At 38.0% G+C, this 71,683-nt stretch overlaps 5 protein-coding genes across 8 annotated transcripts in view; 4 read left to right on the plus strand and 1 right to left on the minus strand.

Annotated features, from left to right (window-relative positions):
* Positions 1-6,013: 6,013 nt before the first annotated feature.
* gpr157 (G protein-coupled receptor 157) lies at positions 6,014-9,989 on the plus strand. Its single transcript, XM_043224011.1, has 4 exons — positions 6,014-6,844; positions 7,581-7,794; positions 8,626-8,820; positions 8,987-9,989. The coding sequence occupies exons 1-4, from the start codon at positions 6,468-6,470 to the stop codon at positions 9,194-9,196; spliced, it is 996 nt and encodes a 331-aa protein (XP_043079946.1). The 5' UTR covers positions 6,014-6,467; the 3' UTR covers positions 9,197-9,989.
* A 3,963-nt stretch (positions 9,990-13,952) lies between these two features.
* On the plus strand, positions 13,953-20,520 carry LOC122329098 (solute carrier family 2, facilitated glucose transporter member 5-like). The gene is made up of 12 exons (XM_043225301.1): positions 13,953-14,106; positions 14,336-14,434; positions 14,540-14,697; positions 14,775-14,899; positions 14,976-15,128; positions 15,232-15,357; positions 17,173-17,360; positions 17,490-17,600; positions 17,716-17,817; positions 18,457-18,532; positions 18,845-18,972; positions 19,382-20,520. The coding sequence occupies exons 1-12, from the start codon at positions 14,083-14,085 to the stop codon at positions 19,607-19,609; spliced, it is 1,518 nt and encodes a 505-aa protein (XP_043081236.1). The 5' UTR covers positions 13,953-14,082; the 3' UTR covers positions 19,610-20,520.
* On the minus strand, positions 20,408-25,598 carry ca6 (carbonic anhydrase VI). Of its 2 annotated transcripts, XM_043225299.1 has the most exons (10): positions 25,407-25,598; positions 24,296-24,475; positions 23,962-24,110; positions 23,482-23,577; positions 22,498-22,564; positions 22,227-22,384; positions 22,025-22,151; positions 21,837-21,920; positions 21,366-21,386; positions 20,408-21,239 (listed from the first exon to the last, which is right to left on the minus strand). In XM_043225299.1, exons 1-10 carry the CDS (start codon positions 25,564-25,566, stop codon positions 20,626-20,628), a joined length of 1,656 nt encoding a protein of 551 aa, XP_043081234.1. In that variant the 5' UTR covers positions 25,567-25,598; the 3' UTR covers positions 20,408-20,625. The 2 variants fall into 2 exon arrangements, with proteins under 2 accessions (XP_043081234.1, XP_043081235.1); XM_043225300.1 differs by lacking the exon at positions 21,366-21,386.
* A 3,378-nt stretch (positions 25,599-28,976) lies between these two features.
* eno1a (enolase 1a, (alpha)) lies at positions 28,977-38,928 on the plus strand. 2 transcript variants are annotated; one of them, XM_043225051.1, is made up of 12 exons: positions 28,977-29,133; positions 30,949-31,043; positions 33,091-33,186; positions 33,959-34,017; positions 34,648-34,717; positions 34,858-34,991; positions 35,587-35,809; positions 36,442-36,639; positions 37,504-37,705; positions 37,816-37,924; positions 38,037-38,095; positions 38,423-38,928. In XM_043225051.1, exons 2-12 carry the CDS (start codon positions 30,959-30,961, stop codon positions 38,484-38,486), a joined length of 1,299 nt encoding a protein of 432 aa, XP_043080986.1. In that variant the 5' UTR covers positions 28,977-29,133; positions 30,949-30,958; the 3' UTR covers positions 38,487-38,928. The 2 variants fall into 2 exon arrangements, with proteins under 2 accessions (XP_043080986.1, XP_043080985.1); XM_043225050.1 differs by lacking the exon at positions 33,959-34,017 and adding an exon at positions 34,262-34,320.
* Positions 38,929-44,664: 5,736 nt separating this feature from the next.
* Positions 44,665-71,683, plus strand: part of rerea (arginine-glutamic acid dipeptide (RE) repeats a) — a 137,170-nt gene continuing 110,151 nt past the window's right edge. For both annotated transcript variants that reach the window (XM_043224413.1, XM_043224412.1), the window contains exon 1: positions 44,665-44,873. The gene's annotated coding sequence lies outside the window, so the exon portion shown is untranslated. The remainder of the gene's footprint in view (positions 44,874-71,683) is intronic.

Below are 71,683 nucleotides of genomic sequence, written 5' to 3' on the forward strand. Positions count from 1 at the left end.
TGTGAGTGAGTGTGTGGGCATGTGGGGGTCTGAATGCTTTTACAAGGCACTGCATGGGATATAATGATTTTCTACATCTGTGCTGATTTGGGTGGCACACGTGTGGCGTTCTTCTGTTTCTAAAGAGCGTCAGACAGCTGTGTGCTCATCCATGGGCGTGTGTGTTTATGTTTGTCTGTCCAAAGAGCCGGTCAGATTTCCTCAAAGCAGTCTTCAGATGCGGTCTAATGATACTTTTGGCTGACAGAATTCAAAGCCTTTAATCTGATAATATGAACTACTGTTGGAGATGTCATTTAGCGTGCATCCCGTCATGTTATATCACACAAAAAACTAACACTCTGACGTGGTATACACGTCCAAAAAGCCAGGCAAGCAGGACTGACAGGTTGTCAAGCCTCAGACAAACAGAAATTCTGATGTACAGTCTGATGGGTTATGCGTTTTTTTTATGTTTTAGTATAATGTTTAATATACAATTTAAAAATGACATTTCCTTAGGAGACTAAGGAAATAATTATATAAGGCGTGTTACGTATTGTATTATTGCATTATTTGTTTTAGTACAGTTATTTAAAAAAACGTCATAATTTTGTCTTGTTTATCTCAAAGATATAATGCTTAAAACAATTTGTTGAAAACAAGACCAACTTTTAAAAATAATTAAATAATATATAAATATTGGTTTTAAAATATTATATCTTTTTTAAACCTCGGTGTAATAATAAAATGCATGCTTAAAAACTTAAAAATAAAAAGTGATAAAAATATACTTTTCAAATATATTTAATATATATATATATATTTTTTTTTTTATATATATATATATATATATATATATATATATATATATATATATATATATATATATATATATATATATATATATAAATCAGTATTTTAAATTAAGTGTTTATTTTCATATAAATATTTAAAATATATATGGTTTATTAAAAATTAATTTATAAAAGCTTTTTGAGGGCTTTTAGTTCAATACATTGACTGAGAAACTTTCCACAGACTGTTTATTCTTCCCTGCAAAGCAGTCACAGAAATCCCCGTATCATTATTCATTCTATGGTTTGTTAACAAATTGGGCGAAATGTAAAAGCGAAGGAAGCTGCTTAAAGTTTCTTCTAGGAAAGCCTCACCCAGTTTCTGCCCCCCTTCCCCTTCCCACAGTGATGTCAGCATTCATGCGAGGTACTGTAGCAGTCAGCGCAGGCTAAAACAGTCCCATAATTACAGGTGTGTTTGCTCAGACTCAGATAACGCAGAGGACACAACGGAATATTGTATCAGCAGCTGCTGTAAAAAAGCTCCACTGGTGCCTCTCGCTCAGACCGAAGAGCAAGGAACGAAGATAATATCACATGCGCTACTTAGCCCTCTCTTGACCGCAACCTGTTTTCATAGGCAAATGCTCATGCTTTTATTACGTGCCATAACTCGTCACCAACCTCCACTGCAGAAAAAAAACCCAGCCGGGTCACAGTGCCCCTTATTGCTTCAGTATGGGATTTCAAGCGTCTGATGACAGTGACTAAGCCTGGTGTGACGCTCAGCTAACGCTGCAAGCGCTTCTACCGCATTTCAAGACCCTGATCTGATTTTACTGTCACCTTGAGCCACGCGGCCATTTTTTAAGCGCTTTCTATCTCTCTTTCACTTTTTATTTCTCTTTAATTGTGCCTCCGCTTTCTCTTCCTCGGTCTTCCGCTCTCCCACGCACACGCTAACTCTCTCCCACTCTCTTCTAAGCCTTCTTGCTAAGTGTGCAGAGGCCCTTCTTCTCTGGCAGAGCCCTTAGGAGAGAGGCAGCCGGCCCAAAATAGCCGCACTGTGGGGAATACCAACAGATAGGGCCTTCACACTGCTTGTGTAGGTGAACAACAAATCACGGACCGGACCAAATAACATCCCCCAACACCACCCCACCCCACCGTGATCTCACTCAAAAACATATGACACACTCGTGCAAACGCTAGTGCTCTTTCACATCCATTCTCACCGTTTCTTACAGGCAAATATAGGCTGAACCCTTTGAACCTAGATTCGACGTTTATTTGAGAATAAGTGAGTCACGGCTCTATTTGCGGTGCGGAGGGTGAGCATAGTTCATATAAGTAATAAAGGAAGGTGTGCTCTCCCCTCCCTGAGGTGTGGCGGCCTCTCAAACTCTCTTTTTTCATAAGAGTTCGGTCTTTCTGTAAGCATTAGAGGCTTGTTTTCATTGGAGGGAGCCTTAGCATGCTAGCGCTACTGTCGTAAAGTGTAGAGAAAGAGCTACGTCAGTGTATCCTCGGCGTTTGCTTTCATCTGTCTTGTGATTATTAAAGGTAGGTGTTGTGGGTTCTGTCATAGGTTATTGTTAAATGCTAAACTGGAAGTGAATACCCTTGCGTGTCATGTGGTTATGATGAAATGATGTCATATGGGAAATCAGATTTTTGATTTATTTTTTTGGTACTTTTTTAACCAACGTTTATGCATTCATCTTCGTTGTTCCTTTGTAATTTGATTCAGTTTGTTGGTTCCACTGCAAACAAAAATATTTTTTTGGTCTTTATTTCTAAGCTGACATTTTATGATTAAATAAATCTTAAATATAAAAATGAATTTTAGACATTCTTCAAATATTTTAAATAGGTGTTTTTGTGTTTGCATAATCGCAAAAAAAAAAAAAAAAAAGATAAATTGTTTTGTTTTTATATAAACTAGCTTTTAAATGTTTGGGTTAAGTACATTTTTACTTTCTGCATAAAAATAACAAGAATGTTTTCAACTGATTAAATGTAACAGTAAAGGCATTTATAATCTTATTATATTATGTAAAAAAATGTTTTAATATAATTTATTTTAAATCATAAATATTTCAAAATATTCCAGTTGCTATAATGCGTGATCCACTTACAACAGACTTCTTTCCAGAAAGATATCACTGATCCTACAGAGAAATAATTTTCTGAAATGTGTACGCTGTCATTCCCTGCGTTATGTCACCCAGTTCTGTTTTCACATGCAGCGCTGGCGAGGTGTAATAAACTGGAAGTGTTGGATGTTTTCTGTGTTTTCAGGGAACCTCTCACCTACCGTCATCTCTTGGAAAGCGAAAGCAGAACAAAGGCTTATTCTTTAAGGGGAAATCTACCTCTGTCCCTAGCTGTCATACAAGTACTGTGGACATTCCACGAGCAGAGCATTAAAGTGTCCAGAGCTCACCTGCAGGAGACGGCAGAGTCACATACTGGAAGTCTTCGCAGCCGCCGACAGCTGATGGTGATGGGAGGGAAGAGAGCGAGTGAGGGATGAGGGCCGCTGCTGTGAGTGGTTCTTTGGCAGTGTCTTAGCTGGTTGTTGTGTGGAGTGAGAACGAAGCAATCAGCAAGTATACTGCCGCAGAAACTCGTCACCTTGGGAGGCCCATCCATCCGACCCCGCTCACGCACTCCCGGCTGGAGAGAGAGACGAGAAAAGAAAAAAAGCCGTCCGTGCTCATTATCAAGCTTCTCTACCCATTCGGTCTTCTTCTAATTGTGAGTGTCGGCTTTTGTTTATTGGCACCGCTGCTTGAACACTTACAGTGACTTGAGTGTTTCAAGTGAAAGATCGGTTCAAGTATGTTGGCTCCTTTTTTTTTTTCTTTCCGTGACATTACTGACATAGTTTAGATGAGTACGTTCCTTTTCTTTCTTCTCCCATGAGATCAAGAGTGAATCATTAAAGTGTTACTGTGAACATCAGCTGACTGGATTTCACAGTTTCAGTATTGGTATGACATGATGTGGCCTGTTTATACTTAGCTTAAAGTCTGATGACACATTCACATTGTGTTGTGATGCATTGTTTGATAGTAGAACGAAACATTAATCAAATGAAAAAAACAAAAATACCATTCATTTACTTTTCTCTTGTATACTAAAAGAAATATATATATATATATATATATATATATATATATATATATGTGTGTGTGTGTGTGTGTGTGTGTGTGTGTGTGTGTGTGTGTGTGTGTGTGTGAAAAAAACTTAATTGTTGTAATATTTTTGTTTCAATTAATATTTATTTTAAAAATAGACTGTAATAAAATATACAATAATTCCATATAAATGCATTTTTATCCAAATGACAATAAAAACGAACAAAAAATGTTTTCAAATTGTCATGTTGTGTTATTACTTTATTTTTGGTGCATGTTTACTCTTTTAAGTGTTGAGTGTTAAGTTTCATTTTCGGGAGATTTCATTAGCGTTTGGGTTTGGTTTGTTGATCTTCAAAGGGCAGTTAGTTCAGGTGGATGAAATGCCTGTAACTCACTTGAGGTTTTAATGTAATCACATCAGTGTGGCAATAAGTTTGAACTTGCCTGAGAAGCTAAAAATCAATTTAGTAAGGTCTTTCACAGTGTATTAAAGCATTTTTTTTATTACAACCTAAATGGATTGTAGCTTAATATCACAAACATGTTAATGTTATTTTAAAATGTATGTTAATTATATATATCTATAAAAGAGCAATTATAGCAGATAAATCCAAATGAACTGTTTGAATAACCTAAGATACTTGTTTTATAGACCACTTACTAGATTGGATCTTAATAGACAATGTCAATTAAACAAAACAATGCGCATAAAACAACTCCCAATACTTGTGATATGCTGTATAGTTAACCCAAACATAGACAGAAAGCGTTTAGCATTTTATTGCAGTTTATCTCGGGTCTGAATTGCAATGTCTTTGGAGTTTAATTTATATTATCAGAGAGAACTAATTCAAACTGGACTAGAATTTATCAGTATACAAAATAGATGTTTTACATAGTCCTTTCTTAATTATATTTTACCTCAGATTACACAGCACACGATACAATATAATGTATTACATAAAACTATAAAACGCATTCAAATCTATATAATTCAACACAGTAAGGTGATTCCCTCTGCTGAAGTCGAGTTGCGTCTTCACACCTTAATGGAAGATATTAAGAAATTCATTTAATTAATTGTGGATGCATAGCAGAAGAATAGAGTGCTGATGTCATATTTATGTTGATATTTTCGAGAGCAAAAAAAAGACTTTTTTTTATCTGTAACACTCTCATGGAGTAATGAGAGTAAGAGAGCGAGATTCCTCTAAATAACAATCTGCATACACAGCTCACAGAGCCGATGGGATAAAATCTATAGGTTGCCTTTAATGGAGGATCAAGCAAAGCATTGATTTTTTTTTTCTCTTCTCCATTTTCTACCTCCTTGCCTGAAATAAAACGATGCACCGCATTGGGACAGAACGCTGCAGTTGTCCAGGAAAAGTATTCTTAGAAAACACTGTAATAAAAGGAGATGCATTTACCTAAAATTAATCCTGGCCTAAATAACAGACACAGAAATCCACTTCAAGCTGAAATATAGGCTACTTTTTTGGGAGGGGGGGACAAAAACACCTTCTCTCTTCAAAAACCTTTCATTATCATAGATCCAAAATAAATAAATAAAAAATAATAATTAATAAATAATGATATAAGAGGTTAAAAAAGAGACCAGGATCTTGAGGCTTGATGGAAGTTCATATTGCGCCATCTAATGGTGTATTATAGTGATTGCATGTGATTAATTATCAATAATTGCAGGCACATGTGCAATGCCGCATTGCTCGCGCGCATACTTTCACAAACTCTCGCATTTCCGGTTGGAATGCAGTTGTATTTAATAATATTTCCGCGTGAATGATATTTGGGATTAACCTTCTGAAGACAAAAAAATGTTGGTCTTACTACAAATAAAAGCAAAAAAATCCTTTAATTTTCGCTAGTAATGTTCCGTTTCGTCGACGTCCGTGAATCTTTTAAAATGTTAAAAAATGATCTAATTTATCGTCAATTGTGAGGAAAAGGAAATGTAAAATGTTCTTTCTAGATTCTCTTTTAATAAACAAGACTCGTGAATGGTTTCTACTTGCGTGACTTTGAAGAGTCGTCAAATGAATCAGCGAACGATTCCGTACGAATCTTTTAGTGTTTTGAATCAAAAGATTCACTTGTTGAATCACTCTCTAAGGCTCCTGACTAACCTTCTCAAACTTTTAAACGCGAAAACAAGGTTCTCGAGTTCGTCTGCTTAGATTCCGCGGCTGGGACGCACATTAAGTCTGTTTTTTTAAGCCCGTAAGGCGTATAGTAACAAAAAGCGAACGCAAAATCCAGCATGTTTTGATTTGTTATTGTCGAGACATTGTTTCACTGCCTCAGCAGTTGTGAAGAAGCTGTTGGACCGGCTCTGTAAAGCCTCAGGATCTTAAAGCCCGTCTTGTTTTTCAGGGTAAAGATTTGTCAAGGGAAAAGTGTACTGGAACTCTATTCGGGTTACAAGTGGACTCGATGCTTTAAATAAGACTCGACTTTATCGAACTCGGAGCAACCAACCAAACCAGGCGCTTGTTTGGAATTTAAAGCCTCTAAAGAGAAAACCATGGCCGAGGCGAACCAGACCGAGGTGTATGTTTACGAACAGGTCGTTATCCTGACATCCTGTGTGCTTTCGTTTCTCGGGTCGCTTTTGATCGTGTGCACGTACGCGAGATGGCACGACCTGAGAACTACACCGAGGAAACTGCTCGTGTTTCTGTCCGTCACCGACCTCCTGTCTGCGCTCTCCTACTTTTACGGAGTTTTGAGGATGTTTGACTCTGATTCTGGGGACTGTATCGCGCAAGGAGCGGTCTCCACGTTCGCCAACACAAGCTCGTTCTTTTGGACCGTGGCCATCGCTATTTACCTGTACGTTTTTATTGTGAAGTCCAGCCAGAGGCAGGCCGACAACTTGGTGCTGTATTTTCATCTTATCAGGTAAAACTACACGAAGCATTCCTTCACTGCCTGGGAACTCTTAAAGGAACAGCTCACCTCAGAAACATGCACTCGAAATTAAAAAATATATATATTTATCGGTGTGGCGTAAATTTTCTTCCCTTTTCCAATTTTCTTCCGTTCTATGGAAAAACAAGAAGTCACCGTTAACTTTAATAACTTTCAATTGTTTCCAATTCCCTGTTATGAATCAATTAAACGATTTCTAAGCGTTACCTTTAAATTTGTTGTTAATTATTATGTTTATTAGGCCTAATGGTATAGCGTTAAGTAAATTAGTTGCTGTAGTTCATTTACATAATAACAGATTTCTTGGTAACACTAGAATAATTAGTTAACATTAGTTAATGTTAGCGTTACTGAACTCTTTTAGATAATTCCTTCCGTTCAGATATGTAATATTTGTTGTTATTATTATTATTATTATTTTACAATTTTTGATACAGTCTGAAATCTTAATGTTGCAGAAATATAGAGTTCATGGGCATATGTCATGCTTATGTTTTAATTTAACAGGGAGGTTATTTCCTGTATGTTACAGTGATTTAGGAGATCTTTTTATGTAATATTGTATGTTATCAGAAACGTATCCTTTCAGCTGCACTAAGAAAAAGGGGTCTAGACAGTGATTGGTGGTTAACTTTAGAAAAGGGATTCTGTGTCAGGGAAAGTTGTGGTTTTGCGGCCTGATCTTGTGATTTGTGGTTCATGTCAGCTGGGGCGTTCCTTTCGCCATCACTGTGGCAGCCCTGTCCCTGCACAAGATCGGCTACGACGCCTCTGAAGTGTCTGTGGGCTGGTGCTGGGTGAACATCCAGGCTCAAGACCATGTGCTGTGGATGCTGCTCACGGGAAAGATCTGGGAGTTCATCGCCTACATCACGCTGCCAGTCCTCTACATCCTCATAAAGATACACATTCATAACGCAGTAAGTCCACTGCGGCTCATCGCAGGCAGTTTAACGTTGCAGCTTAGCAGAGGTTTGCATGACATTTCCATGAACTCATAATGTGTGCAGAGGGCGAGTAATTTCTGGAATAATTTCCAGAGCTAATGTGTAAGGGAAATATCATAATTTCATTAAGAAAAAGTGATAGGCCTGGAAATGTCATGGATGTTGATACAATCTTAAAAGGTCATTGAAGTTTTGGTCACCGGTAGGTTTTACTAGTTAAAGGCTACAAATTGATACATTACGGGAATTTATTGGTGAAAAGGGGGTGGGAACCCTATAAAGTTAATTATTTGAGAAAATGAAATATTCTGCAAATGTCCCACATTCTTGTCAAATAACTGCAAACCACATGCTGTAGTGATGGGGGGGGGGTGACACATTTAATTTGAGGTTTAATACTCTTGATAGATCAGATAATAAAATGCCAGAATTTTCACTACAGTTAAAAGTTCAAATTAAAGTCCCTTAGTTCCACCAAGGCTGAATCGTGAAAATTATTACAATTTAAAATAAGTGGTTATATTTTACTATATTGTAAATGTAATTTATTCCTGTGATGGCAAAGCTGAATCTTTAGCATCATGTTGAAAAAAAGAACAGCTTTTTAAAAATAACAATTGTCTTTACAATTGTCTAATCGTTCTTTTAATTCTTGCTGAATAAAAGCGTGAATTTAATTCTTTTAAAAAAAACTTCGACTGAATTTCCCGAACGTCAGGATTTTTATTTTAGATGAGCTTTTTGCGCAAGTCTAAAGAAGGCTGATAACTTTTTAATGCCCTTGTTCCCTGTGACGTATTTAAGCACGCGGCCCTGTCTGAGTACCGTCCCATCCTGACCAGCAGCCCCGTCTCTCACTCGCTGTCTTCCATGGCAGACAGGAAGCTCACCCTCATCCCCATCATCTTCATCATGCTCCGCATGTGGAGCACCATCCGCTTCCTGCTGCTCCTGACCGACTCCCCCGCGGGACACAACCCCGTGCTGGTCACCTTGCACGTGAGTCACCCGGTTCCGCTCGGTTAGCCCGAAATCAACTTTATTCGCATCAAGCTGAAGTCCCATTCACGCAGTTTATTTGTATACTTCATCAAAGCCGTTTATCCGCACTTGCCTTTATTGCACGCGGCAATCCTGCTTATTCTGCCGTCACTGTTTTTAACAGGGAATTGGAAATACCTTTCAAGGAGCAGCGAACTGCATCATGTTTGTGCTGTTGACTCCCTCGATTCGATCGCGCCTGGCGGCTTCGCTGTGCTGCAGAGGTCAGGACAGACTCTGGCGTGCGGAGTCGGCGTCCCAGAACCGGGCAAATGCATGTGCGCACCGGGAGGAAAACGGCAACCCCCAAAACTCGGAGAACAGCGAGGGGTAAAAGCTGCCGCGATCCTCCAGCTGCTGCAGCGCGTTTAACTCTTATCTGAACGGAGTGAACGCTCTGACTCCACAGCTCTGTGTTGTGGTTGTTGGAGTTACATCAGAGCCTTACACTCAGCCTTCTTGTTTGACCGAGCGCCTTCACGGATTACAGGGGACTTGGTCACATGCACAAAACCCGTAGAGCATGGAACACAAACGCACTTTCTGTTACCGGTTTAGCTCAGCACTTTAGGCGAGAGGCTTTCTGTCTTCCAAATCTGTTTTCATTCTGCTGCCGCAGATATCTCATGTTCATTTAAATAGAAATGAGATCTGTAGCTCAGGGGAAGCGAGGGATACAGCAGTTTATTATCTAGTGACCAAAATGGCAAATGTACTGTGAAGTGTTTTTACAAGGGATTTCTTCCCTCTTTCTCCTAACAAAGCATTCTTAATGCAATGTTATTACTTTACATTACATTTAATATGTATTCTTAAACCACAAATGACGTGTTATATTATGTTCTGTTTTTATATGTACAAATGGGTAGTATTGCTTGTCATAATCTTTTTTTTTTTTTTTTTTTTTTTTTTTTCACTTTTCTCTGTAAAGAGTTACATGCACTTGATCACAACACGCACATTTAATGTTACTTCACACAATGCCTTAACTATGACGCAATGGGGAAGTAGTGCCTTTTAATCTTTGTATCTGATAAATTATTTAGTTATGAATTTGTATTAAAGTTATATTTTATCATCATATGAATTAATTTCAATAAAACCATACCTGTCAGAATTTTTATACTATTATTATATGCTATTATTGTATTCATAAATATTTTGGATTAGCTTTTGTTTATATTTTTAAAGTTTTCTTTTAGTTCGATTTTTTTAGTGTGTGTGTTTTGTCATTTTTTGTTATTTCGTAGGTGTATTATAGTTTTAGTTTTTATTTATTTCGACTTAGTAAATTTAGTGCTTTAATGTATTTATTATTTTTATTTTCGTATAGTTTAGAATTCTATGGCAACACGATGAGGTTCATTAGTTACACAGGTACTTACACTTAAGTACAATCTTGATACACTTTATTTTAAGTAGCTTATGCTGCATGTAATTCTAACATGTAATAATAGCAGCCTATTAAATCTGCATAATTATAAACTGTAAGTATAAACTGTTCCATAACTTAGGTTAACTGTAAGTACATTTTGTTTTATGTGAGTACAATACTACATTGAGATGTAGGCGTTGCATTTAAAAAAATAGAGAAAGATGTGAAAAAGCAACAGGGGTTGTAATAAGCAGACTAAATATTTGGAGAAGGGCTACTACATCAGCAGTGAAGTCTTTTTCAAAGTCGTTTTCACTGGAAAATCCAGCATTGGACATTTTGATGAAACGTTACAGGCTCAAAAAAATATTGAAAATGAACTGCATTTAAAAATGTGAAATATACAAAGAACAGTAATTGGCAACAAGATCAATAACACGTATTTTAAAAGACTGAATAACCATTTCATGCTGACCTCATTCGTTTATTTAATCTTCACATCCTCAAAACTCTCAGGGGTGTTTCCCCATCATGAACGTTCTTTCTTGGCCGTAATATGTATAAGGTTATGGAAAAAATCTGCTTGGTAATTATCCGTAAATTATTAAATGATTGCGCCGGCACATTCTCTCAATCCTTGACATTCAGTTGAGTCTCGCTTGACGTTGGCTAATATGCATTTAGAGTGAAGCTGAGCTGTATCTCGGCTTCTCTAAATATTTGATAATACATGCTGTATAAGAGACTCGGTCTATGCCGGTTTCACCACAGAGAGGATGCAGAGCGACTTCTCCATTATCTCAGCATGATATCAGATCTGCTTTCAGTTAACATGAAGAGGAACTATTCCGGGGATAGCAGGGAAAAGGGCACTGGCTGAATACAATGGCAAATGTTGTGCTGATTGGTTATGCGGGCTGAGGGAAGAGGACGTTGTATACCAACGTTTATGGTATTGCTAACCCCGAGGCAGTGTGCAGTGGACAAGCCAGTCCTGTCCTCTGAGCAGCTCATAACGACGGTTTATTGACAGAGCGGAAACAGCAAACATGGCTCAACAGTCATTTCTGAATGATGTATCATTAATTTTGGCATGGACTGGAGTGCAGAGTGTTTTACAAGCAAGCTGGGACAGAACCATCACTTGATTTTGGTTATTCGTTTCAGAGGCTTGTCACAGCATATTATTAACAGAAAACAGATATACCACATAATTAGCATAATATTTACTTGATTCACGTTCATGTATTTTATGTACTGCAGAGTTTAAAGTGTGTATAGTTTAATAATCAATAATACATTTACTGAAATTACTACATTTATAGCAAATACTATTTTTTTTGTCTTTTGAGAATTTTGATTTCCGAGTTTAAATTATTAATTTTAATTAGCCTACATTTATTTAATTTGTCACAATACGTACTCTGAATTTGATTATTGTAGTACAATTTTAATTAAATCTTACAAATAATTACATACTGTGTGTTTATTTTCAAAGATACGTTTTACATTAACGTATATTTCCCACCCTCTGGTCTCATATTTTTAAAACCTATGGCTGTTTTTGGTAAGCCACTTTTCTTGGCCCTTTATTCACTTCGGTGTCCATCGCTTGGGCTCGTTACAGCCCTTAGTGGGTGTCTGCAATGACTGCATATCACTGCAGAGGACAGCCACCTAAACGAGAGCTTTTTTAAAGCCGCACTCGCAGACCTGACTGTGAGGACACACACCTCACCACAATCCCCAGTGGGCTGTTCAGCCCTCGACCCGCTGAAATAAACAGCTGAGGATCTCTGTTTAAGTTGATGAGGTCCAATCAATTTGATTAATGAGTTGCTGAAGGAGGAATAGGAATGAGAGAATCTGCAGTGCTGCACTGCAGGAGGGAGCAGATACTGGTCAGACAGAGACCCCTGCTGTCCGTGTCACGCTCACCAAAGCCTTTTTAATGCTGCTTTTCCACAAAACCGCCTCTGTTTTATTCCTTTTCAGTCTTTTACTCTATTGTGGAGTGAAATAATAATTTCATTATTTATAAGTAGCCTAAAGAGTCGTTGTTCGGAGGGGTAAGATGCTTTATAATAAGACCTTGCAATAAGGCACTTAACCATGGTATGGCAAAATCTTGTGCGTTGTGTTTTTTAGCATGTCCAATATTATTCACACAGATACTACAATGGAAATACGTGGTTGTCAAAGTTCAAGCGACGCTATGTTATTGAAAATAAAACACGTGGTACGTTTTTGTTTTGTTTTGTTCTGTTTAAAAAAGAAGAAGAAGATGTGTTTTTTAGATTAAACCATTTGTGCTGTGCTGTAACAAACAAAGCTTATCATTTGCTGATTTTTAGTGGAAAACATCAACCTTGGTCAGAGGTCACCAATTAGTGGGCTGCAGTTCATATTCAGCTCCCAGACTGGTTCAGCTTTCACAAAGTATACGCAAGGCAATACTATCTCCATTCTTTCTTTTGACTTGGGTTTAATCTGTTTAATCTGCTTGGCCCACCAACCTAGAAATTTGCAATAAATATTCTCGAATTGCACGTTGTTTAATTGCATAGCCATACAAGATTTTCTAGCCTGAAATAGCTTAAGTTATGATTGTCCGGACCTTTGCTGGGAAAGAATTTAGAGATCTGGCTTCTTTAGTCAAGAAGAATACCTCGTCTGTGTGTGTGTGTGTGTGTGTGTGTGTGTGTGTGTGTGTGCGTGTGTGCGTGCGTGCATACCTTTATGCTCATTTTATTAACTCAGCAGCAGTGGAGCTAAGAAAATTGTATATGAATATTCCTTTTCAGAGTGTTACTGAAATCCTTTTATTTCTGAATACATTGTTTTTCCTTTAGAGCATGACATTGAGTAATTATTCAATTACAAACTCCCCAAGTTCTGATACGCAAGGGATTTATTATTTTCATAACTTAGGTGTAAACCAATGATCTTTTTATAAATAGGGTCTTAATTAAAATATGTTAAACTTGCAGGTTGTGTGTGAAGTCCTGGGTATAGAGGTCTGTTAGAGGACAACCAGCATATATATACGCATATTATTATTTTCATTGATACAGTTTGAGTTAGATGTTTTAGCTAAAAGACAAAAACCCCTTGCATGCACACTTTTCACCTATAAGGGGCGCAAACGTTCTCCCAGTATATATGTTTCTCTTTAGTTTTTATGAATTCTGAAAAAAAGAAGACAAATAAAAGAACTGTTTCGCCAGTCTTTTTCTTGCCAGCATTTCCTTTTAATTTTTGAACCCAGAATACACATGAGCAGCAGCAACACGCGTTAGTCTGTACATTTTCCTCTGCTCAATGTTTGCAGTCGGATATCCTAAAACCATTTCCAGGGAGAGGCTCATCACAGCATTCACAGTGTGCGTGCACATATACACTGAGATATGGATCTTAGAACATCAAATACATAAGGATTAGTCAATATGAGATCAAAAATAGACAGGAAGTGGCACAGAAACCAGATATTGACTGTAGCTAGCATAAGTCGCTTTGCAAATTAATACAGCAAGGATTATAATGTGCTCAAAAGGTTAGCCTGTTATAAAATATCCTGCTAAATATTTTCTTATGGTGATGTAAGTACCAGCACCCCAATATCTAACATGTTTAATGCCGTGTGCTTTTCTTTATAGGTGCAGATAAGTATAGAGCCTATTTTTATCTGCTTATATCTGTTGCTTTAATACCAAACAACTTTAACCTTGGTTTTCAGGGTCGGCTCCAATGTCCAAAGTACTATATAACGAAAGAGCCGTCATTTCTTTTTGCTGGTCTTATTTCTGACCGTTGTGCGGAATTAAAGCTTAAAGGAAGAGACAGACATGGAGAAAAATGAGAGGAAGGGGGTAAGTACTTACGACTAAACTTTATATTTCTGCCATAAGTAAAATAGTTTTACAGTTGTTTAAACACTTGGTTTTGTTTTTTGCTTTTTTGGTTTGGTAACTGAGAAAACAATTAAATGGTATTTCTGGCCTTTTCAAATCCTGCAGCTGCTTCCATATGACTGAAAATTAATTTTGAGGCGTTTTATCTGTATTTACATATTTTTTTTAAAGTAATGCAATTTTACAGAGAGTGACACTGATCCTGGCTGCAGCTTCTCTGATTGCTGGATTTGGCTCGTCTTTTCAGTATGGATACAATGTGGCTGTTGTCAACTCACCTGCCCCGGTACTGACCGATAATATTTATTATGATATTATATTATATATTATGATATTATATTATGTTTAAACATTTCGTCATTGATAAACTTCTCTGATATTGTGATCAAAGGACATGCAGCGGTTCTACAGCCAAATATATGTGAATCGTTATGGCCCAATGTCAGAAAATCTCTTGACCCTCCTGTGGTCCGTAACTGTGTCCATGTACCCACTGGGTGGGTTTTTTGGATCTCTCATGGTAGCTCCATTGGTGAACAAATTCGGAAGGTGAAAAAATCTGTCGTTTGTACGTTGCACCAAATCCCAATCATCATTCGCGCTTAACGGAGGTCTTTTTCTTAAAGAAAAGGCACACTTCTGTTCAACAACGTCTTCTCTATTATTCCTGCTATAATGATGGGTGTGAGTAAAGTGGCAGGGTCATTTGAAATCATCATTGTGGCACGCTTTCTAGTGGGCATCTGTGCAGGTCAGTAGAATATTCCTCCTGTCGGTTTGGATCAGTGGTGTGCTTAGACATGACAGGATGTGACTGTGCTTTACAGGCCTGTCCTCCAACGTGGTGCCCATGTATTTGGGAGAAATCGCACCCAAGAATTTCAGGGGGGCCATTGGAATAGTGCCTCAGCTTTTCATCACTGTTGGTATCCTTGCCGCCCAAGTGTTCGGTATTGACAATATATTGGGAAATGAGGAAGGTAATTACACAGAGCACTGGGGTTTTTGTCCATTTTTTTATGGCATACTGCAATATTGCTGTGCTCCTGATGCTCGTGGTGATGTGTATTGTTCTCTCTCTAGGTTGGCCCATCATGTTGGGCCTCACAGGGATTCCGGCTGTCATTGAGCTGCTGCTTCTGCCTTTCTTCCCCGAGAGCCCACGTTACATGCTCATACAGAAGGGGGATGAAAAAACTGCCAGGAAAGGTACAGAAGGAGCTATTTTGGTCTTCTATGTTAGAACACACAAAAAACAAGTGTGTTTTGTAGTTGGAGGTTCACCAACGATGAACTCATCAAGATTACAGGGGTTTTATGACGCAGTCATTGTTTGGCTTTATCATTTGGACTTATGTAATTCATTTACAACATTTAGATGCTGTTCGTCCTTTTTCTATTGAAGAGATAACCTTGTTGGATCATTGAAACCTCCTCAAGGTCTTGTGTTGTCTATTATGCTATAATAAATAAATAATGACATTTTATTTTAAGGTGTCCATAACAAAGGGAAATTACCTAAAGAGGTACTTGGTAGTAGCCATTGTACTCACATAAAACAAAATGTACTTACAGTTAACCTAAGTTATGGAACAGTTTATACTTACAGTTTATAATTATGTAGATTTAATAGGCTGCTATTATTACATGTTAGAATTACATGCAGCATAAGCTACTTAAAATAAAGTGTATCAAGATTGTACTTAAGTGTAAGTACCTGTGTGACAGAATATATCTGTTATATCTGTTAAATATGTGTAACAGTAGCTGCATGTTACAGCTACATAATTACAAACTGTAATTACAGGCTGTTACATAAATTAAATGATGATAAGTACATTTTATTTCATGTAAGTACAATGGCTGTCACTAAGTATTTAGTGATATTAGGCAAGACTCTATACTCAATTACTCTATATTATGACTTAAAATAAAATGTTACTGAATTATTTTCTTAATTAGTATTTTTCATAAATGTAATTCCTTTGTGTTTTGCTGTTGAATTAATATGCTGTATGCACAGATTGACATTTAGTTCTGTCAGTTCTGTCTGTGTATTACATTATTACTCCAGTAGCTGGCAACAATCCTGTCTTTATGAGTATGATATTTATTCATTCACATTCATTCAACAGATTTAAAAAAAAAAAAAAAGACTGAATCATTTAGGAATAAAAACAGTTCACTGCCTTAATAAGAGTGTAACTGAATCATCCAAATGTATTCACCCGATTCATTTTAAAACACTGACTCATTCCGGAACAAATCAATTGCATTCTTTAATTATTCACATTCTTGCATTTGATTTAAAACACTGATTCATTTAGGAGTTAAACAAGTGCCTGGCAGTGGCATTGAATCATTCGGATTTATTCACCTGATTCATTTAAAAGGACTAATTCATCCAGAATTTTATGTGTGCATCATTAAATCATTCACATTCATTCAACCAATTTGTTCAAAAACACTGATTAATCAAGTAAATGAAACGACTGTCACTGAATCATTTACATTCATAAAACAGATTTGGTCCAAAATGTTTTGATTAAAATAATAGTTCATCCAAAAAAGAAAAATTCATTCATGATTTTACCCTTGTGTCATTGCAAACCCATAAAAATGAGCCTAATCTTCAAAACACAAAAACAATATTTTTTTTAAACCTGAGGTATCTGTCCATCCACTGACAGTCCAGGTATTCAAAAACGTAAAATATCCAAAACGATAGAGATGTCATGAAACAAATCCTTATGAATCAAATAGCTTAATCCAAGGTTTGCGAAGAGATATAATTGTTTTGTATTCTAAACAAAAAAGCAACCATAACATCAATATTGTGTCTGAAATGTCAGCTACTCAAAATTAGTGTCTTGCTTACTTGAATTTCTATGAATTTCTTGTTCATCCAAACACAAAGGAGGATATTTCATTTTTGGGTGAGCACTATCACACTCATTATAGTGCCGTTGATCTGAATGTCAACATGGGAGCTATTTATTAAATGAAGTCTCTGATGTGTTTTAGGGTTGCAGAAGCTGCGTGGCTGTGAGGATGTGGATGAGGAGCTGTGTGAGATGCGTGTGGAGGAACAGTCGGAGCGAGCAGAAGGTCAACTCTCTGTGCTCAACCTCTTCACCTTCCGCTCACTGCGCTGGCAGCTGCTGTCTGTAATCTTCATGAACATGGGCCAACAACTGTCAGGAGTCAATGCCGTAAGCACCGCTTTAAAACATCAGATGATTCTATTTAATGCATTTTTTATGAAAACGTAAGTGTAGTGTTAAACAGTTTTTATGTTTTGGTGAACTGAATCCTAACTTTAACCCACTCTTTTTCACTAGATTTATTACTATGCTGACAGCATCTACAGCTCAGCAGGAGTGTCTGACGAACACGTTCAGTACGTGACGGTTGGAACCGGAGCAGTTAATGTCTTCATGACAATAGCAGCTGTGAGCCATTGTCTCTCTCTTTTTGACATATTTATAACTTGGTAACACTCTTGAGGAGCTCATTTACTTCACAAAGAAATATGAGTGTAAAAAATATGATTTTCTGTTTGTGTAGGTGTTCATAGTGGAGAAATCTGGCAGAAAGTTGTTGCTATTGATCGGCTTTGGCGTCTGCTGTGGAGCCTGTGTTATTCTGACCACAGCACTTTACTTCCAGGTATAATTGCGTTAAAATATTACTGACATTATTTACACAATAATATTTTAGTTTTTTGTGTGATGCCTCAGTGCATAATATAGGCCTGCTATACATGTTAAAAACTACATTCTTAATGAACTATTTAGACAGAATCTTTTTAAAATTAAGACATTATTATTTAAATTAGATCATTGTAATATTTGAATATAGGATATTTATTGGTTATTGGTCATAACTTTAGTTAATTAATAACATTAATAATTAATGGTCACTAATGGTGTTGAAAGAATTCAAATGTTTATATATATATATATATATATATATATATATATATATATAACCACATATATATATATATATAAACTTTCTTGACCCCTAATTCAAGCAATAAGGATAAGGATTAATACTGGAGCAAGCTGTTATGACTAATCAGTTTCACTTAACTGAATAAGGGAGTTTCCTTTTGTGGCCCATTATGTTTGTAGTAAATTGTTGTTTACAGACAGACAGGTGTTATAGGCATTGTAAAATATCAGTCCCAGCTGAGATTTTAATTTTAGAGCTGCGAATGTGCTGGCCTGACAAATTTGCCTCTTGGGTCTGTGTGAAATGCAAGGCTATAAACGGTAGAATAACTGCTGTACATTCCTCCCACAGACTACACTGAACTGGATGCCCTATGTCAGCATCATCTGTGTCATTGTTTACGTCATCGGACATGCTATTGGCCCAAGTGAGTTCACACCAATCCCGGAGGGGGCATATTGCGGATGCACAGAGGGGTTCGCTGCATCCCAATGAATTCCCTCCCTCCCTTTCATTTGTTGTATTCCTTGGTGGGGAATGACAATAGATTTATGCCGCAGTTTCTGGGATTTTACATTAAAACCCTGGAGTGAATGCGGGAGAAGTGCTTTAAAGTGCCAGTAAAGCAGATTGTAAAAGCAGCACAGTGTTTCAAGCAATCTCTTTCCTCACTTCCTATAAAAAGATGACGTGCCTGATGATATCCAGATTTGACAGCTTTTTCTGCGTCCCTTTGTAGGTCCTATTCCTAATGTAATCACTACAGAGATGTTTCGGCAGTCTTCTAGACCACCAGCCTTCATGGTGGGTGGATCGGTTCACTGGCTCTCAAACTTCACCGTCGGCCTGGTCTTCCCCTTTCTAGAGGTCAGAGGTCAAACACAACACAACAAAGTCACAGTATTGCACCACTCTATACTTTTGTTAAGTTATTAAAGGAACAGTTCACCGAAAAAAAAAGAAAGAAAATTTGCTGGAAATGTACTCACCTTCAGGTTAGCAGTGATTAGGTGCTGAGTACACAAAGCACACAAATTGTGGATTACTTTTGGATTACCGTGGTATTTTTTATCATCTGTTTTAACTCTTACTCTGGTGGCACTCGTTCACTTCAGAGGATCCAGTGGTAAATAAGTGATGAAACTCCTAATCTCATCCAATGAGTAACTGGTGATTTTTTTTTCATGCAAATCCTTTTACAGTTGCAAAACTTACTGACTCATAAAAGCAGATCATCAAACTTGAGTTAAAAAAAAAATGTCATTATTCTCTACAGAAAGGCCTGGGCCCTTACAGCTTCATCATTTTTGCCTGCATCTGCCTTGCCACGCTTATATACATCTGGGTGATCATCCCAGAGACCAAAAACAAGACTTTTCTGGAGACCAGCAAGCTTTTTGCTCAGAGAAACAAGGTGGACATTGTGATGGAGGCTGGAGACTCTGAGATCAAAGAGACCGGAGAGGGAAGCAGCGAAAAGGAAATGAAAAACACATTTCTCTAAATAGATAAGGGGTTGTTTACAAAGGACATCTTCTTGCTTTTGTCTGCAATGCTTTGAATTTTTTAACACACTTTATTTTTGAGTGTCTGCCGGGGTTTTGAAAGAACATGCCCTGTATTAGAACATTAAAATATTGTGCCTTTTCGGTTTCATCTTTATTTGGGGTTTTGACAAAAAAGAATGTTTTCAAATGGCTTCCGAAATAATCAGCGTAAAAAGTCATATACAGTATTTTCCTTAAAACTAAGAATATTTGGTCCCACTTTTTATTACACTCTCAGAAATAAAGGTACAAAAGCTGTCAATGGGACGGTACTTTTTCAAAAGGTACATATTTGTACCATTTTGGCACCTTAAAGGTACACATTAGTACTTAAAGCGTACATATTTGAATCTAATAGGAACAGAATTGCACCTTTTGAAAAGTGACAGCTTCTGTAACTTTATTTTTGAGAATGTAGGTGGCCTTAACTACTGTGCACTTAACATAGTAACTTACCTTATTGTGTACATACATGTTTGTACTTGTATAATACCTCTATGTAGTTACATCTGTAATTAATATCTGTATCGCGGGGTGTCCTTTACACAATTTTCTGTCTTGTGTTTTTTGCATGTCTGTTGCATCATATGACTTTTTTTAGACAAATATTTATGTATTTCAACGAAGGTTCCTTTCAAGAAGCAATTGTGAAGAATCAAGAATAGCTTTCTTTCATGACTTAGAAACATGCTCTCAATAGATATTTAAGGTATACAAAGTGCATTTGGAATAAATGAATAGCTCTAGACCGTTAAGAAGGTTAAAAATGCGAATGTTTATTGAAATTCTTCAGATATGATTCACATTATTCATTTGGCTAAAAACGACATTGAAATGTTTGTATTTAAAATAAAGATTGATTAGAATACATCTTTCTTAATTGCAGTTACTCCCCAGGGATAGTATATAGTTCAAGTTAGCAGAGCTAATATTGCTGATATTAACATTCGTTTGAAAAAGTCCTCTTTCTCTCTCAGAGGCAAACCTGCCCTGCCTGCAGCTGAACTCCTCCAAACAGACTGAGCGGAGTGATTCCCCAGCTCAGGACGTCCCCTTTCACCTTGCCATTATCGCACAGCATTTGCTCCTTAATCTCTAAGGCAGTCAGAACATAATCCCACATATTTACATCGGTCATTTGCCCAACAAAAGCATCACTGTCTGAGATCCCTAAAAGGCCATCCTGGTCCTTTCCCAAAATGAAGTTTCCTCCAGCTGGAATGGCGTATCCCGCCTGAATGTACCTTTCTTTCCCGACCAGCCCGTTCACCCACAGTTCAACCCCTCCTGTGTGTGAAGCCCAGGTGAAGCAGTAGTTTGTCCAGTCGTTAGATTGTGGCTCGAATGGTAAATTCACGAACTCATCTCCAATCCAGAGACCCACTTCAGTGCCCAAAGTGATCATTAACTCATTGTCATGTGCCGTGGAGTAAGAAAGCACGGTTAGGTCTTGTAAAGGTGGTATGAGGACATTCATGCAGGCCGTGAAGGATTGGAGGTTCATGGGGTGGGACAAGAACACAGTGGCGTAACTCTCCACGTTCTTTTTTGGGAAGTAGAGGACCAGTGACGATATATGCTGCAGGCCTTGAGGAGGAAAGGTGACGTAAGTCGATACATAGCATCTCGACGGATTATATTAGTTGTTATGGTATGTTTGAATGTCTCCAGTTCTAAAACTACAGTTGTACCCACTCCAAGAAAAATACTCACCTTTAGTTGTAGATGATGGTCCTTAAAAAGACCAAATATCAATGTCAAAGCTAATTTCAATTTAGAAATGGTTTAACAGTGCATACTGAGACTGACACACATTACTTTTAAAGGGATAAATAACAATTCTATTATTTACTCACCCTCCAGTATGGCATTTTTTCCATTAAACAAGTTGAATGCAGAAAGCCTGAGCTTTTTTTATACAATGAAAGTGATGAAATTTTATCATTATGAATTAGTGTTTATAAAGACCAATTACCATTAAAGTCACTTTCTACTAATACAGTTTGCTTGACGGCTTTTGTCGCCATTCACTTTCATTGTGTGGAAAAAGCAGCTTACATTCTGTTGCAAATAAAGGAAGAAAGCCATACAGGTTCCTTAAAGACATGAAGAATTTATATTTTTGGGTGGACTATCCCTTTAAGATTTCACTGTAATCTTGACATTTCTCATGAAAAGTTATACCTGAAACCGTTTTTTTGTCCAGTGACACAATAAGGCTCTCAATCCTCTTAAGCTTAGCTTCAATCTCCTCCTGGCGGCAAATTCCTGCGAGAAACCAAAGAGGAGAGAGGGAGAACATGCTCAGGCACCGCAGGCCTAACAAAGAAAGTTTTTCGTTACTGCTAGAAGGGATGAAGCTCTGCTCTAACCTCCTTTGCTCAGGCGTGGGAGGAAAGAGGACTCCACCACTCTGTCATTCAGAGGCTGGGCCATGCGGTAGTCGTTCCACAGGGTCTTATTTTCATGGTCCATTAATGTGCTCTCCAATTTCCTGATCTGAAGGTCACCCCATTAAAAGTTAAAGGAAAAGTAAAAAAGATTGAAAAGTTTCTGGAGAACTTTGGGAGTCACCTGATTGTGAGAGAGGGTGATGGGCGTATCAAACACAGTCCACAGAATGCTCTCATGGCACGGCGGTGTGGTGAGAGAGCCCTGATATCTGAAAAAGTGACCCAAGTTGTCTGGAAGCATGGATCGTACGTTCAAGTTAGTGATATTCATAGCCTGACCTGCAAAGAGAGAGAGAGAGAGAGAGAGAAAAAAAAAATACAGAAAATAAGGATATTTGAGGCAACATAGAATGAAACGTTTTTGCAAGGTTCACACAAAAGGTTTTGCATACCTACATACTTGATGTTTGCCAGGTTTGCAATGAAATCACTGTAGTATGTGTTCTCGAAATGACCATCCTAAACAAACAAAACAATCTCCATAATGTCATTACAAGCAAAATTTATATTATATATATATATATATATATATATATATATATATATATATATATATATATATATATTCATAAAAACATAAATAATGTATAGATGATAGATAATAGTTAAATAGATAGATACTGTAATCATTTCTTACTATTGTAAATATATAATGGGAAATTTACATTTATTAAAAATCATTTAAATAATATTATTTTGTCTAAAAAATATAAAAAATATACTATAAATGTTTAAAGAATTAAGAATTAAGGAAAATTAAGAATAAAAAGTTTTAAAACAAAAAGAATATATAAATATACTTTTTAATATATGAAATATTATATATGAGTATATATGCATTCTTTAAACATTAAGTTGAAACTAAAGGCGGTATAACTAGTGGCATGATGGTTCTGAAGAGGTTTCATGAACGCACTAGCTCACTATTATAAACCCAGTTATTAGCTAAGTAATTGCAAAAAAAGACATTTGCAACTGCACTCTATATTGCAGCAGATGCCTGTGGGTGTGTTACTAAAACATTGACCTCCCCCATAAAATGGCACCGGGAGCTTGTGACCTGCTCACAGTCTTGTGGGAATAGAATGTCAGGCAGTAGGCCACCACACAGCGGTCTGATCAATTAACCCATTTAGTTCAGAGAATACTGTCTGTCTTTACTCATGCTACGTGCTTCAGGCAATGCAGGGTCATTTGGTGCAGCCCAGCTCTGTTTTAAGAGGATTCATGTATAATATTTTTCATTTGCATTTTTTATTTTCAATTGTATTTTTCTGTAAAGATAACTTTCTTTCCCTTATTCCCATTAGATGGCAGCACTGCACCACAATGGATAAAAAAATAACGGCGAAAAACATGCTCACAGCCGGTCTTACCTCATAAAAAAAGGCTAAAACTGCAAGCCCGTCTTGTTTATCTTTGGCCTCGTGGAAGCTCCTGTACTTATCAGAGTTGTAGTGAACGATGTGCAGCTGTGACACAGGAAGTCAAACAGGAAAGCGCTAGAAATTACACTTAAAATTGAGTAATGTTAGATTCAAAGCATATATTGAGTTAAACGAGTCCTTCCGTGTTGCTAAATTAAAGTTTCTCAACGCTCTTGAGCAACTTATATGCAGAAATGAACAAAATAACAATATAACAGAACAGCGATAACTACATATTTGCCTAAAATAGTAGCTGACATACTGTAGTAAAACTTCAGGCATGTGTCCAGCATCACTTGAATGGATAAGCCCTGAGCCCCATAGCCCCACTGAAGAAAACAGTCCCTCAACTCTATATATTTTTGTATCTAGGATGTCTCTAAATGCACATTTATCCATGCGCTGGGCTTGTATGAATTATGTAAATACTTCTGCCATGTAGCGGATGCCATCCACAGTGTGCTCTGATCCACTGGCCTCCAAGTCCCAGCCTCCCCAGTGCAGATGCATTTGGACAGCAGTGTAGTGGTCTGGAAACCCCTTGGTGATCTTCATAGTCGGCGGCAGTTTAATTTCCACTGTCAAAGACAAACAAGACTGTAGACTGCATTCTAAGAGCGAATCTATCCCGTAAACATGGTCTGAAGTAGTCTGTATAAAGTAGCAGTGGCCGCTTTTTGACACGAGGGGGCGACAAAATCAAGGCAGCGGAACGTAGATAATAATTGAGAGTTGTGCATTGTTTTAATACATGAATCCATACCTGAATGTCCGTTGTTGGTCATGCGAAAGCTGCCGCGCATGTCCTCGTAGCCGGTCAGATCGAGCTGTAGCAGTCCCGGATTGTAACGCACTTTGCGTCGCTGTATGTCGATGGGAGACTGCTGGTCGCCGCCGCACTCGGGAAACTTCTCTGCCCAGTGCTTCTGGTCCACTTCTCCTTCTGTATGAAACAACGAAAGCCATTTAAGCAGAGCGCGACACGCAATATACACAATGCAGCCGGCGATGATATGGACGGGGAGCCGTACGCCTTACTTTACGATAACGCGCGATTCAAATTCGACTGAAGGTATTTCTTTAATGAGAACAGCGCGAAGGAGGTAACCATAGCAACAGTGCGCACTTTACGCGCTTTCCATTATGAAGTTTCGCTCGGTATAGTAGCTACATCAAAGTTCCTTGGCTATATCATTTACACTTCAACTGTTCTAGCAACGCTATTGAAATGAATAAAATTAATCGTGTTTAAACACAGCTTCACTACAAAATACAGTGAGGCAAAACCGTGGTTTATTTGTAACTTGTGGCTACCAGGTCTAATAAGCACGTGCGTGTGTATTTCTTTTAGTAAAAAAAAAAAAAATCGTAAGGTGTGAAGTTACCTTTTATATTTACCTACCTGTAATGCAAAGATTTATATATATATATATATATATATATATATATATATATATATATATATATATATATATATATATATATATATATATATATATATATATATATCCAGTGAAAGTCATTAAATTCGTAAATTGAACAGATATTTGTCTTACATATGTATCTTTTTATATCCTATATTTATTTTAATAGGCTATTTGCATAGGTAGCCATCTTCTTCTATGATAACAATCACTCATAGAACAACGCGGCTCATTGTTATTTGACAAAAAATAAATTATGACTTTGCACAGCTGAAGTTAGACAGTAGCCAGGCTGGGCGATACGAACGACGCAAGCTAAACGTTTCATGTCAAAAAAAAAAAAAAAAAAAAAAAAAAAGCGAACATCGCCTTACAAACTTATTGCGCGCGCACCAGAACTCTTCAAAGTGAGATTGTTTAAAATAAACGAATAAAAAAGGAAGCGCTTGCCTGAATACGTCCATTTATGTCCATCTATTCCAGCTGATGCGAAGTTCACCAGTCCGGCGTATAACAGGACTACAAACAGCTCCATGCTCCAGCTGCACAGACTCTCTGAGTGAGTGTGATGTATGTTCACAGGATCGTGAAGAGGTGCAGAGAGTGACATTGATTGCAACGGTTTACACCCAGAATGCCAAAGGCGTGTAGTAACATGGTCATTTAGGGAAGCTTTGACGTATTGGCAAATAAATGTTTGAAGCAGTTCCCAGGATTCACCAACAAGTCAGTCTGGTTTTGTTCAGTGGTTTCACGTTTTTCTTTTTCTTGTTTACTCTTGTGCAGCCTTTAAATAAAGATATTTCAATGCAAATAGAACGTGATTTTTTTTTTCTTGTGCGCCTTGCTTTAACGCAAAAGCATTTCACTACATGTCGTACTACGTATGTCTGTGTATGTGACAAATAAAATTTGAATTTGAAATTTGAAACGTGTTTAAAATGATTATATTACATAATGACTCGTGTTAGTGGCCCAAGTAAAGCTGATTTCATTTACATCATAAAATGATCAAAACGAGGCGAGTGGTTCGAGGAAATAATGTAGAATTAGCTTTTCTATAGCTGTGCCTTTAAAATGTAAACCCTATTCAAACATGTTTAAAATGATCATGACTCAAGTTAATATAGCCTGACTGAATTCTTTTAACATCGTAAAATAATAACAATAACGGCTAGTAGCAAGGAGATAATTGATTATGTAAATCAGTATTATCAGTTACTTGTTTTCATCAGACAAGCTTGTACTGTAAGTTTAGGCGGCAATCAATTTCATTAGTACAATTTCATTAAATGTTTTTATATAATGTCTACTTATTACTACTCAATGGCTAATGAAGGTAAAGCTGCTTTGAATTTTCTAGAGAAAAGGAAACCAGTGCATGCTAGCAAACGGTCATCTTAAATCTGGCTAAATCAAACATCTCTGTCTCGTGTTTTACTCGTGAATAAAGATGTTTAATAGACACTGTGAGGGTAAATAAAAATGCAAACTACAAATGATGACGAAAATATCAAAGTGTTTGGACGTCCCGATACTTGTAATTATCGGATCTGCCATCAACATCAAACGGGCAGCCAATGATTAAATGAGGTACTCAGAGTGAAGGAGCCTTGAGAGAGAAACCACAGAGGTCAAAGGTTACTTTGAAGACTCTAGAGTTTAGTAGCTGATAATGAAGTTAAGGCGCCCCAGTTACTGAAGGAAAGATGTGTGCATAGCGCTGTCCATTACTCTCAGAACTCTGTGAAAACATGTCTGGAGTTTGTAAAAAAGCATAATAACAGTGCAGTTGCAGTGAGGGAAGACATGTGATCAAGATGTACCTTTTACCTAAATTCAGAGTGATATGAGGAGCCCTGCTGTGGGAATGTTTTTGTCAAGATCAAAAGACCCTGATCTTACTCTGACGTTGTCACTAGGGATGTTATATGCTATGCATGGCTTCAAATGGGACAGTTGCTAAATTAAAATGGCAAAATACAACACTCACCCAAATCTATAAATCTGACAAGGGTGCACAGTATAGGAAAATAAGGGTGCATGGGCAGATAAAGGTGCACAGATAAAATGTTTAAGAACGTAGATATGGAGATGTGAAGTAAAAAAGTGGTACGGTTAGAGGTTCGTGTTTTTGTGCAAATGCTAATTCTCTAGGACAACGTGTTTTTGTGGGTTGATTGGTGAAATTATGAAGAGGATTTAGAAAATGAGTATTCTGCAGCACTGATAAGACAGCAGACGTTTTTGTTCTCAAGCTTTGTCAAGACTTCAGTGGTTTCAAATGAAAGCCACACTTCACTCTAATTCAGAGTAACGAGACAACTGGTTGAGTCTGGTTAATGCTGGTTCGTGGTATTGAACGCTTTGGGAAATGTTGCCATCAACAGGCAACCAGGTGAGACACGGGGCCCACGACCGATCAAAAGAATCTAGATATAAATTTGTTACTCATTCTCAGTGGGGAAGTGGCCAAGCAACATTACTCAGAAACGCTGACTGGCACTAATGAACACTAAATCTAAAGATTTCATAATACTCCACAAGAAATTAATACTTTACTCACCAGTGATGCATTAAACTGATCAAAAGTGATAAATAGCTTTCAATGTTACAAAATATTTACATTTCAAATAAACGCTGTTCTTTTGAACTTTCTCCTCAACAAATAATCCTAAAACAATTAGATCAAGTTTTTTTTTTGACAAAATATTAAGCATTGGCCGGTCATATCGCACTGCGCACCTCTGATAAACGTCGACATTAGAATGATTTGTGATTTGTGCCGCTGAACATTTAGGTTTGCCATCACAGGAATAAATTACATTTAAAAGATTATTTAACATTATTTTGCCCTCAAATTTTATTTCACAGTATTACGGTTTTATTGCATTTTTAATCAAATAAGTGCAAAGTTTGAAGTACTACAACACCATTAAAAATAAATAAATAAATAAATAAATATATATATATATATATATATATATATATATATATATATATATATATATATATATATATATATATATATTTATTTAATAATATATATATATATATATATATATATATATATATATATATATATATATATATATATATATATATATATATATATATATATATATATATATATATATATATATATATATAAATATATACAAATACAAACAAATAAACGATTTGGTCAAGAAATGCATATAAAATTAAAAATTGGATTGCACGAAACTCATACAAACGATATAACCTACTGCACATCTGAGGACTTAAAGGAAATAGGTTGGGAGTCCTACGAGCAGCCATAAGATGGCGTACTAGTAATCTCGTCAAGGTCATCTACTGAGTGAGGCTGCCATGGTCGAACACAGCATCACTTGGTACATCGCGTGCGTTTGAAATGTACATTGGACATTGTCCATATATTTATTATTTTGGTCATTTTAGTGATAATCATACTGTGCCAGTTTACATGTATTATGATGCGCTGGGCTATCTAATACCTCAAATAAAACGTAACCATATAATATTATATAAATATGAACGCATTGACAAACTATAGAAAATAAAAAGAGAGCAAAAAGCAATCAGCTATCAAATGAATTTAAGCATTATTTAAAGCCATCTAAGCGCATATTTGTAACCCTTTGAAACTAGTGCGCAATGGAACGTACATAATTGTATGAAAAGCTGCCGCGTCCAATCAGCATCCGTTCACTCGTGTGCACGTTCACCGTGACGCATCACTGGTAGTAGGTGATGCTTTGCACGTACTCCACAATGCACCAGTTTCCAGCATAAAACGACACAATATCGGAGTCAACAAGACTCCACAACAAGGCGACCACAGGAGAAACCGATAACGTCCCGGATCGTGTCAACTGCATGTCATTAGCAGCCTCGAAATAACATAAATCACACGTTTTGATCAATGAATTAAAATTTCCGCATCCCTTTCGAAGGCGGAGTCCTGCCGGTTGAAAACGTGCGTTCTGCCATGCAATCCCATTAGCGCGCCGCGTGAGTCTCGTCTGGCCAATCGCAGCGCGAGGAAGCTCGCTCGCGCTGACCGCTTCCTGGTGCCCTACACTTAACAGTGCGCGAGAGTAGCAGCTTCTGCCTTCTCTGCTTTCTGCACCACGGTCAGCTCTCGACTGCCCTTGCGCTGGCTAGGCCAGATACGGTAAGGTGAACGCGGGGTACGTGTTGCGGCTTTCGCATTTTAGCGGTCAAAAATATTTGCCGTGAAAATAAGATGCGCTAAATCGGTGGTCGTGATGTTCGGCCGAGTTATGCAATACTGATGAAGGTGATGCTGTCGTGCGGTGACGTCCTCCAGAATCGGAGTATTCGGTTACTATTATCTAATTTTAACCACGCAACATGCATGTTGATATTAAGGAGAGATACAGATGTTTTTCGTGACCTACGCGCGTGCTCGTGACAGAAACCTTTCATTCAAAAACGCAAGATGACATTTAACGTGTTAGGTTACATCTGCTCTATACGGATCAGCAAACTAAAACGAATCCCGGTTTAACAGCGCGTATTGGAAAGACTTGTGACTGGAGACATTGCTGGCATTTATTTTGTGGCTTTTAAACCATAAAGTAATTTTTAGCACTATATTTGATTATCAGTGTGACATATCACCCCACCCTATTTTACAGAGGTATAACATCTGGAATTCGAAGCTGATATTAATGTAATTGTCGATGTAAATCAGTTAAAACGGAGAGGAGCACTTTCTCTATGCACTGCAGACAGAAGGCCGGTCACTTGTTACTGTCTGTCTCAGTTAACCCAACCCACTGTGTTGTGGCCAGTGGGAAGTTTCCACAGACATTTAAGGCTACAGGATTTTCCATTGGTCCAAATGAAATGTATGTGTATTTTATATGTTGGCGCATAATGTTGACAAGGCAGGAAACGATAATGATGAGGAAATGGGTCTTGTGATATTCACGGGAAAGGGTTTTTATCTTGCGAAATCCTGTTCTGACAATGAAAAAATACGTTTTTGAGGTATTAGTGTTTGTCTACGTGAACCAAAAAAACTCATTTTTAGAACGTCACGTAATTCATTCATTCGACGGATGAATAGTGACTTCACATTCAAACAAAGCATAGTGCTATAGGATTGGATTGTCACTACGTGTTTCTAAAGGTCTGAGTTTTTAGCCGAACAGGTGCCGACAGCTGAAAGGCTCAGCTTTTCTTGGCTGGAGAGGGAAAGGGGCACTTGCAAGTTATAAAGTTAGTTAGTTCTCAACTTCTGGTGCCTGTTCCCTGTGACAATGGGTAGGATTACTCAGTTGGAAGTGGTTAGTCCTTTGGTGACTGCATTAAATGAAACTCCAGATCATATAAAGAGTGGATGCTGATGAAGTGTGGTAAAAGTGTAATACCTTCCTTATACCTTGACTCAGTTTGGAACAGTTGAGTCATATCCTAGTGGGGAAATCACCACGAGGCCTTCAACAAGATTAGCTATGACTAGAAGTTACATTTTATATTTGCATGTACTTATAAAGCATGACTATATATATATATATATATATATATATATATATATATATATATATATATATATATATATATTATTATTATTATTATTATTAATTATTTATTTATTTATTTATTTATTTATTTATTTTTTACTAAATGTAGTTTATTTACTTTTAATTCAAAATAAAATACTGACAACCGTGATGTGTTAAAACATCACAACATTGTTCATTGTTAATGAATTTATTACACAGTTTCATTAAAGTATTGTTGTTCAAAGAAAAGCTTAAGGCTTGATGTTATCTAAATGTAAAAATAGGGAAAACGTGCTTTAAGGGTGAAATTTTCAATACCTCTCAATGCAGATGGTTGAATAAAAAAATAAAAATATTGACCAGTAGCAGATCTTGTACATCTCTAACCGCATTTGTGTTATTCTGTGGCTGTCTGTTATGTTTGTGTGCTGCTTATGTTTTTCTTTTCTGCTCAGAAACTGCAACATGTCCATCCTGAAGATCCACGCTCGTGAAATCTTTGACTCCCGTGGAAACCCCACTGTGGAGGTTGATCTGTACACCAAGAAAGGTATGTAATGGTAAAAAAACATGTTTCATTGCTTCACAACTTTATCATTATTTACTGCCGATATTTTAATATTAAAAAAAGAGAAACATGTTATATCTGAATTGATCTAATGATTGTTTCAGGAAGCTTAATTCATTTTGTAATGTGCCAGCAGCAAATGCAAAAACGGGTCCATTTTAGAGAAAAAACCATCGTCCATCAGCACTGTCTCCTCAACTGCAGAGCAGTCCATTACAAGCTGAACATCAATACCAAGCGACAGTAATTGACATTGTATGTGGTGTTATTGGGGCGTACAGTCTGAATGCTGTGGCAGTTTCACATGGGTGAGCTTTTGAGCTGCTCTCTGCCTATTCAGGCCCTCATGTTGGTGTCCAATAGCATAGAGTCGACGTATCAGGTGGTAGGTAGTTATAAATAGCTGAAGAAATACATACCACTTGGATTGCATTGCTACAGTAGGGTGCTTTGCCCGTGAACACAGAAAGAAATTATATTCATGTTTAGGGTCAGCTGTTTTTTGTGTTGTTGTTATTATTATTTTAAAGCTGCAGTCTGTAAAAGTGACTTTGTCAAAAGTGACAAAATTTTGACAAAAAAAAGTTACAAAATCTTATTTTTAGTCTATTTTTGATTTTTTTTTTTTTACTTTCTATTCAAAATATAGAAGTTATATTAAGTTGTATTAAGTAGGACAAGTGCACAACTCTGTCATCACCTAAATAAATTACATTTTATAATATTTAAATTATTTATAATAATTTAAAATGTAATAAAACACAGTTATTTTAAATAAATAAAAGACATGGCGAAAATTCTTATAAACCCCAGACTTTTAAATGGAAGTGTGCAACATTTAGACCTTTTTTCTATTCATTTTTCTTCATTTTCAACAATTCTAAAAAGCATGTACTTGATTTTGTAACTTGCTTTTTGTTCAGTCCCCTACACACAAATCTGACACAAGGTGGTGCCTTGTCCTCTAACACATGCTCAGAATTTTAATTATGTTTAGTAAATGACCATTGTGAAAGATTGAGGCTGGCAGGAGAACAAATATGTAAAATATCTCTTCTGCCAGATTGTATTGAAGAAAGAGGGAGTTGGCATACTTTGCCAGGTTATTTTTTTATAGGGACTAATGTGTAGAACGGTTATGATGTTCCTGTACTTTTCCCCTCAGTCCCAGATGTATGAAAACAAGCGGAGACAACTCACCCAAATCTAATGCGTCTGTGTGTATTTGAGCGCAGCTTAATGAATTGTTTTCATTAGCAGGAGGGCTGGAAAAATACAGCCTAGCATATAGTTTAGAGTTGGTTTAATAGTGCATATTTTCTAAGAATTTGCCTGGCAAAACATTTACAACGAATGATTAGATTAGTGTATAAACACAGATTTTACAAAGATCAAAACTAGGCATGATTGCACTCGTTTGGATAGTGTGCCGTTGCTTGGTGGAGATGATTGGTTAGGTACAGACTTACTGTGTAACAGTTGATGAGTTTCTGGTTAAGCTTTAAATCCGTTTTCAACTGCACGCTCTGGCAATCGACTTATGCTCTCTCTCAGCTGAGCTGATTGAATATGCATGTGCAGGTTTGCCACACTCTGAGTCAAAATATGCCATCATGTAGTGCATGTGTGCCAGCCTCAATCAGGGGGCGTCCCTAGCTCTCAGAGGGTTGGTTACATCAGAAGAGGAAACCCCCTTAACATTTGGGTGATAAAAATGCCTTGAGGTACCATGCCATCAGGTACCATACCGATTGTTTAATAAATCAATTATTTTTGATTTAAAGATATTATATACTGTATATTGACATGTAGTCTGCCGATGGTGTGCAGAGATCGTAGATATTATGATTCTGCTGCATAATCTCTTCTGCAGCGAGGAGGTGTGTCCTACCGTTCCTTATATGGTAGACCAGCTGTGACCTCTGTGGTTCTAGAGGGAAATTCTGGAATCGGATTTCTGCAAAACAAGCAGGATTGTTTGAACATATTATGACCATTTACAGGTTTCCTGGTATTTATTATTCAACAGGTCTCTTCAGAGCTGCAGTGCCCAGTGGCGCTTCCACTGGCATCTATGAAGCCCTTGAACTCCGTGACAATGACAAGACACGTTATATGGGCAAAGGTTTGTAACTCGCATATCAATATATCAATTTCATAATATATACATAAATGTAAATGTAGGATTTCCAAATGTCAGTATCCTTTTTGATAATTCCGAAATATTTAAATACTGTTTTAATATGTATTAGAATATAAAAATGATTGCTTGACAAAACAATTAAAGGGTGTTTGAGATGTATTAGATATTAATATTAGAATAAACAATATACACAACTATACAAATAGTTGTGGTCTGTAGGATTTATATATTATTTTTTATTTTATTGAGCAAGAATCCATTAAATTGTTCAAGAGTGACATTAAAGACATTTTATAACAAAATATGCTGTTTTTTAAATGTTATATTCATCAAAGAATCTTTAAGAAATGTTCTTTGAGCGTATTAACATTAGAATGATTTCTGAAGGATCATGGGACACTTAAGACTAGATTCTAAAATCTTACAGACCACAAACCTTTTGACAGTAGTGTATAAAAATAGAATAATATTTTCTATTTGAAGACTCATTTTAAATCATGCTTCATTTGTAATGTTTTACAGATATACATAATATCATATGTATATTTCAAACATCATTATAACATAATAAAGAAAAAATCTAAATCAAATTATGAACGAATGTACTACATTTTGTATTGTTTTTTTAAACATTATTTCTTTAACCTCTGTGAAATCCATCATTTCCTTTTTTCAAATGGCATCCATCTGCACCTCAGTGTTTCATTTCTCCTCTCATCCTCTCTTTCCTCTGCCATCTTTTCTCCTCTGTCAGGGGTGAAAAGAGCTGTTAAATATGTAAATGAGTTCTTGGCCCCTGCTTTGTGTAATCAGGTAAACTAGCGTGTGTATTAATTGAAGTGAGGATCCTAACCCCTTTTGATAAAGCACAGAAGCAGCATGAGCCTTTTTTGAGTTTGCTTTGCCGACTAACCGCAGCAGGTATTTGTAGATGATCACAGATGTCCTCATCGACGATAAAGCGCTCAACTGCTCTGTGATCATCTAGTTATGCCTGCCCTGCATGTTCATCCACTCCTTGGCCTGAGTCAGTGATGGTGTGCTTGTGTCCCTGCAGGTGTCTCAAAAGCTGTTGAGCATATCAATAAATCAATTGCACCTGCTCTGGTTAGCCAGGTAGGAATATTTGTTTTTTGACTAACAGGATAATGTATACTGTTGTTGAGTTGTGGTTATTCACAATATTGAAGAAAGATCATTTGAGAGAATTAGATAAGTTCGGAACCATTATTATAAGCGGTAAGTGTCTTGTTGTGAATATTAACTAACGTTTGAACCTATTAGCATTTAGTCGTCTCTAAAGACAGTACCTCCCACTAATCTTACAATGCTGTGAATGCTGTAATGTTGCATTTGTTCTATGTTAAATGAAGTTCGCGTGAACGTCATACTCCTTGAATAATGGTGGATATTGTCAGTAATCAATCTTTTGTGCCTAAACAGAACGTGTCGGTCTTGGAGCAGGAGAAGATTGATAAGCTGATGCTTGATATGGATGGCACTGACAACAAGTGTAAGCATATTAACATGATTAAGCGTTTCGTTGCCAGAACAGTGTGAAAGCGTCATTTATTACAGCTCTTCACGCCGGTTTATAAAGACTCTTAAACACGCATCCATTATTTTAATAAATGTGCTCCGTTGAATTCACAGCAAAGTTTGGTGCTAATGCCATCCTGGGCGTTTCCCTGGCTGTGTGCAAGGCTGGTGCTGCAGAGAAGGGCGTCCCCCTCTACCGCCACATCGCAGACCTCGCTGGCAACCCAGAAGTCATTCTTCCTGTCCCTGTACGTGCTCAGAATAATAAGTTGCATTGTACATCAGTAAAAACCGATCATTATTTAATTTAAACAAACTACTGACGACAAGTTGGATCATTTTTTGTTTTTAATTCTGTAAATAAACCATAATTTAAACACATTTACTAAATGCTTTTCTTACTTAGATTTTTCGTCTTGCTTCCAGACAAATTATCTATAAATTGTAAAATCAAGAAGAAATTTTAAGATAAGTAAAGACTGTCTTGTTTTCAGAATCAAAAGTTTAATTTCACACAGAAAACTATATTATTTAGCTTTCTCCATTGGCAGATTATTTTGCTCGTTCTAAGCAAAATTCGCTTAATTTTGACCATTAGTTGTCTAGAAAATCTATCTTGATTTAAGAATTTTTTTTTTGATTAAGATATTTTGGTTGCAAACAGGACAAAAATTAGCATTTTTTGCAGTGCTATTACTAAGTTAGCACTTTTGATAAAAGTTTTTTATACTTATATACTTAGATCTGTGTGTGTGTGTGATAAATGCCCCATGACATAAACAATATGCATTACTGGAGGCTGCAAACTATGACATACTATAAATAAACTGTCTGTTTTCAAAGGCCTTCAACGTTATCAACGGTGGTTCCCACGCTGGAAACAAGCTGGCCATGCAGGAGTTCATGATCCTGCCTGTCGGTGCTAGCAACTTCAAAGAGGCCATGCGCATTGGGGCTGAAGTTTATCACAACCTGAAGAATGTCATTAAGGAGAAGTATGGAAAAGATGCCACCAATGTGGGCGATGAAGGTGGCTTCGCTCCCAACATCCTTGAGAACAAAGAAGGTGAGAGTCTGGAGTTTCATGATAACAAGGTCTAGATCTAGATCTGCCCCAGTTTCATGGCAGCGGATTTTTAAGAATGTAAATACTACAGAATTGCCACCATAAATAGAAAGCATGTAACATGTAATACTTTAGAAATTAAACATAAACTATCCGTTTGATTTATAATGATCATTTATAAGAATTGAATTGAAGCTAGTGAAGTTCTGCAGCTGCGACCCACTGTCTGGGGAATTCTGGGAATGCGCATGACCTCTGTGTTGCCTGCGAATCACAGCCATAACATCTGCCTATTAAAGAGAAAAATAATGTAGAGTTCTTCACATCTTATTGCATTATTAATCTGTGAATGTCTAAATATTTTCCCTGTTCTTTACCCGTATTATTCGCTGTTTTAACAATTAATTCAGTTGCTGTAGATTAAAAGCTTACGTGTAATAAACATAGCCCCATAAGATATATTCAAGATGCAAAACAAAGTACAAATCAGTGCCTGAACTGATTATTTTGCTGTAGCTAATGTAAACTGCAGCGATATTAATGGTTTGTTATGAACGCTTTCAAATGTATTGAGCATTCGATATGGAGTATATTTTACAAAAGGTTATGCATTAACTACATATGTTTTTCAGCTCTGGAGCTGCTGAAGAATGCCATTAGCAAAGCTGGCTACACTGACAAGATTGTGATCGGCATGGATGTGGCTGCCTCCGAGTTCTACAAGGGTGGCAAGTACGACCTGGACTTCAAATCACCTGATGACCCCAGCCGTTATATCAGCCCTGACCAGCTGGCTGACCTCTACAAGAGCTTTGTCAAGGATTATCCTGGTCAGTGTCCCTGATCTTTAGTGTTACGGTGTGTGAGAGTGTGATACACTGCTACAGTCCTGAGACGGCCAGTGACAACTGCTTAGTGCAAATCTGAAGACCGACAAAAAAATAGTAATTTAATGAATAGTAATACTAATCTAGTGATATTTAATAACTGATATTAAAACCTATTGTACAGTGTTACCAAAACCTCATCTAAGTGTGTTTACCCCAACACAGATTCTTCCCTCATGTCTTTTGGGTATCTTTAGATCTCCAAAAATAGACATAGGTATTTGAAGAGAACCAGCAGTGAATGAAACCCTGCTCTGGGGGTGAGAGTCTTAACAGGGGTTTAACCCCTTAAAGGCCAGTCAACACACCTACAGAATACATTGTATATAATTAATAAACCATAGTGCATTAACTGTGGTGTATTTATTAGTCTATTATTAAACAAAACATCGCAGGGTATACTTTTTTTATTATTGTAATAATATTATAATATATTTTTTACATGATATACTTTTATTCAGCAGCATTTATAATGTTACAAACGTTTTCTACTTGACTTATTCATATGTTCAGAATAATCTATTCATCAAAAGGCTTTTTTGCAATTTCCACTGCCTTACTAATAAAAAGAAATGTTCATGTGTTCGGATTGGCTGTTTCCACAGTCGATTAACTTTTGTTATTTTCATATACATGTATACTTCAGTGTTTTGAGTTAATAGTTCTACGGTTTGTGTAGCGATGGTGTTTTATTCCACACTGCCTTCTGCCGTTGTTTTAGTATAATGCACATTCTTGGCTAAGATGTCACTTAACCAGATGCACTCCAGCTCAAATCAATACACTTCCACATCTTTTCCTTCTCAGTGGTCTCCATCGAGGATCCATTTGACCAGGATGACTGGGAGGCCTGGACCAACTTCACTGCCAGCACTAACATCCAGGTGGTGGGTGATGACCTCACCGTGACCAACCCCAAGCGCATTGCTAAAGCAGTGTCTGACAAGGCCTGCAACTGCCTTCTGCTCAAAGTCAACCAGATCGGATCCGTCACCGAGTCCCTTCAGGCGTAAGTATTTCTGAGGTCTCGCACAATGGGTGTGGATATTTTTACATAAGAGCTAAAATTGAGGTAATTGTGGTTTTTGTGTAGTGTTTTATTTGTCTTTCTTTGTTCAGCTGTAAGATGGCCCAGTCTAATGGATGGGGTGTGATGGTCAGCCATCGTTCTGGAGAGACAGAGGACACCTTCATCGCTGACCTTGTGGTTGGACTCTGCACTGGCCAGGTACAAAGCTTGCCAGACACCGTCTTATCTAAGGTCGGCCAATGCTGTGTAGGGACTTGCAAAGTAAACCGTCTTTTTTTTTTTTTTTTTTTTTTTTTTTTTTTCCTCTCAGATCAAGACTGGTGCTCCCTGCAGGTCTGAGCGTCTGGCCAAGTACAATCAGCTGCTGAGGTGAGCGTTTGCATTCATGCATAATTACTATCGTTTTATATAAGTTCTCCTGAAATAGTTGATTCCGATTAGTTAAGCGTTCCATTATACGCTCAGATATTTTTGCATGTTTGACTACCGCCCCCAGCAATCAAATGCTCTCTCATACACCCTATCTGTCTTTCTTCTCACGTAAAATACACATTTAAAAACATAACATTTAAAAGTCTTAGATAAATGATTTCTTTAATTCTAATACATAAACATTAAGTGCCAGTGTGCGCGTCATAAGTTGTTTAAAGCGAGTGAAATTCCAGGATTGATTTTGACGTTGTTTGACGTCTGCAGGATTGAAGAGGAGCTTGGCGACAAGGCTCGTTTCGCTGGCAAGAACTTCAGGAGGCCCATCTGAAGCGGCAGCCGTCATCAGTCTTAGTGTGTTCATTGTGCTTACTCTCCTACACATAAAGCCACGCAACGCCAGCTCCTGTAGAATGGAGACTAGATGGAAACGCAGTGAATTCAAAGGTCCAGATCTGTAGTCAATGGCACAGAACACTGCTCTCCGTGACAGCCCTTGTCCCCATCCACACATATGCTTTGGTATCCAAATAGCATCAGTCCTTTATTGTGTCTCTGTGTTGTGTGAGAGAACTTTGTTTAGCTTCTTGTGAGTTGTAGTGATTCTGGTGCTCCACAGAGTATTTTAGCGAAGAGCTAAAGCTGTTCACTGTGCTGCGGTGTGCAGCATGAGTATGTGTGCATTGTGTTGCTTTTGAGAAGTGTTAGTTCTATATGCGTGGCATAATAAAAAAATTATCCCTATTAAAATGGAAGAGTGTGGGTAAAACTTATATATGTTTTTCTGCTAATTTTTTTACTTACTATAAACACATACACACACACACACACACACATATATATATATATATATGTATGTATGTGTGTGTGTGTGTGTGTGTGTATCTACATAATCATGCATTTACATTATCAGTATCAATTTACGTTAAATCGGTTAGATATACTAATGCATTAGTTTACTAATATAATAATGCTTTACATTATCAGTTCAAATAATAAAACATTTATTACTGACAAAAAAATAGCAAAGATATAAAGCGACAGTGATTAAAAATCCCTTAATGGAGTTGGGCTGGGAAAGATTAGAGCCTGACAGCAAAGATCATTCTTTTACTTTCAGCAAAACACACCAAAGGGGATACTATTTGCAATTTAACATCCAATAGGCATTTCTGCACAGAAAGTGTTTTTTGACAAGCAATCGGGAAACATTTCGGCTCTACTAATAAAACTAAAAGCCCTGTTGAGTTGTATTTGAAAGAGCAGGTCAGAATAGGATGTACATGGGGTTATGAGCATGAGTGCCAGTGCGCAAGGTTAGTGCCTCGGGCATGAAACATTTGAAAACATGCCCAGATTACTCCCCGAATTACAACTGTGGAAAATAATCAAACAAAAAATGTAAGAAAGCAGTCAATAAAAACCTAATCATACTCTTAATCTGTTAGTCACAAACAAGTCATGGAAAAATACAATCTAAAGTGATATGGAAAAGGTGTATGTGTATATATATATATATAATATAAAAATGATTTGTTGTATACTAGAATTGCATAACATTATACTAGAATCCGTGCAGAATCATGAGAAAGCCACTGTTTTAGTCTGTCACTGAGAAAACACATGACAGTAGTACAAACACAAGCCCTGGAGCGCCCCCCAGTGGTGGTTTCAGTCCTAGATCAGTGTCCTCGGTCTGCTGCGCATTCAACAGCATGAGAGAGACACGGATTTGACGACTTGTGCTCGGATTTACTGTTTCCACGAGCAGATTACTTTGTCTTCGAGCGATCCGGTTATTTCGGTATATGTGTATTTTTTTAGAAAGAAGCGTTAATAGTTCTCTCTTTTATGTAGTGATCGTGTTTTATTCCACTCCGCCCCCTGCCGTTGATTTAGTATAATGCACAATCTTGTCTAAGATGTCACCTCTTTTCTCTGCTGTCATGTGAGGCTTTGTACAGCGTTATGCTACCAAAATACTGCTGAAACGGCATTTATCCAGCACTCTTAACATTATAAGCACCTCTTTTTCAAACGACTGGCCTATTAAAGCAAAAAATACAATTCTACAGATATAAAACCATTTACTTAACCTAAAGTTGTTCCAAATCTGCATGAGGTTTTTTGTAATCATCAGTATGTACTTTTTAAAGAATGCTAATAACCAAACAGTTTATGTACTCATTGTCTTTCACAGTATTTTTCCATGCTATAGAAGTCAATGGCTACCGCCAACACTTTAATTACCAACATTCTTTAAAATATCTTCTTTTATGTTAATTAGACAAAAGAAACTCAGATTTGGAACAACACGAAGGTGGTTAAACGATAACGTAATTTTCATTTTTGTGTGAACTGTATATTTTCTATGCATTTTCCAAAATGTTGAATTTTACATATTTTTAATAATTTGTACATATTTTGATTATTGTTTTAGTGCATAAAAAATATAGTAAGTCTGGTTAGCTAATTCATATTCAGCTTTGACGACGCCACATATTATTTAAAAAAAAAAAGCGTGCTCTGGTATGATGAAAGGAACGTCGTGGCTTTGAATTTGAATGCATTATGATTATTAGGACTTATCATTTCATGTGACTGCGATGTATTAATTGAATAATTTTGATCCGCATAGTACGTGCACATTCATACATATTTTCTTCTGGCTTTTCTTTGCCGTCGCTGTTCCTTTGGGAGCATGAATCAGCCCACAATTCGATAACAATCAAATCACGCCGTGCTTTATTGTCTCCTGTAATCCAGATCCTCATTATATTTCACTCCGCAAAGCTCCCATGCCTTCATTCGGTGTCGCCAGTCCTTTAGTTTGAAAAAAAACAGGGAATTTGCCAGATTAAAGGTGCCGTAAAACCTGTAATGTACATTATACCTTGACACACAGTATGTAAGGGATTACTAATAGCAGAGTTTCAGATGAGCTGCCAAGACAAGGTAGCACTGCAGTGGAAATGAGATTCAGGCCATCTGTCTTGTTCTGGCAGGAATGATCGAGGTATGGTATTCTGTATCAAGAGCTTGCATATTTCAGCTGACAAAGGGAAGGGGAGGTATGCTGCTTCTTTTTCTCGCACCAAACCTGTCTCTTAACCGCACTTGTACGTTTGGCTTTGTCTCTCTGATTACAGACACCTCCTGAATCCACTTTTTCTTCCTCGCCCTCTCCTGCTGAAATCAATCACGGCGTGCTCCTTCTCCTCCAATCAAGACCCTCGGACAAAAATTCTCCCTCTTCCCCCATTTTTATTGTTCATTCAGCCTGTCATGTCACAATAGAATAACAAGCCATCCGTTTCCCTCACAATATCTCGGCGCGAGCCTCTTGATACCTTTATCATAATGAGAAGAGAAAACAGCCAGCTGTGATCATTACACCGTAACACAAAACAGTTAGACTTCAGTCTGTTTTTTTTTTTCTCCAGCACTATGATGCCACGGCATGTCCATTTATCATTTTCTCAGCTTTCTTTTCTTTGTTAGACAATGCTGCACTTACATATGCAAAACATCCCGAAACCTTCTTGTAATATAGCAGGTGGTGATAGCCTTGGCCCCTGAAATCTAATCTACGAATCAGAAAATGTCAAAAATATCGATTTTTTAAATTATTTAAAATAATTATTATTCCTTTTGTATATACTTGTGTAATTAAATTTAAAAATTGTGCTGAATAAATGTTACTATTTTATGTAGAATAATGTTAAAAAATTAAAAATAATTACATTTTTTATTGATTAAATGCTGATGGATGGAATTAATTTTATGCTCAACTTATTCTAAATATTCAAATCGCCGGAATAAATAAATCTTCACCATTATCATGTATATATCTTGCTTTTTGCAGTTTGGTTCAGTTTCAGTGCTAACAGAGAATGAGATGAGATCTGAATTCCCCTTGAAAGTATGTACCCTACTGTATAAAATGCAAAATAGCAACACATTTCACGTAACGTCTATTAAAATGCAAAACAGGATTGTGTCGGTTATTCCAAAGCACCATTAATGTATTACCAGTGTTGTTAAATGCATCGAGTGACTGTACATGCTAAAAATACACATGGATACTGAGGAAAATGTTAAATGTAAAGCGATATGATGTTGTTTTTGTGTGATTACATCCATGACAGAACAGCAGAAGGTTAAGTGGAGCATTCAGGGCTCAGCGGTCATGTTCAATGACCCACTGCTGAATGAATCCTCTGGGAATGACTGAAGCATCATTTCAGAGAGGGAGAAACACGAAGTGTGGAAGACTACAGTATAAACCAATCATTTCCACAGCAGGGAGTCGCACACTGTATGTGCTTATAAAGCACACTAGAGAGGAACATTCTAAAAGTGCATTGAAAAAATAATGTGGTCCCTCCTCGGCCAGGTGTTTAAAGCTTGGGAATCCTGGAAAATAAGGTCATGTTACTCGTAGACAGATTTATGCTTTTGAAATGGGACTTATTCCCATTTTATATATCTAAAAAACATAGCTGTTGTTTAATACATGAAGTGAAAGTGAAGGCCTGTAGTACTAACAAACTGTGTTTTTTAACAAAGGCTTTTAGTGAACAAATCGCTCTACTTTGCTTCAGTGTAGCTCTAAAAAACAGCATTCGATTTGGTCCAACTGAATGAATGGTGACCACTTCAATGATTGTTTTGAATCTGAATGAGCCATCTTTCTTTTCTAATGGAGACGAACCAAACAGATTACATTAACAAATTATAACCTGCTCGTGTGCAAACTATAAACTTGACCTGACCGACTAAAAGGAAAGTTGGTTTGTAGGAGAAGGGGACTAAAACTTATGAATGTGTAAATGTTTAATAGCGTTAGGATGTTACTGAAACTCTTTATTTATGCTGTTATTTTCGCTTTGCAATAGCTTGATCAAAATTCATCAGTTGAGAAGAAAATATCCCAGCAGGGATCCCGTCAGGTTGACGTTGGGCAGACGTTGCAGTTTGGTTGAGAATAACTGCATTCCAAGGGACGCGCTATACACTATGCACTTATACACCATTTACTCAGCCATTTGTTGTATAAATTTAATAAGGTTATTTTGTTGTTAATTGAAGTCTGACAGCCCCTCCCCCTTCGCGTAATTAATGCTGCGACAGTTGAGTGCATCAGTGCGTCCCAAATCCCATACTTATGCACTATGACAGAAAAAAAATGCACTTTAAATACTTGGATGATGCACTAAAATAACCCCCAAAATTAAGAGTGGAATCGACTGTTGCAGCTTTTACTGCGTCACGAAGGGAGGGGCCATTTTTCATTATAAATAACAAAAAACATTCATATCGAATTCATAAATACATGGTTGAGTATTGTGCATAAGTACATAGTGTGTAGTGAGCCATTTTCGACACAGTTCATGACAATTTCGTTTTTCTTTGTTTATTTAAATGCATCGCCCGTTAATTTAAAGTGCACTGTTTCTTTTCTGAATTTTCAGTGTAAATGCACTACTAGCGCAATTCATAGCACAAAACGTTGTAGAATAGTGCTTAAGGACGCGATCTGGGATGCACCTAATGAAAATCTGTATTTGATGCCAGTTTAGTCTCTGCGTCTAAACGCACATGGCACACAAAAGTGGGAACCCTTCAGGAGTTCCAGGAGACCTGCGTCACATTTTTGTTACGTTCCTCCTGAGAAAAAAAGATGCCATGAAGCCGAACTCCCTCCGCAAAATAAAAGCTTGTTTACAACTGTGATGACCAGAGCTTGTCAGGGTCAACTACAAGTATAGTTTTACACACTGGCCTGTTAACAAACAGCCTCATGGACAGGCCTTGGCCAATGGAAGCTATCATGAAGTCCAGACCTTTAGTCAGTCTGAAGGACGTTAAATTAACATTGACATTAGATGCTGAATTGACATTGAATTTTGGTCACCTGTTGTTGCGAAAGAAATTGAACTAAATATCAAGGTATTACAACGTGAGCCTGCTGGGATGTGATCGACAGATTTACATCTGTTGAATGATTAAAGCTACAAGATTTGTATATTTATAAACACTCATTTGTAGCAAATGAATCCTGGCCCACTCTTAAATACACACAAAAAAAGTTAAAAACAACAACAGTTTCACAGCACAAATCATGCCAGACGGTCAAAGATTTCTGGTGCATGTTTAGAAATTATTCAATAAGGGAATAAATGCAACTAAAAGATGGAATTAAGTTAAAATAGAATATCTTGTGTAAATCAAAAATCCCCTCACTGTCAAACTACCAGCACTGTTTATACAGTCACACACACACAAAACCGCACACACATACACACGCGCGTTTTTAAATCACAAAATGACCAACCTGATTGGTCCGCGTCCTTCCCTTTGCTCACGTTCAGCCTATCGCAGAGCGCGACACTGGAAAGTGGGCAGAGCGTTTTCACTCGCACATTATTCTTCTCGCAGGAAGAGCGGCTTTCAAGCGAGGGGGGGGGGTTTCTTTCTTACAGAAAAGAGAGAGAGAGAAAGACAACACTGTGTCCCAACACTGACCCGTTACCAACACTGCTCACCACCATAAATATTGATAAGTGACAGCCATATCATTAATATCGGTGTGCCAGGGGTGTAAAACGACTCCAAAACACTTGAAGCGGCACTTGACTCTCATCCGCTAACCGCCGCTGCTCAGTTACAACCTCTCAAAACACAAAATCTCTGATGTTGTAGAGAAGGATTTCAGGTAAGTTCCGCCTTTGACCGTCTTCTCGGGTGTGCGGGAGATGATCTGATTAGCTTATGGCTCTTGTAATTAGCTCCGTGTGTTAATCACAGCCGATGTGAGCTGCCGTTGAGGAGGTGTTATGCTTTATTAATACAAGAGACATTAGCTAGCAGGCTAGCATCATCACCATCCTCATCATCCTCATCATCAGTATGTGTGTGCCAACGATCACAGTGTTTGACAAAGATACATCTCTCATTTATTCATGTGCTGATATAAACATAACACCGAGACATTAAGTCATCGGAGGGGGACGGGTAGACCCGGTCAGAAGGGTTATTGGAGAGTTTGGGCAGGACTGAACTTGATAGTTTGTCTCGTGTTTTATTATTTCTCGCACCCGAGTCACGAGCGCTTTGTTGGCAACTTGTGCGCGCGCACAATCACGCACGCATCTCTTTCACTGTGCAGTTTTTAATTGCTCTTACCCTAATTACGTCGATCAGCCGAGATAGTGTCATCGCGAGCTTGTGAGGTTACCCAGAAGAATCAGTCTCGCCTGTCTTGGGATTCCTAAATCCAGCCTGCTTACTTGACCACATAGTTTTATTGTCAAATGTGTCCTGAGAGGTCAGGTGACCTTATTTACACACCATGTTTGTTTAGCGTCTGGCTTGTCAGAGATGTGCTTTGGAGGATCAATCCACTGTTTTTATATGTGCTGTCATGAAGGTTGAGATGGGCATTTGTATATTGTTTGTTGCTAGAACTGGCTGTCGAAGCGTTTAAAATGATACTAATTAGTTCTTAGACTGATCAAAAACAACCCAATAGATAAAACCCACAAAAGAAGTAGACCGACTGCGAAGATGTAAACAGGTGGTTGACACCGACCGCATTTCTATTATGTGTTGTCACTGTACTTTGTGTGTTTGCGAAAATAATGTGCTGATGAGTTGATAGACGCTCGCTTAAGGGATTAATCCAAAAATCTAATTTTGCTGAACATTCTGAGAAATTTAGCCTTGCATCACTCGCTCACCAATGAGTCCTTTGCAGTGAATGGGTGCCGTCGCGAGAGTCATTAAAAACATCACAATAATCCACAATTAGCCTAATTCACATGACTCCAGTCGTTCATTAAAAAGCGAAAAGTTGAACATTTGTGAGAAACAACTCCATAGATAAAATGTTTTAACAACAGTAAATGGATTTTTTTTTTTCCTCTGGAAGTATTGTTGTTATCCCTTATGGACCGATATTTTGGCCCGAAGCAACAGTTTGAAGTTAAACCACTGTAACGATGAGCTCATTTGTTACAAACACACAGCTTTTCGCTTCAAGACAATAATTGAAGGACTAGAGTCACTTGTAGATTACTGTGATGTTTTTATCAACTGCCTGAGTTATCATTCCAGTGGCACTTATTCACATCAGAGGACCCACTGGTGAGAAAACATGTCTGTTTTCATAAAGAAACAAACTCCTCTACGTCTTGGATGGCCTGAGGCTGAGTAAATCTTCAGTAAATTGTATTTTTTGGTTGAACCTTTCCTTTAATTAGCAAACAGACAGTTAAAACTGTGCCACTTAAAGTTCACAACATATAATAAACGAATACAGAAAAAATAATTGACACTATAAACAGGATTTAAACAATGTACACCATATGCATACCATATGCATTACTATAAGTCTATTTTTTGCTTCAGTAGTTTTGTTCTAAAGGAGTAAGAAAGTTAGTAACCGTAATAATGTTTGTGCTCTATACTGTTTGATGTAAAATGTGCGATGCTGTTTAAGTTGTGTAGACTGATTATGCCGGATGCTGTTTAAACATTAAATTGTTTTAGCTTACACACGGGGAATCAATAAACCAGTTAATTAATCAAATGTGAGGCCCAGGTTGTGAGCTGCACTTATGCTGTCTTGCCCTTGAAAAAAAAACAACAACAAATGGTTTTAATAGATGCAACTGGTTTTCATTAGGATAGTTTCCACCGCCTAATTCAATTTAGGTGAAGTGTGGCACTGTTATAAGGATTTGTCATTCTAGGATGTTGAGCTAGAGCCGACTAGTCACACTTAATTAGAAATATACTGAATAAGATAACAATTATGGCATTGTTATCTTGTCCATTCAGCATGCAGTAAACACAGGCTGAATTGACCATGAAAGACCAAATGGCACTCGTGACAGCTTGTGATTGGATGAGGCAGAAGTGTGTTTTTGTGGTCGTTTTTCTTCAGCGCGTTATATAATACCTCATACACTACTCAGCCAAGCTGTTCTGTTTTGTTAAAATCATTTAGGCCTAATGTGTAAAACTGTTATGCCACGCTCCTTGACTTGTTAGTATACAAGGCTTTCTTCTGATTGTCAGGGCTCAATAATGAATGGCCCACTGGACCGAGGCCAGTGTGAGAAGGTTTCAGGCCAGTTTACAGAAGAGTCACTTGTTCTTTTGAACCAGGGTTGTGGTGCAAATGTACACCCTCTGAGCTCATAAAAGTGTCTTTAAGCTTGACAAATGATTTTTTTGTGTGTTGTACAAGTTCAGTTTTTTTTTCTTCTCTGAGATAATTTTGTCTAGCTGGCTAACAGACACTGCTTTGCTGTAGCTGGAAAACTTACCTATGCTAGTCTTAAATCTCTTATCAAAACAGTGCTGTAAAACATTGTTTTCATTTGTATATTACTGTTTTCCAGCAAGAATATGCTTATCAAAGGATTGTTGTAGCTGAATAATCTTTAGTAGTTCTTTTTATACTGCAAAATCTAATTAATGCAAAATATTATTATTATTATTATTAATACTTCTATTTCATTGAATTAATGGTATAATTAATAAAGTTAACATTTTTTAACATTGGTTAAAATATATACAAATCATTAATTTTAAATAATATAGCCTAATATAAAAGGAAAATTCCATTATTTCTAGTCAATTAAAAATGCATATAGCTTAAAATGAAAATTGGAGATTAATTTGTTGTCTGTCCAGTGCAAACCAGAACGGCTCGTCTCACTGGACCTTGGTTGTCATCTGAACTGTTGTTTGTTGTGGTTTTGCTGTACAGATGCAACCGAGTAGTGCCAATTTAATTATTTTGCAGACTTGCGACATTAAGTGACATTCTCCTCACAAATAGACTTATCTTAAGCACAATGGCTTAGCTTTATGGTTGCTCCTTAAGAGTGATTTTCAGCACCATCTGCCTCGGGTTATGTGCTTATCTAGCAGGCTGAAAGAAAGTAAAAGACAATCAAACAGGTTGGCATTATTACATGAGCATTTGGTCGTGCACAGACCACAAAGCTGATGTCACCCATTTAACAAAGCACTTAGACCCACGTGATGCCTTTTTAATGAAGAATTTATAACACGGACATGACCACAGGTTCTTGTTTATTGCCGCTGTATTTGTTCACATAGTTGTCAGAGACTTTGAAGCAGCTAGAATAACTCTCAATTTGCTATTCTCTGATGATCTTGTTATTTCAGCGTCATGCTACAAAAAGAGTGTGTGGGAGTCTTAACAGTGTAGGAGAAAGCTATTAGTAATCATTCTCTGCTGGCCAAAGGGCATGAGAGTACTCTCAAGGGTATCACAGAGCAGCTATGTAAACTGTTGAACAAAATCAGTGTCACACTGACTCACAGCTGTGCTCATTTTTCACCCCTAAAGGCGAGAGCCTATTGTATTTGCTGTACGTATAGGCCTGGCTCAGCTTTTGAAAACAGGTTAAAGCGCAGCACATCCTTCTCATCACAGAAGCAGCACTCAATTCAGCCACATCCCGTCTTTTGAATCTTGGTTCCCGAACACGGTGCCTGACGTTTTCATATTTGAAGAAGATTCATGACTTTGTAGAGTCGCTCTCGCATTGCGGATAAATAGCTTGACTGTCACATCGCTAGCTCCTTCACACAATGAACGTTAACTATAAATGCAAAGTTTTAAAGGAATGGTTTACGTCTGGATTGCCTGAAGGTGAGCAAACTTGCAGCAAGTGTTTATATTTGGGTGAACTGTTCCTTTAAAGAACTCAAGAATGTACAGCAGCAGTTGACTTAACTGCAGCACATGCAGTGCTGAAGAAGAACGTTACGGTTCGTTGGCGTGGAAGGTAATATAATAATCATTAAAGTTATCTTATATAGTTAAGTTCGTGGCGCGAATGTGCCTTAATTTTCTTTTATTAGCGCAGTTTAATGCTGAACATCACCGGCGAAGTGAGACGTAGCCTGCTGCGTACGATTGTGCCTCGCTGTATTATCCACATCAGTCAAGCTGTCTCGCACAATCCCAGATTCTCGTACTCTTTTAGGATAGAGGCAGCAATCGGGGAATCTGTGACAACAGAAGTAATCTGGTTAGCGTTTTTGGCATGGCGTGAATCCATCTTTTGAGCAAGAGTGTGCTCAGAATCCACCCAAGAGGGCAATTTGGGGCAGCTGCTGCCAGGGCCAGTGTGAAGCAATCATGGGGAGAGCAGTAAATAATGGGTTGTAAATGGAAGACATTTCCTATGAAGTGTCAGTCAGGCGACTGGAGGGGAGATCCCATGTGGATGCTGGTGTGCTCTCGCTGCCTCGCTTCTCCGAGCTGATTTGTCAATATTTAGGCAGGGAGAGGCAGCATTTACATAATGCTCCATCACATTGACACACTGTTTCTTTTGATTCGAGCCTAGATTTGTGTCATAGTTGGCCGACCCGGCGTGTGGCTTAGCACAGACTTGGAAATGTGTTATAGTGCTGCGACACTTGCTGCTAGGAGAAACTGAGGAGAATAAGGTAGATATTTCTACCAGGGACTCATTGTTTAAATTAAGCAAAGCTATGAAAGTAGTCTTAGACTTTTTGCTCAAGCATATAAAGCGTCAAACGACAAAACTGCCGTTTGTGATTGTAATAAACAGATTGATATCGTAGTTTGGCATAGACGCGTATGTATTTACTTTTATAGTTATCGTTCTTGGTGTAAATGGGCGTGAATGAACCTGAGAAACTTTTTTTGTGTGAAGTTGTACTTTGCAACTTTGTCATTAACTCTAAATCCTTGGAATGGCTGTAAAAAGTCAACTTTAAACGGCTTTGCAGCTCGAAGTTTTAACAAGATTTAATGCAAGCTTCTATAGATGTATAAGCTTCAGATTTTTGCTTTTAAATCCATTCCCTTTTTTTATTTTTTTAACGAGGAACGCGTTTAAATGATTTATTTGTGGCGATCAACGTTATGCCACAAATGCTTTCGACTGGACTTAACCGAACCTAGATCATTACTTAAAGGTGTTGGGGTGAAAGTTAGTTAGTCTGTAGATTATCTCGTCACTGCTCTAAAGAGGTGTTGTCTAGTTAATTTACATCTTACTTTGACGGTCTTTAATCGTGCCTCTTCTTTATAGCGTGCAACTGATGGCTGCCATCTGTACAGCCAAGTAGGTCGTTCTTTATGCGCCTGTTGTTCAACTGTAAGGTCTGCTTTGATTTGCAAAGACAGCGTGACTGCAAATCACCCTTGTTTGTTGGAAATCCATGATTCCTCCTTGAAAGATCTGATGCCCTGGACAATGCTGTCATGCTCCTTCCGAAGAGCTCTTGATGGGCCATTCAAATTCTGTGTACTCATTAAATTTAACAGTCTGACAACACACACTGACAGCACGCATAACAATCCAGCTCTTTCATTCTTCTCAAAAGATGTTTTCTGGTGTGTGTGTGTGTGTGTGTGTGTGTGTGTGTGTGTGTGTGTGCGTGCAGCACAAATGCCAAAAGCGGGTAATTGGCTGCAGCAGTGCTTTCTGCATCTGTTGTTTTAAGATATTAGGCTGACACTCAGGGCAGCCTGGCAGAAATGAGACAGGCCTCCTTTCTTCCTCCCTGACACCGAGAGGCTCTGTGTGTCTTGAGCAGGGCTGATTTCCTAGTGTTTCTTGACAGTTTTTGAGAGAGTCATGCAAATGTATTGTACATCATTTTTCTTGTAACGTCTAAGAAGAGAGAAAAACAAGCAGTAAGAAATGTTGAGGTTGTGCTGCAGACTGCGTAGCTTCAGATACTTTTTTGTAGCCTAATCATTTCTGCAAATGTAATAGATATTTGATCATGCAGTCAGTGAGTGGAGATGTTATGTATCTTTATTACATGGCTCTCTGGATTACTTGGGAGTTCCTGTTAAAGCCGATTGGAAGAACTGCTAGGAAATGTAAACAAAGCTGGATAAGAGACAGTGTAACAAAAATAAGGTAGAAAGTAATTTAATTGTTAATTTAATAATTCAAATAACAGAGAACAGAATTCACTCAAAAATGTTAATTCTTTCATGAATCCCTCACCCTCCTCAAGACCTCCGTTTATCTTCGGAATACAAATTATGACATTTTTGATGAAACCCAAAAGCGTTCACTTTTGAGTGAACTAATCCTTTTAGTTTAGTTTCATTTAACATTAAACCTTTCATCATTGTTAATAATAAGAACAACAGCAATAATAATAAATATGATCATTTTTATTATTATAAAATAAATATATATATACATTAATTATTATTGATTTGTTATTAATTACAATAAATAATATTACTACATTTTGTGATTTGCTTTCTATGGTTTTAGGTTGGATAATTAAAGAGTTTTTTATGCTCTAATTAAATGATATGTTCTAATTAAAGATATTTTCTGTTTCTAATTCTTTGTTAAAGGCATCTAAATCAAAATTTTCCGGTTTTTAAGTGCTAACATCGGGTCTCCGGTGCATCTACCAACCAAAGGAACGTGAAAAAGATTAACCCAGTAACTTTGTTTTAGTAAGCCTTTTTCTGCAAGTCTCTGAAAAAACTAGCCCTTCAGATCTTGCTCCCATAGTGACGCTGCAGAGGGATCTCATTATAATATTACCACTCCTTAATCTGTGAGTTTCTACCCAAGGCGATGTCATTTTGATTTTGCATGTGACAACGGTGTACCAATTCAAATGCCATAGAGAAATCTGAATAAAACATGCTAACAGAGCCTCAGAGGAGACAAGAGAGCTGTGCATTTATTGATTTATTTACTCTTATATTGCTGCTGCCACACTGGTCTACTATAAACATGCTTTTTTTTTCATTTATTTATATATAGTTTACCTTCAGAGGCATAATTAACCAACTGTTTTTGTAACTCGTGTGGTTTTTAAAGTAAACTTGGGTGTGAATGAGAACTTGCCTGACACATGCCTTTGACGGCCGCTTTCTGTCTGTGTCTTTCAGACGTGCGCACTCAGAAAACCGTAACACGTCAGAAGTTGAAACTAATGTGGTTTAAAAAGCACGATTTCAGCGCGATAACATGACAGTCAGAATCAAAACTGATATTTTTAGCAGGTAGTAGATGTAATGGCGTAGGTCCAATCTGGAAAAGGGGGCCGGGAGTAGCAGCTCATTTGTATTTAAAAAGACAGGCACGAAATTCACAATTCTAGGGATAAAAAGGGACATAATAATCTCCTTTAAATTACATGTTCTAATTAAAGTTTTGTTCTTTTTAACTTTTTTTTTTTTAAGTTGGCATTTATTTTATGTCCACTATTTATTTATTTTTAAAATAGCTATCTAGTAATTGGAATAATATGAATTCAGCTGGTTATTGCATAATAAACCCCTTCAGAGTGACACAACATCCCTCTACTTTACGCTGGGGTCCTAATCTCCCCGTCATATTTTTCTTTTTCTTTCTTTTTTTTTGGTGGGAGCAACCAGGTGTCTGTTCGTTATCCCTTAAATGCATTGATTTATAACAGGCCAGTTTCTTTTAGTATTCACACGGTTACGAAAAGCTCAAATGCAGCGGTTTATTACTGCATAAAAAGGGTAAAGAGTCAAAAGCAGTCAAGCAGTGACATTTGCCTTTGCAATGCAGAGTGTGTTATATTTCGCCGTGTTACTGTGACCGGACGCCATCAGGACTGCTGATGGAACTTCCTGCCAGAGAACATCTTAACGTAACATGCTCGAGAATTACCGGACCCTTCTCCAGATTGCTCCAAGATGTCCTCCCAGATCAGACAGAAGTGTGCTGTGGGAGTCATCCTGTGGAACTGGGGAAGGGGGAGAGAGACGTTCATGATTTTAAAGCAAAGCCAAAGCAGATGTGGGGAAAAGAAAGTACCGAAGGCTTGCTATAGGCTTCCATGACGTATCCCGAGAGCAGGAAGGGGTGCGGGGAGCTATTAACAAACTGGTGTTTTTGTTTTAATAGTGAACCACTTGGCTGCCTGTCTGCCGTCAGTAGAGCGGGTGGAAAATAAGATGGCATCTTGTAAGAGAACGGAACCATGTTGACTCGTCCCTGTTGACTGAAGACTCGCACTGCTGATTAGGTAAAAGATTGGCTGCTGTAATGACGTGACATGGAGTGAACATTGCACACAAACACGGTCTCTGCATACCGGCGCTTTTACTGCCTCGCTTTTACAGCTGCTTTGAGTAGTGCCTGTAGTATAGTACTATCTTTCGCTAATGCTAGTGATTTCAGGGTACGGTTATGGAGAGAGCGTATATCTATATACACGGATGTAGACAGTCACCGTTTTCCTCGACACTCTGAGTCTGTTTCTAGTCTGGTTTGTCCATTTGTAAGTGCATTAGCGTGAGGAATGAGAGAGGCGGAGAGGAGAGGATGTATTAGCAAAGCCATACAATTTTCTGCAATGCATTAGCACGGGCCGGGGGAGGAGAGCCCAGGCTTCTGCACTGTGTTTGACATGTGCCTTTCAGTAACATCTCTTATGAACCTGCAGGCCCATTAACCAATGCTTTTATATATTGAACCAGCTTGTTTAGCGAGGCTGAAGCATCTGATTCATCTTAACCCCAGAACGGCTAGTTAAATACAAACATCGATTCTTTAGAAAATGACTTGTTTTGTCAATGAAAATACATTTGAATGATAATTTAGTTTGTGGTTGTTGGTTTCAGATATCTGAAATGTGAATAAAAATATTGTCAAGTGAAGAATATGGCAAAGAAAAAGAAGGAATATTAGATGTTTGATAGCTGTCACCAAAATCAGGGCTCAACATAGGGGTTTATGGTTTTTTTCAAAAAACATTTTTTTTTTTGCTGGAAAATGAATGAATGTAATGACATTTCTCATTCTATTATAACTGATGCCTCAAATACTATCACAAATCATTCTAGCAGTTTTGGCAAAACGTTGTGTATATAATAACAATAAAAATAATGATAATAATTTTTTATTATTATTGACTCGCCACTCAATAGATTGGGTCAGAATTTTTGTTTGAAAGAAATTAAGGATTTTCTTCTGCAAAAATGAATTAAATTGATCATAAAAAAGATATGTTACATGTTCCGGTTTTTATGTTACACATGTAATTTTCCAAATGAATAATTGAATATAATAATTTGAAATATAAAAATGAATCATTTTCTTGTGACAACAAACGCAGCACGATGTGCAGCAGCAGATGCCGCTGTTTTAACGTCATACATGTCTTTTTATTGTTGTTAGCATAACTGTTTCTCAATAAACATACACTTTATATTAAATATGTTTTTAAAATATGCTAATATATAAAACTATGTCTAAAAGTTTTTTTTTAATATAAATTGACATGTTTTATGTCTCTTAATGAATCTGCTGATGCACACTGTGCTGCGTTTGTTGTCATGGGAACGTCCCAGCTGAAGAAACATGAAATTACATCTCTCCTTTTGACGAGTGCATTCAAAACGACTAAATAATGGCACACACATGCTCTGCTCAATGCAAAGTCTCAACTAACAAGGGGATAAGGATAATCACTTGGATGATTTGGAAAGTGACAATGAAACGCAAATGTTTTAAATAGTAATAATTTTCACAATATTACTGTTTTTACTGTAGTTTTTATAAAACAAAGGCATAAAAGACTTCTGATTTACATTAGCTGAATTTACAATAAGCCCCCACGCTGACCTGAGCTATCTTTCCATCCATATTATTGAGCCACGAAAATTCTGTCTGCTTAAACCTTTTCCGGTACCTTTTTCAGCACATAGAGACAGTTGCAGTTTAATGGTGGGTTCACCCTTTGTTTATATTTCCACCCAGACACTTCAAGGTAAAGATAATCAATATTCATCAGTTATGTATGTGGCTGACCTCCTCCTTAGGCTATTAAGTCAGGCTGTATACACAATCGACTGCTCCCATACACTGTAATGGGTGAAAACCGTATATGTGCAGCTGCATGCCCAGGTCATATCAGTCCAGTGGAGATCATCGCCGTAACGTTATAGATCACCCAATGTTTCTCCCTTTCTGTTTGCTTTAATGCTTTTCTCAGCCTTCGATTAATCTTCAGATCAGATGAGGCCACCTTCAGACGCCGAGCCTCGCATTGTTCACGACATCGGTCATAAAGTCATTTATTCTGGCACACCAGTGCTGGATTTTTTTACTGCAGCGCCCGCACTACTCCGAGTCCCGTTTGATGTTTTAATAGGGAATATGTGAGGATCTGAAGGTGTGAATTATGTGCTTGAGAAAGGGAGGGGGGGGGTGGTCTGCTGTCTTTGTGCTCTCTAATCACTCCTGACTCATCAGAGAGCGCCGCTAAGACTCTCCTCTCCTCCGCCCTTCATTTGCCCTTGCACCACGACCACTTCCTCTTCACGGCACGACCGCTTACAGCATATTGGTGTCTGTTAGACAGCACCTCTTTTCTTTTTTTTCCTTTCTCTCAGATACTCTTCTTCGCTCTGGTTTGCTGTAGAGTGGTGCATGACGATGGGTTCGCACCTGCAGTTTTCCTCCTTATTACATGCTGCTATTGTGGTAAAGACAAGCAGGGGAGAGAGGAACGGCGTAAACAATAAACCGAGGCAGCGCTATCTAATGGATCAATTTGTAATAAATCTGTTGCCTCGAGCTGTTGAGAGATTCAGCCCTGCAAAGGTGACTGCATTTTTCCGTCCTGAGCACGGCAGCTTGGATAAGGTTGACAGATATATCAATGCATTTAATGAACCCACTGGTTCGGGAATGCAGGAAAATGTAGTGAAGGCCAGTAATTCACTTATCAAAACAAGATTTTCTCTCTTTTATCATTGAAGCGTTACCCTGGAGCTCTCGCTCTCTCGTTCTGTGCCAGCCCGTATGTTCTTTTCTTCTCTTTTTGCATCATTTGCATTGAGGGGCTTTGATTGGACCGGGCAGATGAGGCTCTCTCGAAATGGCAAATAAATACGCACATTGCGAATGGATTGATTTTAAAATCATCCACCGCTTTGAGCGCCTGTAATGATTTCAGACGTCGTTCTGTTTTCGCAGTGAGCTAGCGCCTCTGTCTGTTTTTATTATACCGAAAAGCTATAAAATTGATGGTGTCTACTCAAAATTTAGTGCTTGAGATAGTCAGCGTAATATTTCTTCATATAATGGAAGAGTGTAAGTGGCGACAGTGGTTGTTTTGAGAGCGGCGATGGGCTAATTCGACACCCACCTTTTTATTGGATGCTCCAGGGATTTCACACGGCACAAACGTGTCACGGGGCACCGCCTCATGAAAAAAACATTAACGGGAGAAATTAGACGAGAAATGCTTTAAAGTCTAAGTCAACAGAAGTATTGATTTTATTCAAATGGCAGTATTAGCCTCGGTAATAAGTGGAAACGAGTCAGGGGTTAGTTCAGCCTGCAACTCGTACATCTTTAGGGTGTGCGAGAGCTTGTAGTGACATTTTTTGCTTGTTAGAGTAAAAAAAAGGCTAGTATATATCCCGTTTTGTTGTATGTTTATGAAAAAAGATTTCTAAAACACTGTCTTAAAAAAACTGTCACTGTGTTAGGAAATTGGTGTCGAGTTACGAAGTAGGAAAAAGAACTGCAATTAATTTGCTGTATATCAGTGACCGTTTGGGACATGTAGGAATGTAAAATATCTGTGTGGATCGACAGGCTGACACGCTCTTCATATCAGTTTTCCTTCTGTTAAGCTGTGGATTATTATTGCACGAGCACCTTGATTGGCTTACGATTTCATCATTGTTTTTTTCAGCATTTTTGGCTTTACGCGGATGTTGCTTTTCCTTGCAAATGTGGCAAGGTGAAACAAAGCTATTAAGCCAAGTATTTTGTCTGCTTTGATTTCTAGGGCGTGTAATTTGAGCTTCTGCCAAATCGAACTGTTAAGCGAGTAATTCTCCATTCAGACAGATGCACACTTTGCTCAGAGGTGTTACGTTCACACGTTACGTCGACGGCGTGCGTTTTTAGCTTTATTTTTCACAACAAACTCTTAAGAGGGCCCTCTTATCGTGTTTACGCACCTCCCTTTTGCTTATTGCAGTTATTACAGTATTCCTCTTTACTTGGAGAGCAGCTCTCCTCCTCCATTCATCCTCCAATTTGAAGAACGACGTGCGTGTTCCTGTGGGCTTTTTAAACGCTCCCGTCACATGCTGTCATCAAGGGGTACGTCAGCGTACAAACGGCTGCGGGTGAGTGCAGATGAGCGATGGCTCGTGCTCTCACTTGCACTTTCTTGTAATTATTGGAATTGATGTTTTTGCCGAGACGCTCCACATCTGTACGATCTGCAATAAAGAAGGAGGGAGCGCTGAAGCTTCTAGACTGATAATAAAAGGCAATCAACCTTCTACTTCCCGCCTCTCTCACGCAAAACGAAGCAGCAAAAATCCTAATTAACCGATCGGCCGAAAGCACCCAGCGTGTTTTCAGCTGCTACTACTTGTTCTCTAATGAAGACACAAACCCAGCACAGTCTGCTACTGCGCATTTTCTACCATCGACCTTCTAATCGTTTTCCATCACTGATTAGCCGCTATGCTTATGCACATATAAATGAGTGATCCTGGCCCTGGGTGCTCATTGGTCAGCAGTCCAGCCATACCTAATATTGTCACCGCCAAAGCTAAACACTTTTCATCTAGCCGCTGTGTAACTGCACAGAATCGAAAGAATAATATTGTGTTGCATTTCACAGTGTCAGGAGCTATTATTTGGTACAGAGGTCTTCAACTAGGGAGACTGAACATATTGTTACATACTGTATAAAAAGGAGGGTTGCATCATCAGCCTTGTCTACAGAAATGTGTATTGCATATTTTAGGATTGCAAAACCCAAAGAATCATTTATAGTTGCTTTGGATTTTAGCTTTGAATGTTAACTTAATATTGTATTACTTAACCATTTTTTTTATTATTATTATTATTTCCCTTTTGAAAATCCTAAAAATATGGCATTGTTTATACTGCAGCTGAATGTGACCACAATTAGATTTACCCAAAGTATTGCATACGTAATGTGCATACCGTAATGTGCATAAATATGTATATATATTTATGTATATATATGTGTATATGTATATTTATATGTGTGTGTATGTGTGTGTGTGTTTGTGTGTGTATATAAGTAAGAGTTCAAATGTAAAATCAAGTGCCTTCTGAAATGTTGTAAAATGAGTATTTTCTCAGTCTCCTATGTTTTATGTTCAGTTTTTTCACTTTAATAACAATGAAAACATTTTAAAAGATCTTTTGTAAGTCCATTACCCCTTTGTTTTATGATGTCTTTGTGAACTTTCCGAAGCATCAATGTTTTGGGTGAATGGATTGAATGTCTTAGGTTTCCATTTTTAAAAAAAATCTTCATTTTTGTTCAGAATATTTGTTGCAAATATAACCAGATAGGGTTGGAGCAAAGTGAAGGTGATTTAATGATGGCCGAATTTCATTTTTGGGTGTTTTCACCAGTCGACTAGGTGGTGTACAAACCTTGTAAATGCTGCATGTTGTGCCTAACAGGACATTTTGTTGACTTTACTAATCATTGTAGCCCAACTTCTCAAACCTAACAGCTTAAACAGAGTATATATGATGCTTTTTTCTCCCTGACTGTGTGTCTTTGAAGATGTATTTGAGAAGGTTACAGTGATAGCGAAAGAGAGCGGCTCTGCCACCTGAAGGTGTCTCGGGGGTCCGTCGCAGTAAATCAGTGAGCTGAAGCCTGCCTCCCTGATGGTTATCAGTGCTTATGTAAAGTGCTCCGTTCCCCCGCTGTTCTAGAGAGGGAGGCAGGCGCGCGATTGATCTCGCCATTGATTTCCCACATCGCTGCCTATTTCTGATGACACTGGAGTTGTCTCTCCTTTTTGTCATCGCAAGTGTTCTTTGAATCCAGCCTCGTCTGTTAGCAGAGGCGGAATCGTCTCGTAATTGAAGCAGCTCCGTAACCTTTTTTTCCCTTCTCAGTGGCGAGATTAATTATTGTCTAGTCACAGGCAATCATTTCTCACTTCTAAAGCAAATTACACAGGGGTCGTACGTTTGCGCTTCACCACTGAGTGGCATTTATTTCTGAGGGCTGTTGTTCCTGGCTTTTGGAGAAGGGCTTTAGACCGTGTGTTTCCAGGCTGCCTCTTCTCCTGGTATTTACCTGTAATCCTGTTTTTATCTGCCTGTGGAGGAGGAGATGAGCCCAGCACCTCCCCGCTACCAGCATTGCTCTTTGTTTTGTGAAAGACTGAAGTAGCTCTAGGGGACAGACAGACTGGAGAGCAGAAGAGGGGCTCTGCCACTTACTTTCCCCTGAGAGCGTTCGCTACTGCCAACCCGGCGGCTGCTGCCGAGTCGCCCACTGTCACCTGACCTGGGTGTAACCCACAGAGAGACCACATGCTCCTCTGAGCAGAATGCTAATTAGCGGGGAATTAAATTTCTCTCAGTCTCATTCATCTACACCGAGCAGCAGGAGGCCTGTGTATTCTCTTGTACAATCATTTTATTGCTTAAAAAAAAAAAAAAAAAAAAAAAAATCCTCTTTATAGGACTGCTAATCTGCTGTTGAGCTTCATGCCCATTTTAAATTTTTTTAAATTTTTTAATTGTGTGTGTTAAATATCTACGACAAATGTGTTTCACACCCATGTAGGCAGGTCAGTGACACGAAAAGGGTTTTATTTCTTTGTTTTTGGAAATTTTATGTAAAACAAATGCTGCTAAAAAAATCTGCTTTGCCATTACACAAATCATTTTAAAATCTATTCAAACATTAAACGGTTATTTTAAATTATAATAATATTTCACAGTATTATTGTTTTTACTGTATTCATACCGTGTTCAAATAAATGCAGTCTTGGTGCGTCTCCTAAAAATGGCAGATAATTTGAGCTTCTTTTAAAAGGGCAATGTTTGTTCAAGTAAATGTCATTTATTTATGTTTCAACATATAAAAGGTCAAATTATTTTGAGCATTTCAATAATTTAATATTCCTGACACCCCTTTTTTAGTATTATGTTGTTACATTTGCATCACGACTCACAAATTGCATTTTCATGCATTTCTAAGCATATTAATACAGTGCACAAAATAAATACAATTCTATGTTGTAGCATAATATGATGGTTTTGGCTACTGTGATATTATTAGATGTCCATCCGTTTAAAGGGTTTGTCCGCGCTCTCATCTCTCGTGTCAACTGTCAGTACACAAAGCGGGCTTTCTGTCAGTAATTATCACGTACGAGCTCATTGCAAACATGAATTAATAAAAGGGAGGTGAGGCGCCGTTGCCTCGTTTGCCTCACGTAGAGACAGGCTTGTCTCAAGCAACCGGAGCAGCACGTCGTAATAAAAGCCAAATAATGCTCCTGACAGCAGCAGTTTAAATTTCACTCCTCACCCAGGCAGCTTTTTTTCACATTGCAGCCATCAGTCACTCCACAGTGTGCCCTAGAGTAAAAGAGAAAGAGAGGAAGAGAGATAGTTGTGGAACAGTATTATTCCTTCAGTGCCTCACCAAGGCTCAGTGTCGCAGTCTGCTCTGCTAATCAACGCCATGCGCTGTGAATTACAGAGTAAACAATACACAATGCTTCCTCTCACTCGCACATACAATCTCTCTCTTTCTCTCTTCCTCCTCCCAAGAGCATTTTGTCTTGCCTCTGCAGCCGTGGAAACAACAACAAAAAAACAGGGGGAAATAAATGGCAGTTTTCTTTCATTGTCCCTTCTAACCTACCTTCTTGAGCTTGTGCCAGAGGAGAGCTTGTCTGCCTTGTAAATGGCAGCGTGGCGATAAGAATGATGAAAGGGGGCAGTGAGTGTGACCTTTCCTCCGATAGAAGGATGGTCAGGAGTGAGAAATGGAGAGGAGGAGAGCGAAAGCATATGAAAATGTTTTCAAAACCATACTGCTGTACTCCTCTTATTATAATTATGTATAGTATATGCTACTATAGTATCTATCTATCTATCTCTCTATCTCTCTCTCTATCTCTCTATCTCTCTATCTCTCTATCTCTCTATCTATCTCTCTCTCTCTCTCTCTCTCTCTCTCTCTCTCTCTCTCTCTCTCTCTCTCTCTCTCTATTTGCTTATTAGCATGCATATTACTACAATAATAAATATTAATTTATTAATTCCTTACTCTATGTGTGTATACTTAGTTTATAGACATAAGCTTATATTATTGTTGTGTAATTTATATGATTTTTTTTTGTATCATTTAAACAGCGTTTTTGCCAATTTGGCAATGGCAGATTTGGGGTCCATTTACAATTAATCACTACATCACTCCACTAAATTGCAACCCTAAAAATAACAATTTTTAATTCCAATACGAAGGACGCCACTTGATAAATTAAACAGACAGAGTGAAGAAGTCATGGGACAACAATGTAGCTTCTGTTCAAAATGCCTATAGCCAGTTTATTGTACATATCCAATTAAATGAGAACATACCAAACATAGTGTCAGTGAAAAGTGAGAAAAGATCAGAAACATCAGGCATTGTATCGGACTCCTGAAATGAGAAACCATAACAGGGTAACAGTTGGCCTATGAGATTATAATCTCAGGCTGCAGAGAAATGAGAGCATCGGAGGGGGCGAGCCGTGAGATCAGGGTGTTTTATATTCTCTCCCAGGCTGTGATGGTGATGCTCGTGGTGCTGCCTGTTTTGTGTTGGTGTGAGGCGAGCTCTGCAGCACCACCTGATTTGACTTGGTAATGCGGCATTGATGAGTCTGGGGGGAAATCGGCCAGAGGAGCACAAATGCGCTGCAAAACTGCAATGTTAAATATGCTGTCAGTTCTCTCTCAGCCACTGATAAAAAGAGAGAATGGAGTGAGAGGAAGAAGAGGAGAGGGCAAGGAGAGCGATATAGCTGTCAAGTGCACATGGCCGCTGCCGCCTAACTCTCTTGACGGACGTGAATACACCGACTAAAATGTGTTGATTGGCACCGGTGTCAGCGCTAAACTCGTAATGTGTTTCTGAGACGCTACACCTCTCCTTGAGAAATTATTAGGCCGCGTCAGAGAAAGGAAACACTTTCACTGTTTAAAACATCGTGGCGAGAGAATATTGAATATGTTCGGCAGGGATGAAAGCTGAGAGTGGAAATAAGGCCAAGCTATTAATTCCTCTGATGGTTTTTAAGAGCACAGTTTTATTGGTGCTGTGGCCTTTCTTTGCACTCAATCTCACACGCACAGTAGTTTCCTGAGGATGCTGGACGCTGAGGCTGTTGGCCTTGACTGAAGGTAATTAACTTAAAGATTAGGTATAGTCAATTCCCAACACTTAGTTTATGGGTCAATGACAAATAAGAATGTCCACCATAAAATAGGAAAATTGTCGAAAAATCTTGTTAAAAACATGTGCCAAGTTGATTTTTTTTTTTGGTGTTGTACTTCTAGCATTCATTTTGGTTTTGAGAAAAAAAGGAATGAATACTTGTATTCACCGGGGATGCATTAAATTAAACAAAAGCGACAGTCAAGACATTTTCAATGTTACAAAAGAGTTTCAAAAATAAATGCTCTTTTGAATGGTTTCCACAAAAATATAAACCAGCACAGGCATTTTTAACATTTTATAGTAATAATAAGAAGAAATGTTTCTTGCTTTCACTGAAAATAATGCTTTTCTGAAAATAAATAAATAAAAAAATATTAAAAGATATCAAAAAAGAAAGCAGTTGTAAAAACTTTCACAGTATTACTAGTTTTAATTAATTAAATATTCTTACCATATAATTCTTATCTTACCATTATTAATTAATCAATTAGTAATTTGTGATATGTATTATGTGTATAACTATATATATATATGTATATAAATTTCACAAATTAATCATTAATTAATAATGGTAAGCCAAAGAACTTATCTTGTCGTAAAAAAGGCCAATAATCTGCTATATTAAAAGCTCTTGAGCCAAGTCTTGACTGTCTGATGAGCTTCCATGATATCATTTCCTGTTTGTTTCTACATCTTGACTTCATGAACATCATGTCATAGACCCTCACGACGGATGCACAACCTATACTCCCGCTCTCTGCTGTGTTAATTCCAGATTCCCTCTGTGCTTTCACAGTGTCTGTGGCAGCAGTTAATATTAATGCACTCTGAACCAAAGAATGCCAGCATAGCTTTATCCCTGCGACTAGGTAGAAAAGGAGCAATAAAGCCTTGTCTGGATAAGGATCAATACAGGATATGACAGTCCTAATGTGATGTCTGAGCCAGAGAGAGGGATAAAGATAGAGGATTTCAGTGGACGGAGGCACAGGAGCAGCAGCCACAGCCGTGACGTTACCACCCAACAGCTGCAGTGCTGTTTATTTAGTTGTTTGATAATGATGCTTGACCTTTCCATTCAAGTCTGCCTGCGAGCATTCACACGCCCCTCTGCAGCGAATCCGTATTCGTGCCTGTAGTCCGAGGCCAAAAAAAGCTGTTTGTTTGCTTGTGTGTGTGTGTGTGTGTGTGTGTGTGTGTGTCGCCGACATCCCTGGCTGTTAGTGTTGATGAGCGTCTCGCTTCTCTCAGGCCGGTCCCTTCATGCTTTGCCAGTCCCAGGAGTGGATTGTTTCAAATTAGTATGCATTAGGTGGTTAGTGCGGAGCGTTTCATTATGCAAGATTGCACTAAACTGTCTATGTTATGATTAGCCAGTTTCCCCTAAATCAAAGTCAGGCACATGCTACAGCCTTAATCTCTTCATTTTCTCACAGGGAGCCGCGCTGCAGAGAGAATGAACGAGCGAGGGAGGGAGGGAGGGACCAAACGAGAGGATGGAGGAAATCAGGGGAAAAAATGGTGTCTGAAGCAGAGATAGTAAATCATCTGGCATTAGATGAGCTTGGGTAGTCTGTGCGGTTAGTGTTTCACACTGAGAGATCTGGGGTATCCTGGTGTTTAATAAAAAAAAAAAACAGGAAGAGGAAAGGAGTGTGTGATGTTTTGTTCCATTAAGCGAGGCAAATGTTGCACCTGTGTGTCCCCGAACCGCATTCGTGCCTTTTTTTTTTTTATTTATTTTTTTAATCCCGTTTGTCCAGCTCTGCAGTGCAGCCTCACCTAGAGAAGCCCATTATATCAAACCATGAATCATTTACGCCAGCCGCGCTCACACGTGCCGTCTGCATTTTTAATGAGAGATTATTGCATTTCATAAACAGAGCTTTAAAAAATTCAAATCGTATTGATCCGGGGCTGAGAAGCGCCCGAGCTGGATTGTATCTTTGCCGTTTCGCCCGTCCCACTCCCTGCTGTTTCTCTCTGGGGTTTGATTGACGCTCTGTTTTTTTTTTCTTCCCCCCCCCTCTCTAGCTTCTTCTCGTTTAATCAATTAATTCAGTCTATCACGGCTTCATTTTGCGTTCGGTAGCAGTGTTGGCAGGCTCCATCATCAGCCACCCACGTGTAATGAGAGGACATTTTAACAATTAGCGCAGGTGAGAGACGGGGCTCTGTTTAAAATGGTGGCGGCGGCAGCGGCGACGTGCCTCTCGTGCGGAGGTGTTGTGTTTCTGCGAGGTGTTTGGACAGGCACCGGGGTTAATGTGCTGGAAAAGAGTGATTTAGGTCAATGGTGGTGTCTACATCTGTCACCGAGAGAAAGAATGAGGAGGGAGGAAGGGGAAGAGAAAAGCTAGTGTGAAAGAAAATGATAAGCTGATGCTCACGGCAAGCCGCAACGGTAACAAATAAGCAGTTTCACCTCTTTATAAGGGAGCAGACTGCTAAAACCTGAGCAAATAGCAAATGTACATCTCTCTCCTGTCTCGTCTCAGGAGTACGCTCCAGTTTCTGTGTAAATATCACACTCGCTGATGAGGAAAAAGTACTTGGCTCTGCACAAGGGGATTAGAGCAGCTATTTTATCATTTATTAATGCATGTCTGTGTCTGCCACTGACTCGTGCTGTTTAACTTTCAAATCGCGCCGCGCTGATTCAGGAGCAGTGCTATGATGTGATGTTATTGTGAGTAATTGGTTTACACGTAAAATAGACGTGCGTTCTGTGTCAAATTATTTTTGCGCACTTAACGCTATTAATCGCTTTCGAAAGGGATAGTTCGACAAAGAAAGAAAATGCACTCAGGCTAGTGTTGTTTCAAAGCCGATTTATTTTTAAGAATGGTTTGGTTATCATTGACTTCTTTTGTACGAACAAAAAACGTTTCTGAAATAAAATAAATAAAGGCCAGGTTTTATAGACGGGGCTTAGCTTAAACAAGGAGCAGGCCATAGTTCAATTAGGACGTTTAAGTAAGTTTTATAAACATGCCTTAAAAAAAGTATATTGTGCATCTTAAGACAAAACTGTCGTGTTTTAAGATCAGTTGAGACGGCTCAGATTTACATTTTAGTCTAGAGCTAGGCTTCAGCCTTGTCTGTGAATCCGGGGGAAAAGAAGATTCGAATTATAAGTTAAGTTTTAAAAAGAGTATGGCGATTAAATAAATGAAACCGATCTATAAAGCCAATACAAAAAAATGCTAAATATGATTTTAGTTAACGTTCGATTTTTTTAATAAGAGATTTTAAATGCTTTTGTTTCCAGAAAAGTTTTAACCTTGAAAGTTTTTGGAATCTAAATGTAGAAGGGAAAAATGCATAAAAGGCTTGTTTTATGAATAGCATCAGGCCAGTCATTTAACACGACCTCTCATTTCAAACAATTTCCTGTAGCTTGGCATTTAAACAATTACTTGCAAGTATAATAAATGCATTTTGGCTCGTTTTACATGGCAAAAGATGAAGCATGCAACAAACACACTTCCCACTCAACCAAATTACTGCGTATAATAATTATCCTGTGTGATCTGGAGTTCATAAACTGTTGTCGCAATGCTAATAGAAGGCTTTTTTGCCATTTGCTTTTGTTTAGCCTTTTCCACAATAGTGTCAGCAGCCTTAACTGCGACCTCTTCCACTCTGATATTTCACAGGCTGTCCCTTCAGAGCGGCCCGTTTCTGACCGTGCCAGCAGTGATTAATGGGGGCACGGGCTACGCAGTATAAAACTGGATTTACATGGAAGCTTATGGCACACAAGTGGATTAGCTGGCTTTAGAGGTGAACGGACGTAATTGATTCTGATGTGTTTTTTTGCCAAACAGAGCAGTGGAAAAAACAGAGTTTGACCAGGTGCAGTGACCCCTTCCTTTTTTTTTTTTTTTCTCTCTCTCTCCCTCAGTGTGGCTGCGCACGTCATGTGGTCATGAATGCAGCACATTCCCGAGGGGCAGTGGAAGTCCTGTCTAACCTCTGCGTTTGAATTACATTTGTGTGTGTGTGTTTGTTCAGGGTGGGTGGTGAGATGCTCGCATACACGACTGAATGTGACTGAACCGGACTCTGCTAGTGACAGCTGTGTGGGATCCGAACAAAAAGCTGCCTTCTTTTCTGAGCATGTGCCCTGCCCCCTTCCTTTACACACAGTGTCACATCTGTAGCAATGGGGGGTGGCGAGGCCTTTCAGCTGTCACGACGCCGTTCAGCCGAGGATCCTCTTGGGGCTCGGAGATTGATGCATTTATTTATCTCTTTATCTTAATCAGAGTTATTAAGAGGGGAAGGTAATTAATTGGCTGTGACTCTATTGGACAGGACGTGGCGAGGTGTGTACAGGCGCCCCGGTGACACGGCATCCTGGGCGGGACAAACCACAGTATCTTTGTGAGTAATAGTTACAGTCATTCTTTTTCTAAATAAACATGGCGATTGTGTTGAAGTTAGCAATTCTGGCTCCGATTGCATTAACTTTTTTTTTTTTTGTGGATTTGAAGAAGACAAAATTATAAATTAGATAAATCATAATTAAGTTTAATACAGTTCTTGCAGAATAAAGCAGCATAAATTCAATATTCATTCATTTATTAAATTAATTCACTTCATTAGAAAAAATGTTTTCCTTATTCCATTTCAAAGTTATGTTACAGTGTATTATTACAGTGTATTTTTATTTTATATAATTTGTATTATATTATTACTATAAATAGTAAAATTAAATATATTAGAAAAAACTGATCTTTTAACAATTCACAAAACTCCAATTAATCTCAGTCAAAAACATAGGTGACTATCAGGAACCATACTTGATCCTTAAAGGCATAAAACGTAGAGTAACAATTTTAGATGCTTATTTAATCATACATTACAAAAGTGTGTGAGTCACTTTCATTGACTGATTCACGAGTGTGAAACTGACTCAGAGTCATTTGTTCATAAAATGTACCAGGCATTAAAGATGCTGTTGTGGTTCTCTCTGAATGAATGCATTAACATTTATTATAAACATTATTTGCCACCAAACTATTAGTTTTAAGTTTGCCGGCCACCATTTCGTCGAATGAATATGTAAACAGTGATTATAAAAGAGCCTACCATTTTATAAGAATCTAGCTTCATTAATTACTTTTTTCACCAACAAACTAATGTTGGTAAGCTTAGGCTTTTTTGTACCTTATTCTTAAACGTGCATAAGCAGCATAATATCTTAATATCTGAAGGTATCGACTCCCTTCAGCGTGTCCATTGCACTATTTCCTCTCCATTCTTCTCCCTGTCAGTTTATTGCAGCCAAGTAGTTGCCTGTGCTGTTTGTTTGATTCCTGCAGCAGGCAGGACTGTCATCGCTGATGAAACGGTCTCCTCTAGTTTGCTGCTCAGCATCTGTGTTTACTCGTCTGTCATACTGTGCACTGCTAGGGAGGAGAGAGCGACAAGAGGGGGCGAGAGACAAGAGTTTGAGCAGAGGGCAGGACATCTCCATCTCTCCTGAATTCTTATCAACACAGAAGTGGGTGACTCATATGAAGTGCGAGTATGTGTATGTAATAACTCCCCTCAGCACAGTGTAGTCAAAATTCTGAACATAACCCGTCATCACAGTGAAGGACTCGTTACACTTGGATCATTTAATTATCCATGCATCATCTTGAGTATTTTTATCCAAACAGTTGGGTTCTTGTTTGTGTGCAGAAGCTACATATGATGATTTGTTGCTTTCGTGATGGTCTAGTGACAGTGGGTTGTGATGTCTGACTAGATTTCCCATAATTTGAGTGAATAAAAAGAAAAAGATTAGGGATGCACAACAAATGAATTATTTTTGTTTGAAAATATAGATAGACAGATATACAGATAAATAGATTATTCATCTTTTTCAGTATAAATTGAGTTACAGCATTTTTTTTCTCTACTTGCCTGTGCTTTCTTGTTACATTTTGTAATTATATATTAATTTAACTATAATAATATTATTGTATTTTTTTATATTTTGTATTTATTTTATTTGGTATTTTTCTATTATTGTTGTTATTATTATTATTTTTAATATTAACATCACTAAATAAAATATATTATATATATAATATATATATATATATATATATAATATATATTTATTATATATATAGGTTTTTTTACTGTTAGTTGCATTGCTGGCCACTGAAAAATGTATTTAAATCACAACCTTTTGCATTGTTTCAGTTTGATTTCATTTAATTGTTCAATCAGTATAAATCGATTTCATATTTAATTGCACATTAAAATGTTCACTGTTTTGCCATTTTTTTGCCAAAACACTAATAAGTGATCCCTTCTCACTATTTCACTGTTAAGATCCTTAGCAAATCTCAAAATTAATCTTAATTATCATGCTGTGCATGATAAGTCTGTGATGCCAAAATTAATTTGTAGCGAAAGGTTTTAGCAGTAGTCAGTAATTCTAGTATCAGACATGTATCACTATCAGCCAAAACCAAAAAATAATTATCGGTTTATCATATAACCTATAATTGTAATATTTTATGCATCTCTACTAATTATACAGGCTTTGCATACAGTTCCGCACATGTCTGGCTACCGCAAGCTAGGTTTTAAACCAAAGAAAACAACCGCAGTTGCTGTGAGGGAGGGAGGGGAAGAAAGGTTAAACACTTGAAATATTTTATTTGTCCATTGAGACAAACTAATAAGTGTTCTGAAATAGCGCCACAGATGAACCTGTAATTTCAGCAGGTTGTTGGAGAATTCAGGTGATGCATTTGGCTTAGCCCTCAAGCTTAATGGAGAAAAATCACTCTCCGCCATTTTTAAGCACAGCAGTTGGTAGAAGTGTAATTTTACACCTGCAGTTTTGAAAAGCAGAGAAAAAAGCCCCTTACATCCAATATGCGGAGGACCACTTTGCCAAAAGGGTGACGGGAGGGTGTAATGTATTCACAACCACCCCCAGAACAAGCATTACTTTACCTGGGCTTAATTGAGGGTAAACTCCCCTGACACGGGCTCTTGTGTGCTGAATCCTGACAGAAATAAAGCTCCTGAAGGCCACAGAGGGGACCCGAAAGGAAATGATTAAGTTGGGGCGTTATCCTGGCCAGCTCTTTCCACTCCTTTTATGTTATCTTGATCATCTTTACCTGAGCCTGTCTGGAAACCCAGCCCTGGAGCCGTGCTGAAATAGATGTGCTAGTGCAGTTATCACAGAGAAAGACAGCAAACATCTAGGAGAGAAAGAGAGAGGGAGGCGATGGAGGAAGACGGCGGACAGAAGGTTTTGACACCCATTGTTTAGGTGGAAAACAGACAGCGCAGTCCAGGGCAGGAAGGGGCAGAGATCTCATTGGTCCGTGGGGGTCGTGCCGCTCTTCGTGTTTGTCTCCAGCTGTCTGGATCGTACCCGGGGAAAAAAAGAAATTATTAATGCTGTCTTTGCTCCGGTGTCAATATTGATCTAAACGGTGCGCACTGTAGAAATATTGTTTCTACTGATGCTAATTACGTTTGCTGTAATCGTTAGCGTTGTTTTATATTTAGCAGCTAAATGAGTGATGACGGGAGGTGTCGTGACAGGTGCTATATTCTCAGCCACAACCCCAACTGCTGTGTTTAATCAAGTAGGTCCTGCGGGTATCGGCCTCGGGCCGCGACTATCCCAGCGACCCAGCGACCCACCGGAGAGTGGCAGATTAGGTGTCAGTTGAAGGGATATCGAGGTGCTGATGAGAGAGCGTGGGGGTTCGTGGGATTGATGTGCTCATACGGTTAACCCCCAAGGAAAGGGGTAAATACAAACAACATATTTTATTCTGTCGTATCGCTCGCTGCGTGTGCGGGTGAGGATGTTTTGGCAAACACTTCGATAAGCCGATAATTAAGCAGCGAATTATTTCTTCCTGATTATTAGTAGCTGTCATTAGGTTGCAATTACTGTTAATACATCAGAGGTGTTTACACATGAACAAAGACAAAGGGTCCAGAAGTCTTCTTGGTTCTATGTGAAACGGGAGACATTGTTGACGGCGTGAAAAAGCAAGTTGCTGATTTGGTTAATTTCAGGTCACTTTGGCATTAATGATAATAATTTGGCTGTGCTGGTTGCACTTTATATTATTGTTTCTGTTAAATGAGCCATAAGAGTTATTGGTTTGTCAGTAGGACTTTTTGATTCACTTAAAAGAATTTGATTCACTTTTCTATAAATCGCAATGTATGTTTGTACTCTATTTATTTTTTTGTCAGTAGAGCTGTATTAGTCACATTTGTATTTATTTATTTTGAGTCCCTTAAAAGAGCCAGATCTTAAGAGTCAGTTGTTTTGGAAATTAGTCAGTACTGGTTGCGTTCTCGGTTTTCGATTCACTTCATAATAACCTGCCGTTAAGAATCACGTGTTTCGGGAGCTGATTTTAAAGCAATTAAAATCAGTCTTTTTGAACTATACATTACAAGAACTGTCTCGTATGAATCATTTGCTGTAGAGTGGTTACCCTAAATGTTGATTCACTAAACATAACTGGCTCATAAAAAATTTAGTCTGTCGGGCTACACTAGTTGCGTTGTATATTTTTGAATCACTTGCAGCTCAGTAGAGTGATGCGTCTTGCCATTATTTTGAGATACGCAGCCTTTTTATTACATCCCATTCAATACAGACTGTGAACTCACTATAACAAGTCAAGTAAAATATATTTTTTTTTTCAGTGCTACTGAAGATTCGCTGCTTTTCAGTCAGTTTTCCCTCACTGCTAAATCTGTGCTGCTAGACCTGAATCTTTACAGTAAACACAGATATAGAGAACCTTGTTATTTGGTACATTGCTATATTATTAACAAAAAAACAACATCAACAACAACAGTGCCTTTTTTTTTTTTTTTTCAGCACTGATGATCGGTATAATAGATGGAGACATACAGTACAAAGATTGTGTGTGTATTTTAAGTGGGTAATTTAAGAAGGAATGCTCTTTAGAGGAAAAAGCCAGAGGGTTGAGGTCACTGTGAGAAATTCCTCTCTGCATTTAGAGCCATTTCATTCATAATCTCTCTCTTTCTGAAGCTCTCATCCTCATGCTGGATTATGCTGAACAGGCTTATGGTACACAAAGCGTGTTGGGGCCTGTGTTCAGAAAGAATTCCACAGAGGAGACAGGTCCAGTGTTTTTGGATATTTAATTGAAGTTTCTGATTCCTTTAATTAGCCAGCTGCAGTATGTTCTCCATCTGTCACTG

This window comes from Puntigrus tetrazona, chromosome 23 (genome assembly GCF_018831695.1).
Source record: "Puntigrus tetrazona isolate hp1 chromosome 23, ASM1883169v1, whole genome shotgun sequence".
NCBI lineage: Eukaryota > Metazoa > Chordata > Actinopteri > Cypriniformes > Cyprinidae > Puntigrus > Puntigrus tetrazona.

Bases quoted from the DNA above. Each gene is read 5' to 3' on its own strand.
- gpr157 (XM_043224011.1), top strand. From the start codon at position 6,468: ATGGCCGAGGCGAACCAGACCGAGGTGTATGTTTACGAACAGGTCGTT. The intron at 6,845-7,580 runs GTAAAACTACAC...GGTTCATGTCAG, and splicing joins CTGTATTTTCATCTTATCAG to CTGGGGCGTTCCTTTCGCCA. The intron at 8,821-8,986 runs GTGAGTCACCCG...TGTTTTTAACAG, and splicing joins CCGTGCTGGTCACCTTGCAC to GGAATTGGAAATACCTTTCA.
- LOC122329098 (XM_043225301.1), top strand. From the start codon at position 14,083: ATGGAGAAAAATGAGAGGAAGGGG. The intron at 14,435-14,539 runs GTACTGACCGAT...TTGTGATCAAAG, and splicing joins TTGTCAACTCACCTGCCCCG to GACATGCAGCGGTTCTACAG. The intron at 17,601-17,715 runs GTGAGCCATTGT...CTGTTTGTGTAG, and splicing joins TCTTCATGACAATAGCAGCT to GTGTTCATAGTGGAGAAATC.
- ca6 (XM_043225299.1), bottom strand. From the start codon at position 25,566: ATGTCACTCTCTGCACCTCTTCACGATCCTGTGAACATACATCACACT. The intron at 22,565-23,481 runs GTAAGACCGGCT...TTGTTTGTTTAG, and splicing joins TTTTAGCCTTTTTTTATGAG to GATGGTCATTTCGAGAACAC. The intron at 22,385-22,497 runs GTATGCAAAACC...CTCTCTTTGCAG, and splicing joins GGCAAACATCAAGTATGTAG to GTCAGGCTATGAATATCACT.
- eno1a (XM_043225051.1), top strand. From the start codon at position 30,959: ATGTCCATCCTGAAGATCCACGCTCGTGAAATCTTTGACTCCCGTGGA. The intron at 34,992-35,586 runs GTACGTGCTCAG...CTGTTTTCAAAG, and splicing joins AAGTCATTCTTCCTGTCCCT to GCCTTCAACGTTATCAACGG. The intron at 35,810-36,441 runs GTGAGAGTCTGG...TATGTTTTTCAG, and splicing joins CATCCTTGAGAACAAAGAAG to CTCTGGAGCTGCTGAAGAAT.